The sequence below is a fragment of the Sinohyriopsis cumingii genome, chromosome 3, assembly GCF_028554795.1.
Source record: "Sinohyriopsis cumingii isolate HCF-2022 chromosome 3, ASM2855479v2, whole genome shotgun sequence".
Classification (NCBI taxonomy): Eukaryota; Metazoa; Mollusca; class Bivalvia; order Unionida; family Unionidae; genus Sinohyriopsis; species Sinohyriopsis cumingii.
Window position 1 is genome coordinate 100,383,457 of NC_142963.1, and position 72,089 is coordinate 100,455,545.

General features: G+C 34.9%; 1 protein-coding gene across 2 annotated transcripts; it reads left to right on the forward strand.

Annotated features, from left to right (window-relative positions):
- Positions 1–3,918: 3,918 nt before the first annotated feature.
- LOC149803394 (uncharacterized) lies at positions 3,919–32,594 on the forward strand. Of its 2 annotated transcripts, none has more exons than XM_089953098.1 (2): positions 3,919–4,065; positions 27,331–32,594. In XM_089953098.1, exon 2 carries the CDS (start codon positions 27,388–27,390, stop codon positions 27,811–27,813), a length of 426 nt encoding a protein of 141 aa, XP_089809224.1. In that variant the 5' UTR covers positions 3,919–4,065; positions 27,331–27,387; the 3' UTR covers positions 27,814–32,594. The 2 variants fall into 2 exon arrangements, with proteins under 2 accessions (XP_089809224.1, XP_089809223.1); XM_089953097.1 differs by having other exon boundaries at positions 3,941–4,197.
- The last annotated feature ends 39,495 nt before the right edge of the window (positions 32,595–72,089 follow it).

The following is a 72,089-nucleotide window of genomic DNA, read 5'->3' on the forward strand; positions in this document are numbered from 1 at the left end:
TGACGAATCTAGAAGTGCTGGATAGAGCAGCCTTGACCAGTATCAAAGCGATGGTCACGAAAGCCCAAATCCGGTGGACGGGTCATGTCATCCGTATGTCACGTCAGATTTTATATGGAGCTCTATTTAGTCGACACAGGAAAATGTGTCCCCCTTATAAAAGATTCAAAGACGCCATCAAGGACAGCCTTAGATGCTGCTCGATATCTGCGAGAAACCTCGAGTCCTGCGCCAAGGATAGACCTGGCTGGCGAGCAGCTGTTAGTAGTCCGCAGAACGAAAATTGCCGACGCCAGGGAACGCAGGAAGGCCCCAACGTCCAGAACAAACCCATGCCTCCAGTGTTCCAGGACATGTGTATCTCGTATCGGACTCATCGGCCACATGAGGACCCATCAGCGAAGAGCAGATAAGGATTGATTTCATATAGCCCGATGGTCAACCAATATATATATATATATATATATATATATATATATATATATATATATATATATATATATATATATATATATATATATATATATATATAAAGAGAGAGAGAGAGAAAGAGAGAGAGAGAGAGAGATGGTTCTTTCATTCAATTGGGGTTGTGTTTTGTTTTATCTTTGTCTGTTTGTTTTTTGTTTTGTTTTGTTTTGTTGTTGTTGTTTTTGTAAAGTGGAAAAGCTTTCTTTTGAAGTTCAGGAGTTTTTGAGGGGTTTTATTATCATAGCTCTACCAAGAATATATCTTTGCCCCAAATGACTTCTTGGTCACGGCTTTGTAACAAAGACCAATCAAATTATAATATTTTTATGTGTTTTAGACCTCTATTAATTAAACATTTCGCCCTATCTAATAATTACGGTCTAGCCATCTTAGTAACTAAGATTAATTATGACGTTTATCATTATACTTAAATCTTAATGAAGTAGTCCGCTTAACTCCAAAACAATGTGTTCTGAACAAATTCACCAGAGACCACAGCTTTGACAATACGATCTCGAAAACAGTGGCTGTATTATTTCGGGAAGAACTAAGAAAAGTAGGGAAAATAAGAGCGCCTGTTAAATTTCAGCAGGAAAAGAGAACTAAAACTATAAAAAAAAATTACTAAAGCAAATATAGTGTCCTTTTCACCTTGTATACCAGTATTAATGGAGAGGATGTCGTGAATATGTTCAATTATTTTGACAAAAGCCCAAGATATTCTCGAATGTAGGAACCTACAATTTTTGAGCATACATTTCCATATTATTTCTTTTGAAAGTTCTGGATTTAAAACGCACAATACAAATACACGTCTAAGACATTTCTTAAAATTATAAGACAAGTGACTCTTTGTATTGGAACAAATAACAAATATATTTCCTGCAAGAGTGGTATTTGGAATCTACTGGATATTAGTGAGCTGTTCAGGTTAGTTCTTTATTGGCCAACATTATGTCAGTGCATATCCTCAAAGTACCCCCCCCCCCCATGCACCTCCATTCACTTTCTCAGTCTAATTATCCAGTTGTACATGTATTCAATTTTTTAAAGTTATTTATACACTGGAAAACGGCATCTCCAACAGCATGGCGGCTTTCAACTCGTCTGATCATCAGCGAATTTTTGAAACGGTATTCAGCAAAAAATAACTGTATGGAGGATGTTATGAACTTGTATCTTCCGGAAGTCTGTCACGATGGTGGATTTAGGGGCCAGTGCATCGTTATACCTCAGGTATCGGTGCACGGACGGGAAGTTCGGAAGTGTTCTGTAACTTTTGGCAACACTCTGGAGGCTTAAAACTGTCAAGTGACACTAGCAAAATCTAACACAGGAACATGGACGACCGGGAGTAGGATTCAGGAAATGGAATCCACGTTTCATCACCCGTAAATATGTGATTCAAATGTTTCTGGTCACTCTTTTCATATCTGGCGAGGAGCTGTTTGGCGATTTGAACCCGAATCTGCTTTGTATTTTTTATCAGCCGTGAGTGCAAAACCTATATTGCACAAACAGTTTTAAGGTTCAAAACTATTTTTCGATATGTTAAAAACAACTGACAAATTAATGCCAGTGATAACAGACATGTTTTTCATTGCGTATCGTGCATCTTCATCAATTGCTTCCACACGACAGCAACTTCCCGCTTACCAGTCACAAACAGCCGCCTTCCAAAAGGTGTCATCATCAGTGGCTTAGCGACTATCTTTGAAACATGAGACAACCTTAAAGTTGTCTGTGATGAAAGAAAATTGCATCTGCGAACTTTATCAAAGTTGACCTTCAAAGCAGTCAGAATGGGTACCTTATGAGCGCTCGGATTGTACGGTATACTAATCGCGCATTAGCATATATGTTATGCCTTATGTCACGCGCATATATTTGCAGCGTACTGTCTGTGCAGCTGCAGGACATTTTATATTATGTTATTTTGTCTGTCGATCGGCATTACACTTACTGACAGGTTCAAGGAACAAAACAGTTATAATAAAATGTTCAGAACTTTTAAAATACCCTTCCTATTTAGTTGTAATTTGGTTTTGAAAGATAGATAGCATGTGACCTATGGTGAGTGTTTATAGGAAAAAGGCAGTTACATATATGTGTATATATTAGACAAAATGTAATAACATAGTATATTAAAGGCAGTTACATGTCGGTGTGTATATTACAACATATGCATAAACATATTATATTCAAATAACTCGATGACTTAAAAAGCTTAGATAACGTACAGGGTTATGTCAAACATCAGAGAACATGAAACGGTTGGGCACTTTTGAAAGGTTCTAATCCATAGAAGAATCTGAACATTGATTGATTGAAAATTATTGACATATCTAGTTTATTTATATATATATATATATATTAAAAACTTAAAGATTCTTGTGTATATTTTGTTACCTTTTAAAGTTCTGACTACTTAAGCTATATCTTGTTTGAATTCGAGCAAATTAGTCCAAAGAGTTATATGCATATGTTTGTAAAAGACCATTTCATACGAATAAAATGTTCAAGTATGTATACACAACCATAGACTATGGCTTGCAATAGCTTTTACATTATTTTAAATACATTAAATTGTCAAAGAAAGAACTCTGAAGAAACGCCAGAATGGCTTCTTCCAGCCACGTGCATGCAAAATATACAAACTATATTTCTGTGGAGAATATTAAACAACTGAATGCAGCCATTATTATACAAAGTCACATTTAGTACTTACAACTTGCTGCATTAACAGAGTTAAGATAGAGTCACACAATATGAATACAATGTGTTCATTCTGTAATGAATATTCGTCTTCTACCCAAAAGACTAATATCTTCTAAAATGTTATGCTGATTCTCTCCCAATAACGATATGAGAAGTGAAGTTTTATGATTGGAAATTGAGCCTTATTTGCGTACCAAATCTCTCGGGTTTTATCGATCGTCTGGTTCATTCTTTCCTTGTGATCAAATTCTTTGCGTCTGCCGGAGCCACAGTTTATAGTAAGTCACCTAATAAGACTGCTACATTCCATAGACAATCGAAGCGCTTGTAAAAATCAATGATATAGTCTCAGAATTAGATCCGTGATCATATAGATTTTCTAGGAAGCTCTAGGTTATCAGTACCTCAAATATCATAATGCTTTTGGAAGGCAATGTTTTTTTGAAATGCCCGTTGTGACTTTCAATTTACAGAACTTACCTTGCCTACCAGTCGTGTTCATATTGCTTCCATTAACAATCAGTGGAACTTCACCGTAATTGTATCAAACAGGAAAGCAACAATTGCTGATTTGCCGAAGCTATTTAATTCTGATTGATGCCCAAGAAGTGGCATTTCAATTATTGAAGCCAATTGTGGAGAAGACACGGATTGTGTTGCTCACAACGTTGAAAATTTATTTACAGTTTCATTAAGCACACATTTGTTGCGTGCATCTTGCGCTCCAGAAACTAGATGTCAGGGCCACTGTGATATTGATGTACAATGTTTCTTATTGGTGGAGACGACAACATAAATAGTCGGCAAATGCAAAGACGGAAAAGAGATTGATTCTGGGTTTGATAGTGGAATCAGACTGAGGGTCTATTTCTGAAGGTAAGTATTCCTAGGAAATTTAAATGTATGGATGGAGTGATGGACATTGTGGTTAAGCATGGTGAGCAACTGTTGTGCGTCTCTTGGAAATTTACTGAAGTGGATTGAGGGATTAAGATTGGTGTTAAATAGGTAAGTTTATGACATTTATAAAATAATTTGCTATGGCAGTGTGCGAATATGAATTTCAATGCAAGTGATTGTTGTGGTGCACCGTATAAAGGAAACGTAGTTTTATAGGCACTGGCGACGGACCACTTGTCACTGAGGACAGTTTTTAGATATTTCTATAGAATTTCACACTAGAGCAAGATCTAAAAGAGATGATGACACAAGTGTTAGGTATATCTGCATATTTGGCATGGGTTTAGTTGCAGAGATTACCAATTATAAATAATGCATTGCGCAATGGAAATTGCTGACTTTGAGCATATTAAAGCTAGAAATCTGGCATGTTATGAAAAATTGACATAAGATATAAATCTGGCTTATTATAGAAAACTGACATACAATAGAAATCTGGAATATTATTTTTTAAAAATGACTTATGATAGAAATCCGGGATATTTTAATATAAAATCATGTGCAAATCAAACAAACTGATAATGTCTTCCAATTATATTATTGAGATGCATAAACTGTATTGCATACAAGGGTTACGTACATATAACTGGGACAAGGTTTGGCTCATTCTAAAATTGGTTAAAACTAAAGGGTTTCGATTTTATTCTATATAGTTGAATTAGTTATATGTAAGGTCTGGGGTGCTTATTTTGTTGGGTTATGGATTTATTGGATAAACGAATAAAGACTTAAAGTTTTCTAACACTTTGCTAGTTAGATTTTCCTATTCTCTGATGACTCATTGTTTTCAAGATTTCGTAAACATAATGATATATAAAGACTTTTACTTTCGTTTCACAGTATGTATTTTCATGAAAATCTTTGCAAAATTTGGCCATTTCACCTGAGGATTTTTTGCAAAATAAACATCTGCAAGAAACTGACTTGAAATAGAAAATTACAAATGTCCGTTAGAATTGTATTTAAAGACAATACCAGGCTAGAACTAAATATGATACTGTTTGAAACAGGCCTTAATATGTCTTATTGGCTGAGACCCCAAGACGTGTATTTTTCAAATGGAATGGACAGGATCAAAATGGCAACTTAATAATATAGCATACAGGTGCGTGAGAAAGTCGTTTTCTTTTTATCTTCAAGGATGACCGGCTTCTGTCCTTTAGTCAGTTTGGTAGATAATGTAATACATAAAGTATAGCGTTTTTACAGGTTACAAACCATCACAAATCACTCTTTAACAAGATTAATAAATATGAGCGTGAGGTCTGTCTATTTTGTTTTTCGTATAGAGCTGCCTTTAACAAACACAACGTGACTACAAACAACCCCCATAACTTTTAAGACTTCGAAAGTAACACTATTGAAGTCTTATTGGACGAGAACAACTACTCTTTTAAATGTATTGCCAGGGGCTTGTCTCAGCAAGTACTAGCTACACATTTATATGAACGAAATATTTCAATTTGTGGGAATCCTGGCTAGATCCTATAATTTATCCGTCTTTTCTCCTGTGAGATTTACAGTGGTTTTTCGGCACTACAATCAACATAGTCCTCGTCGTTATTGTTACTGATGAGTATGTTATTTGTGGTATTAGTGTGAATGATACTGGCCACTATATCTTTCTTTCCTCTTTGTCTTCTTCTTTTTTGACTGATGCTACTACTACTACTACTACTACTAGTTTTGCTACTTCTATCACTGTTTGTAATGATCGGATATCTTTTTCTCCCTCCAGCTCGGGTTTGTTTGTTCCATAGTAAGTATGCGTGCGAAAATTAGATGCATTTATAGATCAGTACCCCAGGCATATTGCAAGACTGTGCCCTTTTTGTGGAGATGTAGAAGATGAGTTTAACTTTGCTTTTAAATGCTCCATGTGTGACAATTTGATAAATGTCAGTTTACCTTCATACGTTCATAGTAATTTACATTACATTAAGTTTTATAACTGTGTGCCGAGACTCAGTAATAATATTAATATCCAACACAAATATGCCATTTATCTAGCAAAATCTTTAGAATTTATAGAGTCGGTGTGTTAATCCTAGAATTGCTATGCTTCGTGGTTGCACAGTAAGTCTTCATATTTGTATGTAATCTGGGGCTGTTTACTACGTTAAAGAGGAATAAAGTTGATTATTACGATTGTTATATTATCTTATTATATTATATTATATTATATTATATTATATTATATTATATTATATTACATTATATTATATGCGTTGGAGACATGTATCCAAACATTAATTTCGCAATTTAGAGGACCAAGAACATTGTTTAAAAAAATCATTTCCGCAGGAATTTATACATAAGTGGTGCTTTGTATAATTAGTTAGTGCTAGTTAGCGATGCTTACCCGATTCGTATCCTAGAGATTACACAGCACTTTAATTAGAGAAGTTTCAAAGGTAAACGTATTTTATCGTTGGTTTGAACCATTAGGACTGAATCCATCACGCGTGAATTAAGTATATAATCATATTTCAAGTCGAAAACTCCGGGTATAGTACTGAAAAGAAATAAACACGTCTTACTGTATACCATGTGTTGGTGGTTATTCTAGAATGCTCTGTACACTGGTCGCTGTTCCCTAGTGCCAATTCTTGTTGTTACTGCACAATGAAATAAAATGTTAGGAACATTCATTTGTGTCTAAAAATTTACTTTGTAATGTTGTGTCATCAACATTAAATACATCATGGCTTTTTGCAAGGTATTAGTGATTGTTGTAGCAATAAAACGATTGCAGTTTCTTTATTGCTTCTGGAATCTACAACTGAAAATGTAGCAATGTGTAATGGAAAGAAAGTGACGTAATTAGAAGTGTCAATTATTGACAAAAGGCCGCGTCGATGTAGCAATGGAAATAATAAGAGTAGCAACTAAAATCCGTTTTGATAAAGAAGATCTATTACAGAAAAAATATAAATGATTTTTTTAGACGAGTGAAAATATCGGTATTTAATGTACAATCTATTTTTATGTCGGCTGAAATTGTTGTGGTTTCGGAAAAGATTAATTTTTTTAAACATTCATTGCTTTTATGAAATCTATGAAATTGGTACCTAATGGAAAATAATAATTTACATGTTTAATTTAATTAACATGAGAAAAAAACGTGGATATTTCTGTATACAGATTCATATCAAGGATATTAACTGTCATATGATTGATGCTGCACACATTTCAGTGCGTGCAAAATGGAACATGTAGATTAGGAAACCACAAATTAACATTGCATGATTTTATCGATTATTTGATGTCGACATTGAAAGGAGGTTTTGGCTTTTGTATTATTAAAACTTCCTCTGTGTTGAATAGACAATTCTGTTTCATAATTACTTAAATTTGTACATATGTTGTAGCAGAGAATATGAACATATGTTTCGGTGTGTGTGTGTGTGTGTGTGTGTGTGTGCGCGCGCGCGCGTGTATGATTTGGATTTTTAACGTAGTTTTGACAATGTTTCAGTCATATCGCTACAATGTTTGCAGTGTGGCAGTTTATAGTGATATCATGTAGCATCATACCCCACCCAGTCACATTCTCCTGATACCAGGCCGACCTGGGCCGACCAGTCCTACCACTAACCTCTTAATGCTGTTGGTACCATTTTTAAAAGTCTTTGGTATGACTCAGCCGGGGTTCGAACCCACGACCCCCAGCATTTGAGACGGACACTCCAACCACTAGACCACCGGAGCGGTTTGTCTCGGCCGTCATGTAAGACTTGTTTATTATTAGATATATAAAATGTTCTATCAGTTCTCCGAATAAAACAATGTGAGCTATCGTCTGTGCCTCTCTTATAAGTCGGGTCCAACACCAATGAACAAAGATCCTGATCTGACGAATCATTATACGCCTGCAGATCCTGGTATATGTTGTTTGTTCTACTAATTTGTCCTAACTATTTACATAGAACCAGATCTGCCGGCCAAATTATGTGATGGCATATCTGGGTCTATTCAGTTTACAGTTAGTTCCAACTTGTAGGCGAGTATATGCAATGCTTTTCTTCATAGGAAGATAAAATATGCCGATGACAACAGATCAAAATATTAAATTTCCGAAAGAAAGTAACAACTAGGAAGTACCATAAAAAATAGTTTTGTTTACCGTACAAGGGATTATCAAATCTTTACTCCAAAAAAGTTAAATAAACATAAAGCAAAATTGGATTATTCGGAATATGACTGAAGCTACAAAGCTTTAACAATGGCAGCCATTATAAGTCTACAATGTTTTTACTAGAAATTTATGCATCAACAACATTAGTTTTTATCTGACGATTTTATGTAGGGTGTTAATAACTTTTTTAGTCACTTTCGGCATATTGGTCCTCAAGACCTCTTTTTATAGAATGTCTGGCAATATAAAGCAGTAGGTACCTCTGTCATGGAGGATCCAATGTACAGCTTACTGATTAACATCCATAGGGGAAAAAAGAAACATAAATTGGACTTCTAGTTCACATGAAAAATTAATTTCTGGAAAAGTCAAGCATCCGAACATGAACCTGAGTATTAAAAAAGGCACAAAAAGTAATCGCTATGTCCTATTATTTACTTCCAAAAATAGACAATTCTTGTCAAGAGCTGCCATGTGTCAAATGGTCTATTGGTTCAATGTTCATAACTAATTTTTATAGACAGACTGAGACAGACAATCATACAGGCAGTCAGACAAACATGATGAAAACGAATCTTTTCTGTAGAATCAAAATAAAACATGCTGGTTTCTTCCCTCCTCAATTCTTTTCTTCATGTTGCAGTTACTATAATTACTTATAATGGTTACTTGCTTAATTTCCTATAAGCTTGTTACTATGTTCATTAACTTCTTTACGTACTTGATTGACCTACCAATGTATTTTAACAAGCTTTTAGCAATTATTGATTTGCATAACCAAATAAATTATTATCTGAATTACGAATCAAGCAGCAACTAACCACTTGAATAACCACTCATTTCACTAGCAAATTGACAGACAGATAAACGGACACATGGACCTTCCAATTAACTAAATAAAGTACTATAATAATATATTGTTGTGGCCCATGCTGCAGTGCATGATTTTAATTTTTTACTGCAACTGGTCAGAGGTACACTGTTCCGTTCTTCCAGACATAAATATAAAATAGTTCCTAATTCAATATGACCCAAAACTAGTCGTGACAACTGATAAACAATAAAAAATCAATAAGTATTCAGCACTGTGAAGTGTATGCATAACGTTTCTTGATAGTTTAATATATTTTTCATTTAAATTGAATTACTAAGCCAGGAAAATGACGTACATCTTTTTAATTTCTTCATATCTCATCACTCAGCGTAACAAAAAAAAAAAAAAAATATATATATATATATATATATATATATATATATATATATATATATATATATATATATATATATATATATATATATATATATATACTATTCAAAACAAAAATATAAGCAAACAATTTAATATTTATTTGCAACATTTGTTTTATTTACTTGCCATTCGTGGCAAATTTTAGTCATGTTTCTATCGGAAAATATATGATCATGATATATGTGTCACAAAGGAATTTTTTTTAATTTGATTAAGGTGGCGCTCTACAGTTGCGTATAATTCAAAGAACCTTTAACTCCCTTTTTATGTATGATTGATTGGTGTAATATAGGTTATAGAGTATACAGCTTGGCCTTACTCAAGATGTGCACCTCTCAAAAAAGTGTTAGCTCTACTTGGTCATCTTCACTTCCTGAGCTTCAGAAGTGAATCGTATAAAAAAGAGCCGATAACGTTTTTTACATTTTATATATTTGATAATTCATTCATTGCACTTTCAGAATCTGGTATTGTCTAGTCTGGCAAACTTCATTTTCCCTATTTTAATAGCTGCTATGGATTGTGTACTTTAGACTAATTCAGGCTGATTTTTTAGCACAAGGGAGCAGTCATTTTAGTTAGCAGTGTGCTTAAATCATGTACAATTTCCAAAAGTACAATATCCAAAGAAATATCATCCACATTACATTAATATAGTATAGAGGTATGCCAACATTCTCTCCACTGTGCATGTTTTAAATGCTAACAACTTCACCTTACATACGTCACTCTTTCAAAATTACATAATAACTGGTGAGCGCCCCTAAGACAAGTCATGAAATGTGTGTCGCAAAATGAATTCTATAAACCTCATTAAGGCATATTATGACAAGCGTGTCGCAAAATGAATTCCCTAAACCTGATTAAGGCATAGTATGATAAGCGTGTCGCAAAATGAATTCCATAGACCTGATTAAGGCATATTATGACAAGCGTGTCGCAAAATGAATTCCATAATCCTGATTAAGGCATACTATGATAAGCGTATCGCAAAATGAATTCCGTAAACCTCATTAAGGCATATTATGACAAGCGTGTCGCAAAATGAATTCCATAAACCTGATTAAGGCTTATAATGACAAGCGTGTCGCAAAATTAATTCGATAAACCTGATTAAGGCACATTATGATAAGCGTGTCGCAAAATGAATTCCATAAACCTGATTAAGGCAGTATATGACTAGCGTGTCGCAAAATGAATTACATAAACCTGGTTAAGGCATATTATGACAAGCATGTCGCAAAATGAATTCCGTAAACCTGATTAAGGCATATTATGATAAGCGTGTCAAAAAATGAATTCCATAGACATAATTTAGGCTTATTATGACAAGCGTGTCGCAAAATGAAATCCAGAAACCTGATTAAAGCAAATTATGACAGGCGTGTCACAAATGAATTCCATAAACCTGATTAAGGCACGATATGATAAGTGTGTCGCAAAATGAATTCCATAGACCTGATTAAGGCATATTATGACAAGCGTGTCGCAAAATTAATTCCATAAACCTCATTAAGACAAATTCTCAAGTGCATGCTCCATATTGGCAACCTGTTTAGTTTGTTAAGTATAGTACATACAACATGGAAAACCATGACACACAAGTACAACATATGTTTGATTACGTATTAAATACATCTGTTCAAGCTACGAAAACTATAAATACGTTGTCACAACATACACTATATGCGATGTGAAACACATCTTAAACACGATGTAACTGGCTCGCATGCATGGAAGCAATATAAAAAAGAACTTTCCCCAGGTAATAGATGGCACATATCAACTATGTTTTGCATACGAATATATTTAACATGTGTTTCATACGTTATTAAAACACGTTTAACAACTAAGGCTGCATAAAATGTTTTACAAATTATAAGCATGTGCGAGTACTTTCATGTGTTGTACATAAGCAATAAACACATGTTTAACATATGTGGGTACTTAAACGTTTTCTACCTACGTGATGAACACATTTTAACATCTGTGTATTTAAGTGTGCTCTACAAACGTGAAGAACACATGTTAAACATCTGTGTACTTAAATGTGTTCTACATATATGATGAACACATGTTTAACAGCTGTGTGTACTAAAATGTGTTCTACATATGTGATGAACACATGTTTAGTAGTATGGGAACATCTTTACTTTACATTGAATGTATTCTTTTGCATGTGCGTATAAGTTGTTCAAATATGTAGGTATGATAAAATGCAATGATAAATTAACCAACATAAATGATAATTATCCAAATAATTGTTTTAATCTTAGTTTTAAATGATTCATTTGATTTGCTAACCATAAATAAAAATGACCAACATCCTCTCGTGTGGAACTAAATTGAATAGACTCATCGTTCATCTCATTCATAAACCAGGGTCAGTTTCCCAAAATAAATGCTTATAATGTTACAAAGATCGACCCTGCAAGGAATAACGAGATGGGAAATCGTTCGCTGCCATATTAATAAAAGCATATAAATGAAGATTCTTTTACAGAAGTCTCAATGAAGATTCTTTTACGGAAGTCTCAAACAAGTTATCCCAACCAGACGTTAACTATATATCTTGCAACGGTTTGTGTGTGCATAAAACGATATTTAAGGAAAACAAAAACAACAAATTAACAGAACTATGCATTGAAGGTGTAAAATTTCGATGTAATTTGGGATTTCAATGAAATCATATATAAATCATATATTAATGGGATTAACGAAGATCTTGTAACGTATGGCATAATTGAAAGCGATACTTTATCGTACGTCTTCTCACCATTATCCTCTATCAAAACTTCATTTCTACAACTGTTTTTGCAATCTCATGATGTTTCTAACTTGAAACGCTGAAATATTTGCGGTATTAGTTTCCAGTTTATTTAACTCCAAATTCTAAAGGAAACAATGGAAGTATTGTGTTTCCATATAAACTATTACCAAACGTTTTTCTCTCATCATGATCAACAAATGCATAGAGTTGCTAACAAGCATGATTATGTTTGATCGGGTTGAAAATTATATAATATATTCAAGTCGGAAGACCAGACACTGGATGCCATGTTTAGCTTACCATTTAAATGGATATTGCTCAGATTTGATAAGCAGACGTCTAAAAATTTATGAAATTATTTGACATTTTGTATTTACAACGTTAAAAGTTGGTTAAATGTGCAAGTGTGTAAAGCGTGCCCAAATATTAATTAAATTCTGAGATGCTAACAATTTTATAAATGAAAGCCTCCAGGGAAAGTGAAGTAGTGAAGCAGTGTTATTTCTAATTTAATTCTCTGCAATGCTTGGTGATATCCATTGTATGGAATATGACATTTTCCAACGCACACATAAATCGATACACAGACAGCTATAACTGTTTCCTGCAGTTTGTGCATTTAGAACCAGCAAAGATCAGATGATGTTTTAGAGAAAAAAAAAACTAAAATGTTTTAACCATGCCTAATGGCGTACAATGTTCTTTAGGAGGAAGTATAGGCAATTTTACGCAGAGATAAAACAGAAACGTAAATTGGAAATAGTTTGATGCTATTCTTTTACAATAAAGTATACATAATCAACCTTAACAGAGATGCCATGCTGCTATTATTAGGGAAAACAATTCCTTTTTTGCAGCATGAACTTGCCATTCATGTCAGGAGTCGTCGACTTGTAATGGATTCAACATTTCTAAAGCCACCATCAAAATAAAACTGAATTGTTTGCATCTTAAATCGATAAATATTGTGTTTCCGTTCCTACCATCACTTAAACAGATGAGGAGAAACTTTAAAGTTTATGACAAAAATTAATAAAAGCCCATTCAGCCACACAAAAAAAAAATAGTTTCCGGTCGACCGACCATCCCAGTTTTTCGTTGTCGACCCTGGCACTTTTCCCCCTGGGTAATTTAAAAAAATAAAATTCCCAGAATTGAGTTGTGCAATAAAGCCTGTTTTGACCATTTCTTTTGCGTTTAATACACTTTATAACAGATATATACTAATTATGATAATAAATATAATGTAAAAAAGCCATAAAAATCAATACCTACCCTGATTTTCAAACCAGTGCAAAATGAAACGAATTTTTTCCTCATCAGATTGATCTTATTTCCGGTCTCTTCTGTTTGAATGCCTAATTTCGTCAACTTGTTTACACAGGTTTGTGATTTCTGCTAAACAAGCTTCAATCTGCAGAATGCATTCGTTCAGGATCATGATCGATCACCAAGTGTTGTAACAATTCATTAGAAGATTTATCAGCCATCGCAGAAATAGAGACTGAAGACCTTTTGCAGACATAACGATATGAGAAGAATGATAAGATCTCGTGCTACAGTCTGAACGTATCAGGTCACTTAGTATTTGTATATTTACTATATAACGACTAGTTCATTTGTAAAGCCATATTGTTAACAAAGATCTTACAATTTAGGATGATAAAGTAACGAATATGTAGCTCTTTCGCTGAAATCACATCTCAAGAGGATGACATACAACTATGAATATTATTAACAAGTGGTTCAAGACAGCTCTTATATTTTTCTGACATCTTCCCCACACGAACGTTTTCGGAAAATCTTAAGATCTTTTAACTTCTGCTAAACGTCAGTAAACTCTGTATTTATGGATTATTTCTCCAAAACATTTGCAGGGAAAAGCAAGAGAACACAGCTAATTTGTTGTGGTTGCATTTAGATTTTCACCACAATACCTCATGTCGTGAATTACAACTGTACAGTACCTGTTATCATGCACTTCAAATAAATATTACCTGTTGTCGTAAACTACAAATGTACAGTACCTCTTATCGGGAACTGCAAATTTACAGTACTTGATATTGTGAATCTCAAATGTACATTACCTCTTATCGTGAAGTACAAATGTACATTACCTCTTATCTTGAAGTACCTCTTATCTTGAAGTACAAATGTACATTACCTCTTATCTTGAAGTACAAATGTACATTACCTCTTATCTTGAAGTACAAATGTACATTACCTCTTATCTTGAAGTACAAATGTACATTACCTCTTATCTTGAATGTACATTACCTCTTATCTTGAAGTACAAATGTACATTACCTCTTATCTTGAAGTACCTCTTATCTTGAAGTACAAATGTACATTACCTCTTATCTTGAATGTACATTACCTCTTATCGTGAAGTACAAGTGTGCAGTACCTCTTATCTTGAAGTACAAGTGTGCAGTTCATCGTATCGAGAACTACCAATGTACAGTACCTGTTACCACGATCTACCTATTCATGAAACGTTTGCAAAGCATGAGTGTGATTTCTTCGGATTCAAAATACTATAAGTAATCTGTCTTCGGTCAAAAGAAATGGCGATATTGATGCAGAAAACGAGACACTTCGAGCCATATTTACATTCGCGCTTAAGATCTCACTCTCTCTCTCTCCTTTTTTGATTAAACTTTGCAAGTTTAATGAAAACGTACAGCATGGCTCGTAGTGGTTTCATTGTTGGGATTCTGACATAGGGATTATGTCGATTTTATGTCAATCGAAGGAGCTCTTATGACAAACATTTTTTTTTTTAAATTCACTTTCATTCAAATGCCACGATATCGGTTAAACTTATTGCCATCTCAAAACAAGATTGTAATGGCCATAATCAAGTATAATGGCCATTGTCCAGTGAAATGGTCTTATTACAGTGCAACGGTCATATTCTATTTCTAATTATCTATAATTCTAACAAAGAATATAATTTTACGCAAGTTTCGTTTGGTATTTGTCAACTGACACTTTTTGGTTTCTTTCTTTTTTATTTGTTTGTTGTTTGCGGGATAGGGTGAGTTCTTTTTATTGTAGTTTGAAAGCTAGAAGAATGTAGATTTATTGTAACGTTCTATATACATCAAAACCAAGGTTTAGTAGCCAAATAAAATATCTACTTAAAGGAGAAGCTAATGAAATTGCTATTGATGGCTACAGCTTTTAGCTCAGAAGCCATATCTTAGGACACAAAAGAGCCTTAATTTTTCAAATTGTGAAGAGGAGATCAAGACCACATGGTGTGCTTCGAGGACACGAGAAAAATGTTTGTTACCCAAAAACAATGTTCTGTTTTTTCTTTTCGCCACAGCAAGACATCCGTATGTGCAGAACGAAAATATCTTTCTTTGAAACCTTGGAAGAAAATCATGTATTATTTAGTCACTTTGACAGTATATTTAATAAATGTTTGCAGTTGCAGTTCATAAGGGCAGCCAGGCATAACAATAGTCCGAATTTAACAATCAAGAACACTTTATAGAAACATAATTCTATTCGTCGTCGGTGATCAATCCATTACCGGTGCCACGGTAAAAACGCAAACATCGAGACCGAATTCTTTTCCTGATTAATTGTGAAATCTGTCAGATTATTGACTCTTATATTAGTTGGTGTGCATCTCCATCGATAAGATGGACTTATTGGTATTCAGCATGTTTGTTATCGCCACAAACCTGTCACACAATATGTTATTAACGAAATATTGTATTCAAGAATGTGTTCATGTAGCCTACTTTAGTATCCTTGCACTTTCTAGCGACATAGAAAGAAACCCAGGCCATTATATGTCTAAACATTAATGTCATGAATCAACAAGCACTCAATTTTCATCAACTGTTGCTTCCAACCGTTAATGGCAATAGCTCTGCTCATAAGATGTGGGATGATATAAATTCAGCAATCCAGAGAATAACAGAGCAAAGAGTATCATCAAAGATGAGTTCTACAAGGTATAGTAAATCGTGGATTAACACAGATGTTGAGTCGAGAAGCTTAACTTATATTGCCAAATTCGAGGACTTCAAGAAAACAAAACGCAAGATCAGTATGCAAACTTGCCTATAATAACTGCATGCAAACTAGTAGATTCCTCATCTAGTGACAACCCTATAAAAAGGTGTTCCTTCATAAATAGTAAAATTCGTGACAATACTGGCATTGCTCCATTGAAAACTGCTGATGGGATAACCTATTCTGATAGAAAGACTAAAGCCAACATCATGAACAAACAGTTTAGCTCATTTCAGCCAGAATGAGAACACCTTCATGATGAGGGACAAAGGCCCCAGCCGACGCACCGAAAAGCCGGCTTTAAAAGCTGGACTATTAGAGCATCAGAGACCGCACACAAAAATAGATAAAAGACATCTCGGGATCCAGAACTCAGTAGGTCGTTCTTCGTGGAACAACCCCAGAAACAGCGCACGTAGAGTCATGAGTTCCACAGAGAAGTGTTCTTGGACTTCGACTATTTCTCCTGTTCATTACCGACTTACCAGAATCGATATGCAAACAATTCATTGCACGCCTGTTTGATAATGACTTTATTTTGTACAAAAAGATTAAGTCAGTAGCGGATGTTAAAGCCCTACACGCTGATATGGACAAAGTACAGAACTAAGGATTGAATGATGGAGCTCCATGCCCAGAAATCCCAAGTTCTGCACATTCTTAACGGGAGGAATATCATTGTTATGCCATATAACATCCACGGCCAGATACTAGATAATGTAGACACCACATAATACCTCGGAATCAACATACACAAATCACTAAGCTATAATACTTACATAAAGGCCAACGTCAAGAAGGTCAATTCCACCGTGTCGAGCCAAGACTTACGAGTTATGCTGTAAGACACTAGTCCGTTCCATCAAGGAATATGGAAGAGTAATCTGGCACCCGCTTGCGAAGGAATGCATCAGCAAACTGGGGATGGTCCAGCGCAGAGCGGCACAGTACGTCACTGGAGATCAGTATATAGCTAGCAGTGTTACACATATGATACTGCTTCTCACACTATATGAGTACAAATCACAAGCTAGAAGTGCAATGATGTTCCCGATAGTCTACGAACTTGTTGACGTACCATTGGGATACCTAATGCTACCAATCAACGAGCGGGTGCAGTCAGAAATAATTTGTCCCACTTGCGAAGTCAAGCATATAAGCATTCATTCTGCTCAGATTTTATTTGGTACTGGAACGTTCTGCCACAGAAAACAGTTAATTGTGCATCCCTCGATATCTACAAATCGCAGATGCAGGCCATCCAGCTATGCGACGCATTCAAGTGATGTTTCTAACTGTACTGTACACAGATTATTTTAATTGGTACACGATGTTTTTGTTCTGCTTTACGCGGCACGGAAAATGCACTAGGTCGTGGTATTGTTCCTTATTGGAAGAAGAACCTTGTTCGAGAACCGTTAAGAACCTCGTTCTCGGGTTGAGTATCGTACGCTCAAGAAAAAGTGAGAATGCGATCTTGGTGTTTGAGAGAAATCAACGAATAATTTAAAACAAAACAAGTCTTACAAACTGGTCTCAAAGCGTTTTTTGAATTCTACAGAATTGTTCCTCATGACACAATGAAATAAGGCACGATTGCACACACGAAACAAGAACAAAAAAATAAATAACACTTGTCTTATATAAGCTACACAAACAATACTATCTTGTTGTTTTCTCATAAACCGTCCTTTGTTAGCTTTGTGCCTTGAGAAAGAAATCGTTAGATAACGAAAGTGCTTGAATTGGCTTGACTCCACTTTTGCACTCTTGTTTGTCACCTACTTTTTAATATATATATATAATGTTTCCTGACAAGCACGATCTTTATGTTCTAGCATGACAATTGTACTTAACTTTTAAAGGTACCATTCAAAATGGCACGATTTTGTTATAAATTATTTTCTATCAAAATCTGCAGTAAAATATTTGAAGCAAAAATAATTTCTATTCTAATGAAGAGTTTGAGAAGGACGTCATAATTATATCAATAATAAATTAACAATTTCTTAGAAAATTGGACATTCAAAAGTTGATTTTGAAAAAATGAAGTAGAAGTATTTTAAATTGCTTGATGAAGATATTGTCGGCCATCGTAGAAAACCTATTGTGAAACTATCCGTGACGTTCTTGGCTTAGTTTAAGTGGTTTATGTTTTCGTTTATATCTAACGTGTTGTTGTTGTTGTAGGGTTTAACGCCACTTTTCAGCACAATATAGGCTGTATATGGCGGCCAGTATAAATGGTAGAGTAAAAGCCCGGGAAAACCTTTGGAAAGAATCACCGACCCACGAAAAGCTACAATATCTAACGTGAATATTTATTTATAAATATTTCCCATGATTACATGATCAACAACAACAAACATAATAATAATAATAATAATAATAATACGGTTTGAATATGATGTTACTGTTATAAAAGTGTCCACTCCATGCTTGCATTTGAGGACATCTACAAAGTTCTGAATGTTTTTCTTAAGATTTTCTTTATTTTATTTTTCCTTATAGTTTCAATTCTGAGTAAGTTACCCAAAACCATGAATACCTATCATAAAACATTCTTCTTTTGTGAGAGTTAAAAGATTGCTCTGTTACATATATTTGATTTAATTTAGATTTGATTTAAGCTGCGTTTGATTTGAATGCGTGTGGGTTTTGGAGTCTTTTTATTTTCTTTACATGTCAGTGTAATGTAATTTTGTTTTCTATGATATTTTCCAGAAACTTCAGTTTGACTTGAGTTTTTCCAACGATACCTAATAATAGAAATAATAGAATAATAGAAACACTTGTTTCTATTTTTGACTTAGTTCCTGGCCTTGATTGAGGGTCAAGTAAACAACTTTTTCTTGGAGTAAAATGATTGGTTCTTATCAAGGACATACAGGAGCTATGTGACTTTTACAAGTAAACATGATCACGTCATCCTCTATTTTGCATTTGGCATTTCCGAAATATTTAGTATGAATAGTGATGTTTAGTGAGAAAGAGATCTCAAAGTCAAGTTGTTTTCTTCGTTGTGACCAGCACTGAAGTTTTGATTTTTTTAAGTTGTATGTTAATTTTTCTTCAGAGTATTTGGACTCTAGAAAATTAATTAGTTTCTCTAGAAATATTATTGTATTCATACAGAACTCTTAAACAAGAAAAATTCTTGAAATTTTTATTTGGATTTCCAAGACTAGAGGATTAATTATGTTTCTACAATGTGCAATAGACGTCAACACAGTACAGGCTGCAGCTTACGTTATCGCCTTCCATCTTGGATTCTTCATCAGCACTCGAACTTGGAATCATTAGAACATTTCTATAGTAGGACTTCAAACATTTTATTCGTGGATTATTCTTGTATTATTTTTTTATTTGATTCTGGAAACCGTAAATTCTCATATTGTTTTTCTTCATCTTTATAGTATTTTTCCAGGGAAATAAATTATTTGTTATATTTTTCAAAGCTTGTTGTTTCACTCTTTCTTTTGTTACTGTTTATTCGAGCCTAAACACGTTATTTGTTTATGTTGATGTGGTTTTATAAAATTCAGATTATTTTGTCCTAATGCCTAAAGCACGGGGCGGGACGTGTTTGTATGCGTTTTAATTATTTTAACACGCGGAAAATACACCAAAACAGTAAACGAACTTTACTGTTTAATCAGTATAACGAAAGGTGTTTGTAAAAATAATAAGATATGATATATTAGTTATTAAGACTAACACATACATACGTATATGTATTGCGTCTAGATTAAATGTGAGCAATGATTAATGCATACAGCTGTTACGATATGAAGTAACAAAAGAAGGTCCTTGACTTGTTAGATGATTTAATTGTCTAAAAGCTGTTGTCTGAAACATAATCTGCTTGTGAAATTATATATATATATATATATATATATATATATATATATATATATATATATATATATATATATATATAGTGGAATACAAGATTGGTACTAAATTATGTGCGTGTATTTAAGTGATTTTTTAACGTAGCTTTAACGATTTTTAATTCATATTGCTACGATGTATGCGGTGTGGCAAATGATTGTGATGTCTAGCCCTGGGTCATCATGCCACAAATATGTAGCATGATGTGCCCCCCAGTAACATTATCTTGACACCAGTCCGACCAGTCCTAACAATAGCCTCTTAATGCTGAGCGCCTAGCAAGGCTTCTGTTAGTACCATTTTATAAGTTTTTGGCATAACTCGGTCAGGGTTCGAACCCGCGACTTCTCGCATTCCATGCGGATGCTCTAATCACTAAGCCACCCGAATAGTCTTAAGAAAATTATATTATTAGTTACGGTTGGTTCTTACCCTGAGCAAGCATGCACTGCATTATTAACTAATGACTCCATCATCTGACGTCACGTGTCGGTTTTGAGTGGTTACGAAAAAGATACATGGTGAGCCTGTAAGTCTCAGCTCTATTTTAGGGAACATAAGAACTGTTTTCATTATCGGGCTTTTGATATTTGATTTTATAGCTGTAAATATTTTAGATGTTATAATGATACAAATACAAAAAAAAGATAAGAACCAGTGAAGTAAATTGAATCAAGATCTATATTTTTAAAATAAAGAATGGTAAAGCTACGTGAAGATATCCAAAATTTAATCAAACACAGAGAACCACAAGGTCTGTTGGAAGAAGGGAAACGGTCCAGACAACAGTTTTAATTTCGTGCTCAGGGGTACCAAGTGCAGGTCGAAGCCTTGAAAAGGCTAAATCTATTATGAATGCAATCGATTTTCACCACGAAGCTCATTGTAGTCTGTGATTAAAATATTTGAAATATATCAAGTCAGAGATACTCTTTGAATAAAAGAATTGATTGGGAGAATATAGTTACTTGTAACCATTCACGAAGAAACTCAGAGGTAAAATGAATTGATTGTTTGGGACCGACACGAAAGATCGTATTGAGACAACTTTGGCATAAGAAATGAAAAGACTTATATCACCCTTATTATGTGGTATGCCCGTGGCATACATAAATAAGCTGTGCAAGATTCCAGGAATAGTTTTCGACTAGATGCAAAGCAAAGATAACACAAAGCATGTAGTCCCAATCAGTTCAAACATACAATTAGCCACACGACACACATGGCAACACGATCTGGACTGAACTCTCATCGAGACGATTTATCTCAGATTTTTCTACGTTACGGTATGTTCGCCAGCACCAGAAAGTAAAAGATTTTAGTCAAGATAAATAATTAAAGTCTGTGAAAAATTAATCAAGTTCGAGATAATCGATCTGACATGTCTGCTAGAATAATTCGCAGTTAACTCAAGTCCGAGGAACATCATAGATTACAATAAATGTCAATCAAAAGGCAGAAAACACACATACACACATACACACACACACACACACACACATATATATATATATATATATATATATATATATATATATATATATATATATATATATATATATATATATATATATATATATATATATATATATTCAACGTAAGCCTGGCACATTAGATTTTAGCATTTATGTTTGAAGTTTCCCTGACTTCAGGCACCACCACCCACCCACCCCACCCTCTCTCTCTCTCTCTCTCTCTCTCTCTCTCTCTCGTATGGATTTATGGTAATCATTGAATTGACTCTGTGTACTTCGTATTTATTTATTTCTCTATTTAGAGCACCACTGAATGAATAATCTTCGTGAATATCATATACTAAACATTTGCATATTTACTTACTGATACCTAAGGTGATGCGTGATGTACAAATAAATATTAATTTGAAAACAATATTCATCCCGATTCGACTGCAATGGCGTGTTTCAAATCATGACAATAGATTCTAAAATGTTTAGACTGTTTTATGTACCTTTTTTCCTTCAGCATAATCAGGCACCATAACCCTGACTGATTATGTCTATATGACTGTGTAAAGATTAATGTGAAGTGCATTACTCCCTGCTGTTTTGAATGAACCATTTCCACATACGAACAGATCATGTCAACGACTGTAAACGTTGATCTAAATAACATATTTCAATAACTTCGACCAGTTTTGGGTTACCGGAATAAATTTCACGCCTCCTGTTAATTTGTCTGGGTATCAACTGTCCGAGTTACAAATGCCCCAGAACACACATTTCACCATTGTCATAACTTAAATGTTCTTGTAATGCTAATCATCCAAATAAATTCACTATTTTCAACGTATTGTTTCTAAACGATTGTCACACGGAAATGATATATGACTAAGTAAGTCGTTGTGGTTGTGTCTTTTAAATGTGCACCGATTAGAAAAGTTTCCGAAACAAAAATCCAATGATACAAACAATAAAGATAGGATATTAAATCATTTGAGATACGTCTAAGAAAGTACATTTTATTTAAACAATGCCTTTCCACGATGGTTTTGTAGATATAATCAAAACTTAATTTTACTTATCGTTTGAGAGAATATTAAAAATCCAGTTTGCTTCCTTTTGTATCCGGTTTATGTTTACTGATTGTATGGATGTTTGTAATGAAAGGCTTCGTGTAGTTGTTCATATGTTCATAAAATCCCTGGAACAGGTGTTGTGATCTGTTATTGGTTCTTACAATCCCTCGACCAGGTCCAGTGACCTGTGATTGGTTCTTAAAATTCCGGGATCGGACGCTATGTCCTGTGCTTAGTTTATAAAGTCCCTGGACCCGGTGCTGTGAGCTGTTCAACCGAGTTCATGGGATCTAATTTTGTATTGCCACAGAAAATTAAAAAAATATATATATATATCATTCCAATTAGTTTGCTCTGAATTATATATAACACGTTTTTACTTTAAAAATGACGTTGATAACGAGTAAAATATGAATTTCTTCTAACATACATACAAAAACATACATTAGGTAGTTTGACAAGTTTGGAAATCTCTCTCTCTCTCTCTCTCTCTCTTTCATACTTGCTGACTTATTTTCGACAAAATTTCATCAAAAACTGTCAAAGAGTAGAGTTGTTCGTTAGAAATCATTAAATGGCGATGGTACACTAAAACCTACTCCTCCCCAGTAAACATTTCCAACCATGTAAATATGGTCACTATGAAATCGTGTACTGCATCCAGCATTTATATATCTTATCATTCCCATTCATTACGTAACATTGTATATGTAGAGGGATCTCCCTAAGCATTAATCTTCTTGCCAGTGAGTTGGTTGGTGAGTAAGTTTGTTGATTTTGAAATAAAAATCACATCGTCTTATGCTGATATTTTTAATTTCCCTTCCCTTCCACACCATAAGAGCAAAATCTAGCTAAATGTCTACGTATCTCTAAGTCGATCTATCTCTATTCATGTTTTCCATCACATACATCAAGCATAGAAATAATTGATTTGTGGCTCACATACTATTGGTTGCTGTGTATCGCCTGACTGGGCAGAATTTAACATTTATTACATCCATGACGTTTCTTGGGGATCTTTGTTTGACGTTTTGGGTATTCCGGCTGTACTTTTCCTCGCCTAGACATGACTTTTCTATGCAACAAATTAAGACACCTGCGGTGCAAGCAATGACGCGTCGAGCTGTGGTTCCATTCCTACTCGACGTCCATTATAATGTGTCGATTGTTTTGGTTTTTCTCATTCTGAACATGTCGAATATTCCTCGGTAATAGTGTGAGGTATACACAAATTTAATCCCCGAAATGAGTGTCATCAAACCCATTTCCCCCTCGTACATAGTCAATAGGTAGAACACGTTGTCTATTAAATATCAGTCTTGCTTGACATCCATTTACAGTCAGCTTTAGTGTGCAGAGCAACAAGAAACACACAACAAACAGTGCTGGAGATGGAAATCATTATTCCCTTCCAAGCCCCGAATGCACTCAAAGATCTACCCCTGAACATTGAATCATGGTGGCGTATAAAACTACAGGTGAGAAGAACAACTCGTATCTGATATGGGAGGAAACATAAACGACAACGGAAGAAGGTAACAGGGTAAACAGGAAGATAGACTGACGTATCAAACACTGAAGATTCAGCCTTAGCTGATTACCCCTATCGGTGATCCCAAAAAGACTGCAGCAACACCACTCCCAATCACGATAATGATTGACAAAAGGAGGTAGAGCACAGTAGAAAGGACAGAAAGGAAAAGAGAAAGAGGAATATGCGACAGTGAAAGAAACAAGTAGCGAAAGTGAGGAAGCTACCCCAAACCTGGGCCAAGTCAAATCTAAACCCTCAGGCGATCGCTGTTGCAAACAAAGAGCCTGCAGAAAACTTTCGTCAACAGACCTTGCAGTACACTTGCGATCAGACAATAGACATTGAAATTCTGGACCTTTAATGTAACTTTGAAAGTAAATATTGAAGACCATCGGCTGGTTATATTTGCCACCAGAGGGGGACAAAACAAAGTATCCAAAAGCCATTGGAGGAAGTCAGCAACTACTGGCATGAAAAATACAGTGATCTCACTGGCATTGCTCATATATAAATCGCCGAATAGATAACCGCGTCATGCGGCAGACCTACATCACCCATCCAGAGTCAAAAGCAACTTCACTGTTACGCTGATTTGATTGAAACAAACAGGGCCACATTAGACGCTAATTTCAGTCGCCAGACCACCTCGAATAATTTTTATGACTCCTCCGCCACCGTAAACAAAGAGCTGTTCCAAAGGCGAGGAAAGTCAGATTGTCTGAGGCTTTTCATTGTTACTTCTAAAACCCTTTTCGATAAGAACTTAGTTAAATAGAAATGTCATCCATTCGCATCTTTGTTTTAAAAAAATACTTGAAAATATTGCGTGAATATAATTAGAAACACTTAAAATGAAAAGGGTGACACTACCCAATTTTAGATAACATCTTTAGAAATATTAAGAACACCTTGTATTCTAGGTTCTGAAAGCAATTAATTTTGTAAATTCTAAATAATCACATAAATTGTAATCAGACTGTGCGACTAACACATACTTGATATAATACTGGCTCATCATCAACCTTTCTTCTGTATTTCTCACAAGTGAGAGGATATATATATATATGACAGAAGAAGTAAAAGCCGCCATCCAAGAATAATTTGAATGACTGCCAATAGAAGGCAGGGCGGCAGGGGAAGAAGAATAGGAAAATGAATAGTAACATGAGCAGCAGCAAGAGCAGGACCACGCCCACCACAATCAGCACCATATTATAAAAAGAGGATTAAAAGCTGTTTGGAGGTAGAAGCCATCTAGACTTGCTTTAGGACCTCGGCCTTGTTCAGCAAGTGCTTGAAAATTTGTCAGTGCCGTTGAGCCCTGCCTGAGAAGTGCAGCTGCCCTGGCCATTAAAGCAGCAGTACCTTCTAAAGATGTAAAACATCTGCCCATATCAGTACCATTCCAAGTAGATCACGAAAAGAATAAATTCATTATAAGAATTTGCACTTGTCCGTCTTTACAGGCTTTTGTCTTTAAGATTTTGCTCCGTCTATCCGCGCGTTTCTTTTCATAGCGTGATATGTGTTTTCTTATCCTTTACTGAGGATCACTCCCGCACTCTATTTGATGGTCACTATGGACGTATGGTGCCCATAAATTTCAGAATTCGCACAATTTGGTGACACTATGCGCACAAAAGTGCCGCACCTTCAATCTCTCTCTCCCTCTGTCTTCTTCTTCTTCTTCTTTCTCTTCTTCTTCTTCTTCTTCTTCTTCTCTCTCTCTTTCTCTCTCTCTCTCTCTCTCTCTCTCTCTCTCTCTCTCTCTCTCTTTTAACTATTAGTATCACACTTATATAAATGTAGACGTAAAATGTGGAAATTCCTCTGAATAAATAATGCACAATATGGATTTTATATGTATCTGGCAAGTACTTCATCGTCTTGGCGACGCTTTAATGCGCGTATACATTGGAGTGGAGGGGTCAGAGGAAGTATATACATATATACATATTTGTGTGTCTGTGTGTCTGTGTGTGTGTGCGTCTGTGTGTGTGTGTGTGTATGAACTTGCGTGCAGGTCATTCTACGACTTCATTTTTATAATTCCTAATTTTCAGCTAGACATATGTGACCAAATATCTTGTTCTTTTCGCTTTGTAGTAGCAATTCATTTCTGGTACATTTTTTTTTTTTGAATCAGAAGGTTACATTATTATTTATTCCCATAAATATTACCTCGTGATTTACAAAATAATTGAAATATGCTTTACAATGTTGACCTTGTTTTAAAACTTATTATGTTCTTTTATGAGATGGGAAAAGGTTCCGGTTGTGTGAATCGGAAACCGAAACGATATTTAAGTGATGGATGGAATAACCCTTTGTAACACTAAGCTTTAGAGATCCATTTTTACATTAACCTTTTTGATGACAATAGATGTGAATCACCAATCTTAGCATTTATTAAGATATTAGAAATCGTATTTAGAAATAATCAGCATCTCTAATATATGCCTATTTTAGCATTCCCACTGCAACAGAACCAGTCTCACGGAAACGTCAAACAAGTATGCGTCGACCAAAACGTAAAATCCTGTGTTCATTGGGTTTCATGCTGCTAGCGTATTCATTTATGAATCTATCTGATCATCCATCTGTCAATTCCCTGTACTGAGTCAATTAAAGTTCGCACGGATTGTTAGCAGTGCATGATAACTTCAAAGCAATTTTAAAATTGATGAGAACATGTCATGAATGTAGATGATGTAACGTTTCTGCCATCTGAGGGAAAAGCACATCAGACATGATTAAAAAAGATGTTTACATTAGACATCAACTATCTGTAGCTGAAGAAAAAAATCGATTTGTTTTAATAAATAATTTATATACAAGGGTTGAAAAAATACAATAATTTTGCAAATGAGTTTTGATCTTTATTTTATATGCATTATTTTGTGTCATTATTTTGCAATCATAAAATATAATATTTATATTAATATATTGAAACTTATTTTTGTTTACTTTCCTAACTTCTCTGTATGCAATAAATGGCGACTCTTTTGGGTCTTTTTTTCAGAGTAAAGGGTCCACGAAATATGAGCTAGAAGCATAGGAAATCATCGACGCAAGAAGAATGGTTCAGCTTTTCTACTACGAGACGAGAGGCAAGTGTTGTAGAAAGGTGTTCAACTATGAAGGCTACCCAACAAAAGTACTTCTATTTCCTTACGAAGGCTGGGCTCAACCTGCTCTCATGTCCTACTGGCTTCTCAAAACCTATTGGTGGAGTAGATCACGAGTAAAAATTGTCGAGGTCATAGGATCAAAAAAGGTATCCACCAAAGGAAAAATGATTGACAAAGGCAATGGAACTATGGTGATAACAGGCAAGTTCAAGGACATTTCCATACCAGATTTCCGTATGGTTTTAAATACTAATGTTAGTAATGAGGACTTTCAGCAGGGATACTGTGTAACAGGAACTCTTGAAAGAGGGGACAAGCGAAAAGGAGAGCTTCAACTGACACAGTATGCCATGGTCAAACGAAAGGGTTACTGATTCAAACTAAGTTACACATGTCTCGACCTATTTATTTATTGCATTGTCACGGAAGAACGGTAGAGATGCCTTTCTCCAGCAATTGTTTTGCACCACACGAAAGTGAGCGACATGTAAGACTAGAATAGTTGAATTGCACAATTTCCCATGATGCAATTTATGATGAAATACAGTGCGTTTTGACTCCTGATTGAAGCATTTTTCTTGTCAATAGTTGTCCAAGTGATCCCCTTTTGTAATGCTTCACGGAAGCGTATGTTCTAGCCTTCAGTAGAAATATAAGAAATATGTGTTTTCTCATAATCGCTAATTATGTACACAGTTTTATTATGTCAAAAACGTCATATGATATAGGATATTGACTATATATGTTCTGATATGTACACCTACATTCACACCCATCCATCTATCCATCCATCCATTTATCTATCTATCTATCTTTCTGTCTATCTATCTATCTATCAATCTATCTATCTATCTGCCTGTATATATACATACATACATACATACATACATACATACATACATACATACATTTACTCAATTGTAAATATGACTGTGTTGTCTACATACATACATGCATACATACATACATACATACATACATACATACATTTACTCAGTTGTAAATATGACTGTGTTGTCATGAATATTAGCTTGTTAACTGTGCATTGGTCGTATCTAGTCTACAGCACACAGTTCCTGCAAATGTGCCATGTCTGAGATTTGTTACCAGAACAATATTTTATTATGCTTTATTAACATTAATATATTACAATGTTTATATACGTCTTTGAATGCATTAGATTTTAGGAGTTGCTTAAGGTCAAAATATGTTCTTAGCTGAATAAAATATTGTTTATCAATATAGCAATGACGAGATGGGTTTTTTTCCCTACAAAATGGTACTCATTTTTGGGGTCACAATAAGCATACTGTAAATTTATTTCAAATAGGAATTTTAAAATATGTTATAAGTATTCTGCGGAATATTTAATTCAAGACATGTCAACATTTTGTATAGATCTGTATTAGCAATAACTATATACGCATAATCCGTAGTACAATTTAAAAAATACAAAACAACGATGTTGTTGTGTGTATGTGCTTGAGGGAGCTTTCACCTATTAATGAGTAGATCAACTTCTTATCTATATTTATCACATGACCACTATGTTATTTACTTTAATATGTCCATATCATATTTTGCATTTAACACATATCTGATTAACTTTAAGCATAGTGTGTGCAGTTTAATATTTTTGATATGTCAATATTTTAACATATCACTTATGTGAATCGTATTGGTCCAAATAAGCTCATAAAATTCTTGTTCAGTATTTTCTTTACTGATTGGCTGTAAACATTTTCGCGGCTTTTATTCAAATCGGTTTGCCCAACGGGCATTGAGAAAAAAAAAATGATAGGTCGGTCGGAATATAGCCAATTTACTCCACAGGGGCTCGTTGCAAGGTGCATCTTCTGAGCCAGAATAAACGAAATCTAACCTGACTTGAGCTAACTATTTGACGTCTCACAGGAAGTTATATCGGAGAACCGTTGTTGTTCTCTGAGCTGCTATTTTAATTATAATTTGTTCAAACAAATCTACTTTTAATTGTTTCTGGTTATGGATCTTCACATTATTAATTCAAAAGCTGGATTATATTAAACTCGTTTCATAAATTCAATATTAAATTCTTACCCATTTCAGATATTCTGTTTATCACATAGTTGGACACATTACATATTGGGTCTGCAGGTTAATATTTTTTATATGACCACATGTCAATATATCATTTTATTTGATTCTGATTGGACCAAATAAGCCTATATTATTGTGCAGTATTCTCCTCAGTGCTTGGCTAAGACAGTGTAAATTTTCCTTAGCCGGGCTTCTGAAACATTGTTTTATTATCAACGTTTTGACGGACATTTGTCGAATCGATTGCCCAAAGGGAATTTAGATATAAAGAATACGTCTTTCGAAATATGACAAATTTACCATACAGGGGCTTGCTACAAATGAAACAAACGGGATCAGCAAATTGATAGAGGGCTTGGAGGGGAAACCTGTAATAGGGATCTCACCCGACGACAATGACAAGCGTGGCTCAGATGTTTATAAGTCTCGGATACAATATATCTTAAATTTCTGCATCCAGTAATCATACCTTGACATGAATATCCAGCAAATGCTTAGCAGTGGAATTGACACAATTTAGGTTACAATTCTGTAAACATTCTAAATAGATGTATGTAGGCCGAACTACTATATGGCTCGTCTAACCTAACATGAGTGAACGATATCACACCATAATGTACCGAAGTCTTAACAAAGATGCAATGTTGAGAAAAGACGATCTGTGTCAAAAGTTCTATTTATTTTGAAGGATAATTGCTCTTTGAATTAGAGTTTTGTAACAAAATCTGCTTTGAAATAACTGTACATTATTAATTCAGCTAGCGTCTGTGACTAATTTTACGTGCAGCGAGTGAAAGGTGCAGCAATCTGGTCTGAATGAACGAAATGAGTCCTTCTTCTTTCACTCTAAATGATTTCCATTTAAATAAAAACTATGTGATGAATAGAATCTCAAATGGGTAATGGGTAATGATGTAATATTAAATCTATGGAACTCGTTGAACAATGCCAGCCTTTCCGAGCCTTGGCTACATTATTCATCAAATTTAATAAATTGAATAATATATAATTTTCCATTTGAGATCCTTTATATGTGTAACACGTGTAATAACATTTAATGAAGTTACAAATAAGGTCATGCAAAGGAAAGGCGTAGTGACTGAAGATTCTTAATTTATCACATAATCGGTACACTTTACTTCCGGTATTTGACGTTTCGTATTTTTGACATGACATGTTAAAACATCACTTCATGCTGACTGGTCTAAAATAAGTAGATAAAATTCTTGCGGAGTATTCTTTTTACTTTTTGGCTGTGATCATGGAAATTTTTCCTTACGCGCCTTCTGGAACGTTTTGTTTTTACTATCACTTTAAACATTTTGGTGTCCATTTTTCGATTCAACTGAGAAATGGAAATTGGGGAAAGAGATCTCGTCTGTCCAAATGTGGCCAATTTACCCCACCGGGACTCGTTACGCCATCTATTGCGTATCACGTGCTGAAACATGGCGTTAAACCCCAAACAAGAAGAAGAACAACAAATAAAACTAAGGGAATATATCAATTAGTCAATTTATGGCAGGCGTAGGGAGAGGGTTGAGTGATATAATCTAACATGGAATTCACTCTATATACAATATTGGTTTAAATGTTAACTTATAGGAGTAAATACAAATAAACTCACTCCTGTTCAGAAAAGAATGTGGACATAAACCAGTCTCCGAATGAAAAATTTATCGAACCACACGATTTTACTAAGTAAAATATGTAATGCAATTCCGATTAAGATAACTTGTATATATTTACGTGCTTCAACATCGAAGAGTCAAAGAAATAATGTATTCTTCTTTTCTAAATCAGATATTGCAAATATCTGATCTCAAATACATTGTAGTAAATCTTGAATCTCTGCGTCCAGTCATCGTCATTTCACATGAATGTACCAACAACTTGAAATGTGTTGAAAAATGTTTTTGTCTGTGTCAGACGTTCTATCTTTTCAGAAAGGTAAGTTGCTTTTTGACAAAATCTACTTTTAAATGTTAATTATTGCATGACTGTGTCTGGGACTATTTTTCACGTACAACAAATTTTGTAAATCTGGAAAGAAAACATTTAACGATTGTCCTGTAAAAATGTTTAAATTACTGTTTTTGTTACATTGAGTGATTCAGTAGAAAAAGTAGACAAACGAAATTTGCGAATGTAGTTATCTCCATGTCAGCGTTCCTTTTTCCGCTTATAAAAAATATTAAATGGATTTCAAGCAATCTCAAAGACGGACGATTAGAATTAGAAAATTGATAACTCAGACTGGTTGATAGCTAGAATTAGAAAATAAATAAATCAGACTAGATGATTAGAATTAGAAAATTGATAAATCAGACTGGTTGATGATTAAAATTAGCAAATTGGTAACTCAGACTCGTTGATGATTATAATTAGAAAAATAATAACCCAGATTGGTTGTGACATTCTTTGAGAGTCTTCGCAATCAAGCCTTAAGATAATTAAACAAGTCTCACTGTCATAAAACTAGAGCATACACTTTAAATATTTTATGGCATGGCTAAAAATGCTGGTATAGGTCCCTTTATCCATAAATTTAAGTGAAATGAATACAATGTAAAGCATTCGACTATGTATGACATGGCGGCTCGTATTTGCTTCATTTCAACGTCTTGAGCTTGCTTCCATGTGATAATGTCAGTCCTTTGTACCATTTCTTCGAATAAAGAATTCCGGACCATTTCCTCAAATGTTTTAGTAAAAAAGTTACATTTTACGCTAAGGCCATTTCATAGAAAAGGTTTCAGAAGCTTCAGTCGGAAATGAGTGCTATACAGTTATCAACGTTTACGGTTATTTCCGGGCTGTATTGCACCACCAAATGTGTACATTGTAACAACTATATTATCCTTCCTAATGGAGGAATCACACTGAATGTGTATGGTAGTACAGGGCACATAACTTAGCACCGTATCGAACGGTTGCAAGCAAAATATATTCGTAAAATTTAATTTCAATTCCTGAATTGAAATGCAAATTATATTTATTACTCAAGTTTACAAATTGCCCATTTCTCTTGCAGCAAGCGTAATTTAAAAAGGCACACACAATCACGCGTCGCAATATAGGATGATTAGGATGATGCAAAATCTTGTACATTCAGATGTGAACATATATACATATATGGATGAAAAAATAAAATAATAATAAAATAATAATACGTCATATATATATATATATATATATATATATATATATATATATATATATATATATATATATATATATATATATATATATATATATATATATATATATATATATATATATATATAATTTATTTTGGTACGTTTAAATTCAATTATAATTCTTAGTGCGGTTCGTATTCCGTACGACACGATGAAATATGTCTGGTATTAGCGCAACAGGAAGAACATTTCCGTTTTATTATATACCACACCTGCTTATGAATCGAAGTTTTGAAGATTAAATTCAATTTTCAGCACACCATTCCGACCCCCGAACCCACCTTTGGTAAGTTCACCCCTCAGTTTAGGATGGATTATTGGCTGATCATACACATTTCAATAATTGGAGAGAACTGTTCATGTGGGATGAACTAATCTTGCACACACAAGCAATCGTCGCATGGCATGATGTGAATTTCTGTATTTTCAAATGAGAAAATATTAGAGTCTGCTTTTTTGCTGAAAATGATAGGAATTTTAAAAATATTAAAATTATTTCTGCACTATTTTTTTGTATTTCACACTTACATATATGATAATAACTTGCATTTATTATATTGTCGTCAAAACATTATGTTGCAGTTTTTTATTAATCTCGTTTCCTTTGTAGTTTACATCATGTCAGTACAATGCAGATCTTGAATGACAAACAACGGCTTTTTGTCATTAAGACCGAAACTCCGAAAGACTTGGATAAACACTGATGATAATTGTGACAGACAATACCGATTGGTCCGAACACCAAAAACCTCGTTAGTGATAGTAAATACGGGCAAAAAAAGACTGGACTTTTCTGTACGTAAAATAAGAGCTGCACAAATTCTTGAAACGAATTGAATTTGAGGATATTTCAATTGAAATTTGAATGTAAATGACTTCAAATTCGGGAAGACGGTTTAGATTATCCGGATATTAATTAGCCAAGAAGGCAAAACAGGCTGCCACTCAAGGCTCCTAAATCAAAACAGGTTGCCACTCAAGGCTCCTAAATCAAAACAGGTTGCCACTCAAGGCTCCTAAATAGTGCCCTAATTCCATACATCGTTCCACTTTAAGTGCATACATAATCAGCGTGTGTTAAAAAGGAATAATACAACAGTCTATGCAGATGTTTCAGCCTTCTTTTTTCGGTATCGCTAATCTGACAAGAAAAAAATAATATTGAACATACCATGCGCTAATTGATGTCAAACACCGTATGACATGTAATTTTGCTCGCTCCTATTTCTTTGTAAATATTGAGATAAACTTTACTTAGTGTAAAACTATTTTATTGTCAAAACTTAATTGAATATGAGCTATTTAAGGTAATTTACAAGGCCGTTTATATGCATAAAGCACTTTTAATTCTTTTAAATACGATACTAAATTCATCATATAAACTGGAATAGGCTTTCAGTGTTTGATGGTCAATTGTAAAATAATGTTTGGGATGGTAATAATTGTGTTGTTTATATTAATAGAACGAGGAATATCCAATACATCAACCTTCTTTATGTTCGTTCGTGTCATTACAAATATGCAGATTTTGCTTTAGAAGGAAAAGGATATTCTGGATATACATATACATACGAAAATAATTCAATTATAAAAGTATGTAACTTTGGGATATAAGTAATAATAATTTAAATGGATCCATTTTGTAATTAGTCAAAAGCTAGAAATACAATGACAAAAGACATTAGTAACGTAGGCCAAGATCTTGAAATCATAGTTGATTGATAAGTTTGGTATATAAATACTTTTATTGAAACTTAGGATCAAGACATAAACATATAATACACTACTGATTCATACACCATATCAACTAGTTTATGGCAAATATATTGTCTTCTATGATGAAAAATGGGAACTCATTGCAAGATTATGAATTTTAAGATTTTTTATTATATTCTGGATAATAATCTTATTCTGGTAGTAATGAAGCGAGTGTCGTAAACTTACCAATTCTGTAAGTAAATCCTGAACTATCACATTTTAAGACACGTGTATATGTATGCCGACTGACTTTGGAGCCTTTTAGGGTGATCAATGACTATATTGGCAGGTGACCACTATATACATGACATTAAATAGCAATACGTAATGAACCAGGTTATGTGACCATGATTACCAGGACACGTTTATTTGAAAGTAATATAAAAATGATGGAGTTCACTGCTTGACCTTAAGTTTCTTGCTCAAATATATTCGACGATACAGCTCTATATTTCAATTTTTAATGGATCGTGTGAATTTGTTTGCTGTTTAAAAACTAAAGGGTCCTGGATTTTTTATAATTATGTAATACCAATTTCTTTATTCCTACACATTATAAAATGTAATGTATCAGAGGCTTTTCCATCCTACTAAGCAAGTTACAACCATTTGGCCACTATGTCAAACGTAGCAGCCGTGCATCATGGGCTTTCAGGTCCTTCTAAGCATAAGTTGTAATCATAATCATTTGACCACTGTAACAGACGTAGCAGCTGTGCATTATTGGCTTTCACATCCTACTAAGCATATTACAACTACTTGGCCACTGTGCCAAATATAGCAGCTGTACTTTGCGGGCTTCACGTCCTTCTACGCAGATGTCACAGTCATATGGTCACAAAAAAAAACGTAGCATTTTTGCATCGTGGGCTTTCACATCTTGCCAAGCATATATTACTAACAGCTGGCAACTGTACCAAGTGTTGCAGCTCTTTACTTTAAATACTTGAATTACATAATATCCATGTCTGAAGCAATATTTCACCAAAATTGTCTAAAACGGCAATTTAATGTCCAATTTCTTATCGATGCTTACTTTCGTGCCACCAGTCTCGTTAAATGGTTCAATGTTGATATTTAAATATTTGCTGTTATAATAGCGCTTTAATAAACTAAATTTTTAAAAAAGATGCATTTCCGTCTTGTTTTTTAACAATTGTGCACTTTTTTTATCATGTTCTCCTTTCATTGCATGATCAGGCCAGTTTCAACTGGTATGAAACGTGCGATTTTTTTACGGCAATCCTAGATAAAGATCATACAGCTACTTGACTTAAATTTTCTATTGAAAAAAATTCTCGAAGGTTTTCTTTAATTAAAAAACGGCAATGTCATTAGTAACTGGTAATGTGTTAATACACGCTTTTAAGAATGCAATCATCTTAAGAACATTTAAACTAAAACTCATTAGTCCCTTTGGAAAAGATTTAACTCAGTCAGCTGTGAATTAATTCTATCATCATATTTAATGGTTATTTTTATGTATAACCGCTCCGGTGGCCTGTATGGTTAGAACGTCCGTCTCGGATGCAGTCGGTCGCGGGTTCGAACCTCATGCCAAAGACTTATAAAAATGGTACAAGCAGATGCCGTGATTGGCACTCAGCATTCGGAAATTAGTGTTAGGATTTGTCGGCTTGATGTCAGGATAATGTGACAGGGTGGGACATGAATATACATGTCTGCCGCAGGATACCTCAGCGCTACACATCACTATAAACTGCCACACTGCAGGCTTCGTAGCGATATGACTGAAAAATTAATAAAGCTGTGTTAAAAATCTAAACCACACGGACACACACACACACACATACATTTTAGGTATATATTTTGTTTTCTTTGTTTTGTGTTGTGAGGTGGTATTTTTTTACGTGTAGAGAGATGACGGATGTTCCATTGTTTAAATCTTTAAGTTCAGTGTTTCTTAAATTCATACACAAAGTAACTTATGTTCCTCTTGAGAATATATTTTAAAACTGACTGACAGAGAAAAATTTAAACCTAGAAACGTCCAGGACATACCATGAAGTTTGATTTCAAGGTTGTTGTCATTAAAATGAAAAGAATGATGGACTGGAGCGACCCAAATATAATCTGTACCTTTTGTATTTTGTGAGTTTATATAAAACTCAAAAGATAATTACCTTTTACAAAAATTCGGGAATTAAATTTAAGTTAGTCACAAAATAAGAGCAAATTTTAGCATAAATATCACTTCACTTCACAAAATTGATTTCTCTTGGCAAATGGTTGATACTGATATCAGTCTCAAATTTTTACATTTTTGTTATAAGTTACGTCATTCATTCTCGATAGAGAACAAAATAACGAGACAAATTCATAAGCTGGAACCAAAACAATCAATCCTTAACGATTAATCCGTTAAAATGGATTGTTTGAACACGTTCTGTACACATCGGGTGATAAAATTCAAACAGAAGGCTTAGACTAATAGACAATGGATATGACCTTGAAGTACGTTTCTTACATAAGCGCCGTACACCACTCAGCCACCCGGAGCACCTGTATTGAAGCAATATTTGCAAACTGATACAATCTTGAAAATATCTTTTTATCGGACTTCGATGACATAAATGATTGTAAGGTATTATTCTCGTATAATTACAATGGTATTAATTGGCTAACTTATATACGATTCCCATTGGTCATAACGTATCCATGTGATCTGCGTTTGTTTCTGTATAAATTGTATAAAGCTGCTTTGTACCAACATTTATAGAGTCAAGTACAAAATAACCAAATGTAAAAACTGTAAGAGTAGCATACACACCAATGCCTTCACATCAAAATATAAATGGAATTTTTCTTCTGAATATTAAATAATTTATTTTAATTGAATCAAATAACAAGTCTTTGTGATTACTTTGTAATAAAAAAAATCACCGTTCTTGACTACATTTTGATATACATCTGGATACTAGTAACCTAGGTCAGGATATGTTGTGTAGCCTTATTCTACGTGCAAATGTTGTATCCGAAAAGGAAGAATTAAAAAAGAAACTTTCGCTAAATTTGTCATATTAGATAAATTTCATACATGGAGACATTGAACACACTGACCAAAGATATCTGACGTGCCTGCTCAAGTGGCCTTTGACAAGCTGAATTATGAAGCATTCCAAATGAGCCAACTGACTTTGAATCATTTGTCGACGAACAGCATGATGACCACAAACCGAAATATCTTAAATGTTGCGAAGAGGAAGGATGCCCTAAACCCAAGATGTTTTATATATCAAAGATCTCGTATGTAAACCCTACAAACGAGCTAAGAAGCTCAAAGTCGACCACGAGAAACATTAGGGCTACAGCATTTTCACTTGGGCTAGTTACAAACGAAATTAAAACAGTAGGTAAATGAATATGGCGATGGGCTGAGGGGGTCCAAAGACAAAGATTAAAACTTTTGGACCCCAAGCCTGCAAAGTTACGTAACAAGTCAGGGTCAATGTTTTTACTTTATAAAATATTGAACCGCTATCACAATAACCATTTACTGGTAGTCTTAATTTCATTTTTAATGACCTGCCGTATATAGCAGAGCCTGTTAGTAAACACAATTTTTTTTTTTAAAGAAATGAAAGTTGGTTACTCAAGAGTCTGGATAATACCGAATCTGCCAAATCACGTTGAACCCGCCCATAACAACATCAAATCCTAAAATCATTTTTATGTAGCACAGCATTTGCTTTTACTCAGGCTAGATGTGCCAATTTAGATAAAATAAGAAGACCATACTTTGGAATATCCCAAACTTTAGATCGCCTACCACTGGTGAAATGACTTGTCTCATTTTGGAGCAGCTATTACGTTGTTGATGGGGAATCCAGTGTTTTATAAATAACTAAGTAAAAGAAGCCTTATGAAAGCATTTATACGTTACAGTAATGTCCTAAAACTGTAATCTGTGTGATTTGGCAACTGATAGTTTATACCATGATAAACGCAGGAAAACAAATAAACGCTCTTGAATAAAATCTGTAATGTTCACCTTACTCACGTGCACATCTGCACAAATATGTGTTGCATGAACGTGATAAATAGTTAGACTGTAATAAGCCTTTAAACTGTAATAATCATTCAAAACTGTAATAACTATTTTAAACTTCAATAATGAAACCTGGGGCTAGCGTACTATATGTACGTATTTGTAAATGATGACAAATAATTTCAAAAATGATAAACTTTGATATTTAGTAACTATGGAATAATGTTAATGTATACTGATGGTTTGCTTTCATGAGTTACAGGAAAACATAAAAAATTACCAGAAGTGTAGAATTTATAACAGAACAATTTTGATGGTGATACAAATACAATGTTTAATGATCAATGACTTGAATGAGAAAATAATTATCATTAATATGTGCGTGTATAAGATCCAAATATTGGACAAATTAACATAATCCCCACGAAACTGATAATGCAACAAATGAAAATACAAATAAATGACCTTACACAGTACAACGACAAAGGGGAATGATTCACAGTAATTTTACACGACGAAAAGAATGATGTGTTTTACTCAAATAGTAAAAATAATTCAGTCAAACAGTGAAAAATGAGTTATTTTACTAAAATAGTAAAATGATAAAAACAAGGGACAGATATCAAACAAAATATCTATACACTCGCAAAGCCACTGGGTATTACAAACTCAAAATTTAGCCCACGGCTAAAAGATTACATGTATGGAGTTATACACTATATCCCCAGCACACTTGGCTACCAGTCACACTGGTCAATAAAGCAGTCGATATTCCAGGTAGTCACCGATCACCATTCAATTCCTTGATCAATCAAGCAATCAGCGCCTACCAAAACGGTCAGCAATGCCCGATCACCTGTTACTCATTTTCTTTCTGCCTATACCGCCTTCATCCTAGTAGAAAAAAAGCTGACTGACTCTCTCTTTTTGGAGCAGTTTCCGAATCTCCTGGACTCTGGAAATTCGATAGGTGGCAACCTGATTATTCTTGGAGATTTTAACTTTCACTTTGACTGTCCCGAAAATCCAAATACATCAAAATTCATAGTTTCCATTAATGTTGTCAACCTCAAACAGTCAGTTAACCAACCCACCCATAAACATGGTTACATTTTAGACTGGATTCTTCATAGACCTGATGATAGCATTCTATGGTCCTACCTGGAATCCCATGGCATTGCATCAGATCACCTCTGCATTATATGCCATCTGGACGTATCAGTCCCTAACCCTCCACCTTTATCTGCTACTAAGAGAAACCTCCGTATGATAAATAGAACCAAACTAATGCACGACATCCAAGCTAACCTAACAACTTGCTTACCTCCTACCGCAGATCAGCTTGATAACTGCCTGTGTTCATTGCTTGACAAACATGCCCCAGCTACCAAGTGCAGAGTATCAACTCAAAAGTTTTCTCCATTGTCTAGCAGTGTTAGGGACCAGCTTCGCACTGCTAAAAGAGACCGCCGTAAAGCTGAGAGGCTCTGGCTTTCCACCAGACTCAGTATTCATAAGCAAATCTATGAAGCCGCTAAGAAGAATGTCACAAATATAGTCCATGCAGCGAAATCAGCCCACTACACTACTAAGATCATGGAAAGTTCCAGCTGCAAAGAGCTCTTCGAGATTACTAACAAGCTAATGTTAAGGAACGAATCTACACCACTTCCAACTACCTTCTCTCCAGTCGACCTTCCGGACATGTTTGCAAATTTCTTCCGTGACAAAGTATAAATCATTAGAGATAAGCTTGGCACCACAATTTCAATTGACTCGTCGTCACCATACAGTTGGGATACAGAATTTGAGCGGCAACCATTAGCAGCATTTGAACCTGTCTCTATGGATTTCGTACGTACAATCCTGATGAAGACTTCACCAAAGTCATGTGAACTTGATCAAATTCCAACATCACTGATGCTTGAGTGCTTAGATCCAGTATTGCCTTCACTAACTGATGTTATTAATACATCTCTCTCATCCGGGGAATTCTCATAACGATTTAAAGAACTACCGCCCAGTTTCTAATCTCCCATTCATATCAAAAATCTTAGAAAGGTTGTTCTATCCCAGCTTGTATCAGCATGTATTTGGCATTCATGATACAGCCTTACTGTGGTTCAAGTCCTACTTGGCCAACAGGACACAAATTGTATCTGCAAATGGAATACACTCCAGCCCCGTTGATCTATGTTGTGGTGTTCCGCAGAGGTCTGTTCTTGGACCTGTTCTCTTCATTCTTTACACTCAGTCGCTCTCAAGTGTCATATATTATCATCCAGTGTCTCACCAATTGTACGCTGATGACACCCAAATATACAAATCTAGCCACCCAACTGAAGTTGATGCTACCATCCAAGGTGTAGAGAGGTACATTTCTGATGTGAAATCATGGATGACATGTAACAAGCTGCAGATGAATGATGCTAAAACTGAGGCCATTCTGATGACAGCACAAAGACTTTCTCATTCACATCCTTTACCTCAAACAATAAATATCAGCAACACCAACATTAAATTCACACAATCAGTACGAAACCTAGGTGTTACTCTGGACAGTACTCTCACATTGCACCAACATGTCGTGAACATATGCAAGGCTGCATATCTTGAGCTGAGACGCATCAGCTCAATTAGCAAATATCTTTCAGTACTTTCAAGACTGGACTATTGTAACTCAGTTCTGTCTGGTTCATCTCAATATCTGTTCCAGAAACTTCAAAAAGTTCAAAACACAGCTGCTCGGATCATACTCAGAGTACCACGATCAGAGCAACCCTCCCCGCTGCTACGTTTCACATACCTATCCGACCTCACCCATGTGTACACACCAGCAAGATACTTACTCTCCTCTTCTGACAATCGTATACTCATTATTCCCACTATGAAAACAAAGTCATATGGACAGCGTTCTTTTGCATACCAGGGCCCAGCAACGTGGAATGAATTGTCCACTGAACTTAGACATAAAGACACAGTGATCGCATTCAAGAGGGCTCTCAAAACTCACTTATTTCGACTGCAAGAACAAACTTAAATACCTAATAATGTTTCCTATATTAAATATTCTCAGCATGTGTTTTTATTAATGTTTTCTAATTTCATGTCGTTTGCTTTTGTAATCATATCATTATTTTTTCTATCTTATAGGTGTTGTCTAATGTTGTAAAGCGCTTAGAGCTTCTAAAGATTATGCGCTATACAAAGTCCTCATTATTATTATTAGTAGTATTATCACTCGACAAGCAACACTGTTCTCTCACCTCTATGGCTGCTATGGTTCAGTTTTACAGCTGCTTTGGTCAACTTCTAGTACAACTGGTACCATCTCAACTCCGATCAGCTGAAATTAAACCTAACACTGTGTACTGTGAATGACACGGGCATATACGATAACACGTAATGACTTTATAAACGGTAAGCTATACAAATAACATTATCGGCACGACATTAAAAGCAATAAACAGGTTCAGAAGTGAATCTGTCTGTGTCCGATAAGAATTCTATGGTACTAAACGTTTCTTAATAAAATGCAGTTTTATTGCTAACATAAATCTCTTGCTAAGTAACAAACAAGAATAGAAAATATTTGCATTATACTACGTAAGCCCAAGCTACATTGAAAATTATATAAAAAAAAATAAACAGCGTAGTACAATAATTATAACTTATACACAAGAAATTAATAAATGACTCACACATACTTCTACAGCTGAAGATGTGCAAGTCCGTAAGTAGACCGCTCACTGAGAAGACGTTCCGTAATGTGAATATTTAGTCTTAAGGTGAGGCATTTATACACAGACGATGCAGCCATACATCGTCTTTACGCTGGCAGTATTGAGTTTTTCCAGTCGAAAGCACTTCGCACGTGTGGCATTGGATGAACCAAACTCACTGTTTTGAGATATTGTACAATATAAATAAATCACCCGTAGGTATCGTCGTACACAAAAAGACGAAACCCAGCTACATATATTTAATAAAGAAAGGGATTATACTATTCCGTGACACATACATCTGAAAGAATCATACATTCCGTCTTACGACATCTCAGCACATCATGAAAAAATATTGACTAATTACCGGCAAATAGCATCGATCTCAAAATCAAACATGTGTGTGTGTGTGTGTGTGTGTGTGTGTGTGTGTGTGATACACTATTTTAACAACAGCAACTGCTTTTACTGGTTTTACTATTCTTGTACCAGTTAATTGGTCAAATATTTGCTTGCTAGCTGCTCATCTGTAGGTTATTAGAGAAACTTGCTTAGAATTTTTGTCACATAGTGTTACATATGATATCAAGACAATTAAACCTTTATTGTCATTTTATTTTCTAAGTAATGCAAGAAATTTGGTATATTTCTTCATCCAAACCAGTTTGTTAACATACTCATCCTTTTCGTGCCTTTTGTTTCTAATTGAAACATTATACAACCTTTCGAGAAAATAAAAATTCCTGGGCTACTTTAATTATTGCGCAACAATGGAAGTTTATTTTTGTTTATATCCACTGTGATCTAACAAAAGTGTAAACTTGTACTTCATCATCTGCAGATCAGACTCTCTGGAGAGTGAAAATATTGCACAGAATGCATTTAAAAGCAACCTATATACGATAAATACCATGTTTTTAGTGTTCTCCAGCCACTAGCACCACCAGCAATACATAATATGTCTGTCTCTGTAATGCGGTTCCCTTTATTCCCTTCATGAAATTATGAAACTGAAATTACATTTGTGACGACGGATGAAAATATAAACGAACTATCATTGCTCAAACGAACTTTCCCATATTAAACTCGTAACTCGTCACAATACGTTTAGACGATTGGCATTAAACCACGGACATACAATCCAAACTGGATGATTCTTTTAATCTTATTTCCCCAATCATTGTGGCTTGTTGGCTTTGGTTTACGTTAAATAAAATAGATCACAAGTAATATTGGAGTAAATTGATCTAGGACTAGACCTACCGCCGTATAATTATATTAACTCACAAAATGAAACTCGGAATTTTCAGTCATCGATTGAACGGTCGTTAAAATTATATCTCTAGATCATCAGACATATCGAGGATCTATGCCTGCCATTACTGCATTGGATGTTAATACAATTTGCTAATGGTGTAGTGTAATTTCAGTATTGAAATTCATGGCATGTTTCAGGATAGAAATTAAATTCATTATGGGAGATGCCAGTACCACAAAACAATAAAGCATTATTTATATTTCAAAATTTAAAAATGTAAGTGCATGTTCTGGACACACAAGTTATATTGAATTAAGACAAACAACCACTGGAGGTAATAAAGCAAAAACATTTGAAGGTTGATTTGGAGTTTCTTTTCCCATTTCAAACGCTTTTGATCAAGATTCTAGACATGTAGATTCTTTCTGACCAAGACAACATAAGTATGCTTTAGGAATCTCTTAACCACATGTCTGTGAAAAAGCTTCAGATTCGGTAATTAGTATATTTCTTGTAACTTTCTTTTAACCTCAGTTTCAGTACGCATGAAAAAAATAGTATTATCTAAATATCACATTCCTTTAATTAAAGAATCAAGATATATATATATATATATATATATATATATATATATATATATATATATATATATATATATATATATATATATATATATATAACATTTTCACACTTTTGATGCACTTAGATAGACGGAATTCCTTTGACGACATTGATTTTAAGATATATTTTGGGGTATTATTTATTTTTAAAAAAGAGAATAGAAGAACATCCGTACCTTAGTCATGTACGTCCCATTATTACCACATTCCTCAGAAATTTCTATAAATGTAGAGCTGTGAACAAATATCAAGAATGCATTTTAAATTAAATATTGGTCTACTCTGCAATACAGCAGCTAGAGATAAACTGAATTACATTAACCTAAACTTGACAACGAGAAATTCTTAATTACATATATTTGTATGAAGTAGTGGCGACACATGTTTTGACGTAATAGAACAAAATACTAAACGACTTAAGCTAAATTATCCCCCAACACACACACACACACACCTTTTATTCTTTAATTTATCAAATAATGACAGACACTCCTTGTGCAGGTTTTAAACAACAAACTCAACAGTGTCGAAATTAATTCCGATTTCCGGTTCTTTATGTGACGGATGTGTCTCACTCGACAGCAATCAAATACAGTTACATGACACGAAAAAGAACAGAGTCGGCTTGAATTGGTAATGCGTGCACTGATTAGCGTTTTATTGAAGTTATATTGCTGATGAAGACAAATAAATGTAATGTTTTATGGTGTAATCGAACATTACTGCTTGTAATAACTTTTCAAGTGTCATTTGTTGTCAGTACTTGCATTTTGCAACAATATACAAATCCAATTTCAAACTACTAAAAACATAGGCCTTAGATTTTTGTTTTATATTCACTACATCCGATGCTATGGACTTGAAGCCCTAGATTTATATTTCACTCACTGCATCCATCGCTATAGACTTGAAGCCCTAGATTTATATTCCACTCACTGCATCCGATGCTATAGACTTGAAACATCATATCCCACCCAATTACATTATCCTAACACCAGGCCGACCAGTCCTAACACTACCGTCTTAACGCTGAGCGCCTAACCAGGCAGTTGTTAGTACCATTTTTAATGAGTCTTTGGTATGACTCAGCTGGGACACGGCTGATAAAGAATTCGGGTTTTATTAAGCTTGTCGATTAGTTGAGCCGTGTTTAATAATATGAATACAGTAATTAATTTCAATATATATTAATGCAAATTTTGAATCAGGACCAAGCTTTCAAAATTGTATGTAGTATCTCAAAATGTATCGGCAGGATTCTCGAAAATTCATTTTTAGACATACTAGAATCATAGCACTTAAGACTATTAAGGACGGATGAATAATAAAACCGGAGTAAATAGAATAGTTTCGCCTACCGGAAGCATAGGTGAATCCCGTATTTGTAAATCACGGATAAAAAATCATGTTTGGAAATGTAAGGTTAGAGATTAACATTATTTTGATAGCTGGATGTTTCTGCGCCAAAATAAAAAAGTCGGGCTGATGAACGATTTTTGTCGGAGGTAAAATGAACAACCTAATGTAAAAAGAATTTGTTTCCGTGGCAATAATTATTCCGAAAATTACAAAATGAAGACCGTGGACATTTACCAACAGGTCAAAACTGCTTTTTAAAGTATGAAATAAGAATCTCGGCGGCGTGAAAGAGGGTAGGACAGATGCAGTGTTTCTGCACTAATTTCCAAAACCTGGATGGCCGAGATGGTATTTCTTGAGCATAAACAGTCTAAATAAGGTTAGAGTAAAATTAGGCTAATACATGATTTTTGAGGAATATGTTACGCTTTATTCCTTATAAGTGGTTGTGTGTGTGTATATATATATATATATATATATATATATATATATATATATATATATATATATAGTATGTACGCTGTATCAGTGATATACCACGAGACTGCAACTATGTATCATTGATAGTATGAAGACTGTAGATAGATCCCAAGTAAAGCGTAAACATACCGTTACGACAAACCAGATTAATGTAGGTTACTTGGTACAAATTCGGTTTTAATGTTTTTCTCTCTCACTCCAGATTTTTGCTTTTTTGTCCCTTACGCACGAGAGGGGAGAGGAAAATGGGGGAAAAAAGAATGGATTCCAATGAAAGTATGTACCATTTTAATTTCTTTTAGAAAACAGGCACTTTTCATACATTTTATCGTTATTTTCATATGTCATTTATGATTAATGAATGAGTAGAAATTCTTCTTTGATCTATAGGCTTGCTGTTGAAAGAATGTTTATATATTCGTATTATTGCGCCATAGACGGATCACAATTTGATATACCACTAATATTGGTATATCAATTTGCTTTATACAAACACTTTAAATGCCATATTTTCCTAATGTATATATACTTTCAAATTCCTGTTAAAAAGTTGTTCTCAACCTGTTGTAATGCTTATGGAGTAGAGAGAATTGAGTGCTGATAAACATGCAGGTACCGACATATAAATTAACGTTGAATCAAAATGATTATCCCAAACCTTTCTTTACAAAATTACATAGATTGTTTTTTAAATATGACTAACTGACGTGAACAATCATAACACAAAGTCCATTATTCAAGATGTAATTCATATTTCTCAAATACTTAAGTTATTTCCCTCAAAAGTATATCATTTTCGATCGTGTTTTTTGAAGAAAAATATTTTCGCTTTCTGCTTTAATTCTGATAGTATTCTAAGAAATTTCATTTTTCAAAATCCATTCAACTCAGATAGGTGCGTGCCTGTCACCAACTATCAGTTACTACGACATTTTCCAATTACTGCATAAATCATGCCAGGGATATTTGTAACTCGTATAGTCATCCTTCTATGGTAACAAGATTTCTCATCAGAGCCCTATACCATCTACGCAAGATTGATGGAATGGATCAGAATATGATCGCATGTCGCATCTCAATCTTGGCTTATTCCGTGTCCTAAATTTGTATCGACATTTATCTGTAAAATTGCGCGATATACAATCACTTTGTCGATCACATCAGAAGTCGATTCTAGACATGCTTGGACCAAACGAACTGCTTTACTTTTGATGATGTTTAGTCAATGAAAAAGTCAGTGGTTATTAAAGTAAAAATTGAATGGATGCCATTAAACACATAATTTTTTCAGTTTCCTTAGCGAAACGATTTCATGGGACAGGATGTGGTTTGGCTTTTGAATCTTAGATGTCTATAGTGTCCTGTAATTAGTTAACTATAAATATGTCTTGTTCACAGGAGAAAACGGCTACATCGTAAAAAATATGCTGAGCTTTGTTCGATAAATTGCTTAAAACAAAATGCTGTACGAATCATTATGGTCATCCCCAGTACACATCTTGCTTTTGTCGATCCGTATTTGTACCTTAATTGGAATAATGATATCAGTCGATTTCAATCAAGGTCGACAAAACGGACAGCCAAACACCAAAGTGAAACTTGTTGTGGGTACGAGCGTCGCCAAAACACGTATGTTACTGAATCTGTATCGTCAAAACAACAAATCTGTGTTCTGTTATCTTTTAAAAGGAATGCCGCTTTTCTTCTTGCCTGAATCCTATCTACCTCAGTCTGGTCGAGCTGTCTGTTATATATCTCCTGTCCAATACAGATTTCAAATAACGGTCCATACCAAATCATTACGGAAAATTATTCCCGTATGAAGACGATCGTTATAATAATATTCGCTCCGTATTTCTTTTGACTGATGATCTTTGTAAGAAACATTCTTACCGGTCAAAAATTGATACTCGTCCAATGAATCGTCGCATAACGGAACCTGTAGAGATGTATAAAAAAACACGAGAAGTATGTCATCAAAGCATGGCCTTCTGAATCATTAATAGAGACTTTGGCACTAAACGTTTAGATGAAGGTTTGAACAAATTTGGTCAGTTATGAGTAAATAAAATGTCATTGTAATTTTGCTATCTTAGCCAGAAATGTGTGAACTCCTCCATCTACGTTTGGTATAGATTGGAGACGTATCGGCAAAATTAAAATCATACAGACATGTTGAAACTTTCAAACAAGTTACAGCCTTAGTGACTAACTCAATGTGACCATTGATGTGTACATGTTCTGCCTTAAAAGTTATTATTAACGGCGAACATGTAGAGGTGACAATGTACATTGTGAAATTCTTCAAGTATTATTTTTAAACTCATGTAAATTTCTGTAACTTATTCAACTGGGTTTTTGTTGAATGAAAAACAAATTGCAATTGGTTATGATAAGATGATTCACCGTGAGCAATTCTGAATGTTATAATAGAGCTAAAATCCGCCTCTTGTAAGGTTTACAATACACCTGTTAAAGTCTAGACAGTTCGAACATATCTATTGAAGTTTCACTGTATTATCAAGCTTTCCATTTCACTAATAATAAAGACTGTAGCCATGAGGTATACGTCACTGACGGCATCACTCTGAGCGAACGGATGGAATTCGATGCTGACACGACATCAATATATGAAATTATGATGATAATGTTTTAGAAGAGACAGTAGTATTAATGGCAACGGTGGTGGTAGTAATAACGTCGTCGTCGTCATCAGCATTATCATCAGTAGTAGTTGTGGTGGGTTTAGTAATAGTAGCAATGGAGGAAGAGGTGACGAAGCAAGAACAGCAGCAGTACTGATGTTATATTCTTTCTAAAATGTTTCTTACGAAAATTTTAAGAGTAATGGATAGAAAGAATACTCAACGAGCCGATTGCATCAATCGAAAAAAAAACTGTATCCTTCCCAGTACTGCTCATTAACGCATCTCAACTAGCTCACATGTTCGAAAGACATGTAATTTTAATTGATCGTAAATGAAAGCAGTTGCTAGTTAAGGCACAAGCTTATGGAAATCAGTGTCTAATTGTATACCATCCGGAGTGTTCTAATGACACGCGTAACATTAACTAGACATATAGGTGTAAGAAACAGATATGCTTGGGAATAAGATGTCAGCGAAAATATAGTAATTTGCTGAAATGATTGGGTAATGTGAGCAATTGAGACTAGTGTATCAAAGAGACTTAAACAATTGATATTTGTGATCATATTCTCGTACATTATTTAGTGGAGCTGCCAATTTCAGAAATAGTATTGTATAAACAGTTGATAAATGTAATGACACCATTCTCGCGTTCACTTGAAGAGCACAATACAAAATGGGATAAAGGAATGGTTTTAGACCTATAAAGGCTAAGAAATACTGCATCCAGACGCTTCCCCTCCCCATTTATTCATCACATAATTCTCTGATTCCTCTGGATCATTTCCAGAATAAACACGTGCCTACCCATTCCTGGAAAGGATGCACTGGTTCATACATTTCTTGTCATAAATTGAAAGCGTTCCAGATGCCCTTAACCCCTTCATTAAGCCTCTTTCACTCAATCATTCTTTTACACCTGAATGGACATCAGGCACATCTCAAACTGCGCATATGTACTATTGGACCTTTGGTTTCCTTTGTCAGTAATTTCCCCCGAGAGTAAAGCTTTTGGAATCAAAGACTAGACATCTTATAGGATATTCATGCCATCATGTGACATATAAGAGTGATGGGTAACGTCCATGCTGGAAGGAATTACATGTTTAACATAAGTATTCGGCAAGTATAGAGTAGTTTTTATTAGAATGAAGGCATGAGATGCAGCTAATTTTGGCTGTTTTATTTCCTGAAGCACAAGAGTCTCTCTTTCTTAGGTTGTCAGAACAATGGTGTAACAGCATGCAAAATGTAGAGCAACGTGCCCAACAATAGTGGACTGTCTACGTTAGACGATTGAAGAGAAATGTTGTCTTAATAGAAATATGTGTACCCTTCACGCACTGCGTAAAGAGATTGAAACATCTCTCTGCCATTTTTATTTGTGAGTTTACATCACTAAAATTACGACAGCAAATGCCAACAATGTTCCGATTGCGACTTTTGTCTCCTTCGCCATCATATATTTCAATTTCAACAAAAGTAGCTCAGAATATCATTTTCAATAGCGACGAAATACATTGGTGGTTTCTTTCTCGACTTCATGGAAAAGACCGAGGATGTTTCGATTCAATTAAAGAGGACAACGCACCCTGCAATGATATACATTTTTATTAATTGTATCATATTCCCTGTCCTCTTTCATGTATGTGTAGTAAAGGGCGTAGAGATGATAAAACCGAATCATGCAAAACAACCGTTTCAATGCATGATTCGTGATCTAAAAACGAAAGAATAATAATATATTTCTTTGTCTTAGCAAGTCTGACATACTGTTTATAATACATGTACATATTTCTCCAACGCAATATAGGCTTGACTTAGTGTAATCATTTTAATTTTGCGTGTTAGCAGCTCAATTTAGGGCGATATGTTTGAAACCAGTTTTTAACGATAAATTAGTCACATTTATCCCGTGATGCATAATTGCTTTGGAAAACTACAACCGGAACTGTCAGGTGCGTAGATATATGAGACTACATTGCATCCAATATAACGCAGACTGTTGTGACTGTTATGTATGACAATATACATATTCTTTTTTTTAATATCAAGCACGTATCGTTCCATACACTCTGACTTAATCTTCCTAAAGTCTGTTTAAATTGACTACACTATGCCGCTACCTCTTATTCTATGTTTTCGAAAGGGAATGTGTTCTGACTTCCCACACGAACATAACAGTATAAATATGTTAAACATATAAACTCGGACGAAATAAATAAGCAACTGTTTGACAGGTAATGATGACCAATTACACCAGAGTCCACATTCCAAAACTTTCAATATTAACTTTCAACATTTGCTAATATTATCATTTTTACTTTCAGACAGAATCCAAAGACCTTTCCTTGTTCATGATATATTGTTATAACTATTGTTGTCTCTCTTTTTCTTGTTAATACAGCTCGTTTGCCCGTTTTTTTAATTTCATTATTTTGTTGTTAATATTTTCATATTACAAGAATTATATTCACATTTCTGGACATAGTTTTTTTTTCTCTCGGTTAAACAGATTTTGCTATTCCGCTTAAGAAGCCTACCAACAGGTCACGTGACTAATATCGATGACATAGATACCTACATATTTGGAGACTAAGCCTCGTGGGTCAATGCTTTTGTAACAAGTAAGAGCAAGTTCGTATTAGGTTGTTATTGATACTTCTCGGTTTAAATGCATTGACCTTTCTCATATCCCGGATATGACGTCACACATGATGTAAATAGTAAAAGTAAATATTCGACTGCAGAATGTCAAATTCTTGATATCAGTGTGTGGAGTCCTTTACAATGAGATGTACATATGGTATAGGTGTGCGGAACTGACTCATTAATAGATGTACATCTTTTTATAATTCGATTAAACGTATCTATAATGTTTACAAGATTAGTACATAACATCCTAAGTCACTACGCTTGATAAAATCAGTGTTAAAACATGTGGACATTTTCAGACGAGGCCAATCAAGTTGTGCAATCAAGTGTAAACCGGATTCAACGTCGCGTTATTGTGTCACAGTAAAAGTACCGAGTATTCGATATACGGATCTCTACATTCCTGCACTGGAAATATCAGAAATGACTTCCACTTTTCCTTGATCCAATTTAATGCCCGACAACCACTGCAGAAACGCAAAGCTGTCGATATTTTTCGTTACGAGTTTTGTGATATTGTCTAATGCGTAGATCCTCAACAATCTGGAATGAACAGACAGTGGTACAAGTAGATCTGTGTTCGATTGTAAAACAACAATTTATATTTCATTCCATGACAATTAAGATACCTACATGACCATATTCACGTACACATTGTAATACCGTTAATGTGCCATTCATTTTTTTAAATTTATTTTCGTTTATATATAACACAGTTTCCTGGACAATGTTGCTTGAGTGGTCATGAAACTTGATTATTCGGACTACTTCGAAAATTCTCTTCAATTTATTCAATCCACCTTTATCTATAATAGAGAGTAGGGGTTTAGAACTACCTGACTAATGTCATTTTTAAAACATGTTTGCATGGATCTGAGTTAAGGACATTGGTTCGCCTCTTGAAAATTCTACATACTGTTTGTCATCTTCGTTACTAAAATTTTAGTAAAGGACCTGACCATGTTTACAGCTTAAAATGTTCTGAAAATAAATGTTTAACCTTCATCATGGTCCTCTTATTGTGGATTAGGTTTATATATGGAGTTTATTTACATCAGAATTAATTATTCCTATCTTACCATATGTAGTGTAATCCATCTTTTAGAGTCTTCCATTAAAATTTGATGTATGTATTTAATTCATTCATTGGAATTACAAAGTGCTAATTGATACTTTCGGACTTAAGCACTATTTAGGAATAATCACTCTTTTGGGATTATTGTGGATTCATTCAATGACTTTCTTGATTATATCAGTTTGATACAGGAAGAATGTTAGTACATCAGCTAAGTCAAGGCTATTGGTACATCGGTACATTCAAGATTGGAATTCATTTGGAACACCACTGAAGTTTTTGTCTGAATATATTTTGGACTTGTAATATAACTTTTAGGACTATTTGGGATTTGACTCACAATACTGTAATTTCCTTTTTAATTTTCACTTTGTATTCATTGTGAGTCATTAGATTCGTTATGGTGGAAATTATAGATCAGGTTTCATAATTTGGAAATTCCAAACACATCTAGAAGGAGGTAACATTTCTCTTAACGCTGTAGTCTTGTCATCGTTGCACGCCATGGGCAAAACTCAACTACTCTTTCTTTTCACGTGTGACTGCCAGCTATAACACTTCTTCCTTTCTCATGAAAAAGCATTAACCTGCTTCATCATAGTCCATATAAAGTTTTCTCGGAGGGTTAACCCATAATGATCTTTAACACTAAATGAGTGAGCGAATCAGATTTTTCTTCAAACACAATCTCTTATCAGTCAATAAGCGGTCACTTCCGTTGATGTTTCGTTGGCTGGACGATGACGTATACATTTGTTTATATTTACTTATGAGGAACGATAAAATCTTATTGCGTGTTTGCCACGACTGTGTCCAGTATATAGAAGCTGCAGATAAAACTTTGTGATTTTGAAATTTGACAGCCGGAAATTGAAACTGGATGTCACGAAACATGGAATTTCACTACAAAAACTCTGTGACCTCCGGTTAAAAGAAAATGATAATTTTAATTAAAAAATATATAATTTTAACTATTGTCCTGTCATCGTATATTCCGATGTTAATGCATGTATGTATGTATGTATGTATGTATGTATGTATGTATGTATGTATGTATGTATGTATGTATGTATGTATGTATGTAAGTGTGTATGTACGTATTGTTATGTATATTTGATTTAATAATATCTGATATAATATACTTTTATTTCAATTTAATTCCTTGTCAGTTTTATTTCTTTTTTAAATTTTTCATTACATGTTATTATAATATAAATGCTTTCACTAGAGATGATACGTTTTTAGAAAATAGTTTGACCTTGACCGTTAGTTTATAAACACCAGGTGTTGATCTAAATCCTGACCTTGTTTCAGAATTTGTAGCAACCATCGTAAACAAGTTCTATTTTATTTTAAAATGATTCGTTGTTTCCAAGGTTATGATTGAACTTTGTGATTAAGATATAAACAATTTTTATTTTTTTTTTATTTCTTAGAGTAAAAATGATTGGATTTCGTCAGGGTCACACTGGGTAAACGTGATCTGTAACAAGTACTTGCTTCTATAACCTTCCAGAAGTTGATCACGTGACCCCTTGTTTACGTTTAAGAAAGACCATATAACCCATGTTTTGGAGAATTAATTTCAGTAAAACCTGGGCTGTTAAACTGTTAGTTGTATGTTGTGCTGTTTGGAGCTATTTCAAATTACTTGGTTTGAAGTTATTTCAAATTACTTGGATTCAAAAGGATAGATTCTGTTATTTTTCTTGAAAATACGTGTGTTCATGTAATATTGTGGAACAAGAACAGGTTTTTCATAAAACTTTATTCAGCTATCAGAAACCGGAGTGATAATTCCTTGTTTCTACAAGGAACTGTAGACTTCAACACTACAGATTGCAGCATACGTCACCGTCTTCCATCTTGGATTCTTCGTCGGGATTCGAACGTGAAATCAGTAGAACATTTTATTATTAGAACTACTAAAATTGTATTCTTGGAGTATTCTTGGATTATTTTTTGATTCGATTCTATGAAACACTAAGTTCATATTCTTTTTCATTTTTTACAGAATTCTTCCGGGGAAATAAATTATTATATTTTTTTCAAAGCTTCTTGTTATTTTCTCTGTTTCTTGTGTTACTGTTTATTTGAGCCTAAACAAGTGACATAAGAATATGTATGTATGTACGTACGTAAGTATGCATGAATGTATGTATGTATGTATGTATGTATGTATGTATGTATGTATGTATGTATGTATGTATGTATGCATGCATGCATGCATGTATATATGTATGTATTCATGAATGCATGCATGCATGCATGTATGTATGCATGTATGCATGTGTGCATGTGTGTGTGTGTGTGTGTGTGTGTGTGTGTGTGTGCCTTGAAATATCTGCCTTTTGCTATTAACTTCATTGCCAATCTTCATATCTGGAGGTTACTTTGTGTTTGGATCAGGACACTGTTACCAGAAAGCAGCTTGTCGTGACCTAAGGTCATATCTTTATGAATTTGCTTTCAGACTGTTTATTGTTTCTTAAAATTCTTATGATGACGGTGAAAGCAACTTTCAAACACTATACTACTGCATTACCTAAACCATGTAATACACGTAAGGTCAATAACTGTATTACCTAAACCATGTAAAAATAAACCTTAGATAAATACCTGTATTACCTAAACCGTGTAAAACACGTAAGATAAATAACTGTATTACATAAACCATGTAATATTAACATGATGTGAAATCATGGATGACTTGTAACAAGCTGCAGATGAATGATAATAAAACTGAGGCCATTCTGATGACAGCACAAAGACTTTCTCATTCACATCCTTTACCTCAAACAATAAATATCAGCAACACCAACATTAAATTCACACAATCAGTACGAAACCTAGGTGTTACTCTGGAACGTACTCTCACATTGCACCAACATGTCGTGAACATATGCAAGGCTGCATATCTTGAGCTGAGACGCATCAGCTCAATTCGCAAATATCTTTCAGTTGATGCCACTAAAACACTTGTGTGTTCATTCGTACTTTCAAGACTGGACTATTGTAACTCAGTTATGTCTGGTTCATCTCAGTATCTACTCCAGAAACTTCAAAAAGTTCAAAACACATCTGCTCGGATCATACTTAGAGTACCACGATCAGAGCACACCTCCCCGCTGCTCTGTACCCTACACTGGCTATCCATTCGATCCAGAATCAAACACAAAATTTGTTCTCTGTGCTACATTTCACTCTCGGACTCTAGTCCAACATACCTATCTGACCTCACCCATATGTACACACCAGCAAGATACTTACTCTCCTCTTCTGACAATCGTATACTCATTATTCCCACTATGAAAACAAAGTCATATGGACAGCGTTCTTTTGCATACCAGGGCCCAGCAACGTGGAATGAATTGCCCACTGAACTTAGACACAAAGACACAGTGATCACATTCAAGAGGGCTCTCAAAACTCACTTATTTCGACTGCAAGAACAAACTTAAAGACTAATAATGTTTCCTACCTGAAATATTCTCAGCATGTTTTTTATTTTTTAATGTTTTTCTAATTTCATGTTGTTTGTTTTTGTAATATTATTATTATGTTTCTTATCTTATAGGTGTTGTATAATGTTGTAAAGCGCTTAGAGCTTCTAAAGATTAGGCGCTATACAAAGTCCTCATTATTATTATTATTTTTATTATTATTATTATTATTAATACACGTTAGATAAATAACTGTATTACCTAGACCATGTAATACACGTACGATAATAACTGTATTACTTAAACAATGTAATACACGTACGATAATAACTGTATTACCTAAACCATGTAATACACGTAAGATAATAACTGTATTACCTAAACCATGTAATACACGTAAGATAATAACTGTATTACCTAAACCATGTAATACAGGTACGATAATAACTTATTACCTAAACCGTATAATACTAAAGATCAATAGCTGAACGATTTAGAACTGGAGATTTTGATTTTCCAGCTGACATCAAACGTTATAAGGCTCTCGGTTTATTGCAAAAGTCAAGTTTTCTTTATAGAATCGGTGATACATTGTAGATGAAGACATGAATATTAACGTAAAAGAAAAAACATACCATGTTACTTTTAAAAATGCATAAAACTGCATCCGAATAATATTTATTTTACCTTTCTAAAAAAACACATCGTTTCAAATGTAAAAGCATTGATGATTTAATTGACTGCTGTCATCAACATCAAATTTTGCGATTTTTAAAGCGATTTCCCAAAAGGCGATAATGAATTATGTCGATGATATATCGCCCAATGTGGGATTGCATGACAAATCTCTCAACATACCAGATCTCAAGGTCGACATAATATTGCATTGAATTAGTAGTGCATTGCTAAAATGAAAACATGATTGCTTTTAGACGCGTAACAAGCGAACATCGCTATCAGCCGTTAAAAATCTAACCTGTTATTGCTTTATACTCTCTCCATCAATCATTCTTGTTTCGACGATCGATCACATATTGTGAGCAGCTATTTCACTAAGATGCTGCCATCAGTACATTAGCGAGCCTCAGTGCCAATTACATGCTCTTTTTTGTAATCTGAACATATCGTGGTTTTGCCTGATCAGTGACAAACTACAACTGCTTGATTTGCCATTCGTAATGATTTTTGTCGTATGATCGTTCCAATAAAGGTTTGCAAAACTAGGTAGTGAGTATCAGATACATATCGTTAGAGTCGTTCTTAGTCGTGGTGTTTAAACTAAATAACGAAACTTTTGTAAAGAGTTTAAAGTCTAGTGGCAATTAAAGAATCGAAAACGAATCTAAGAAAGAAAAGTCGGTGTAAAGATCAATAGGAATGGATAGAGCCATTGAAGCCATTGCTACACAACATGCCAAGCAGATTCATCTCTCTTAATTTTTACCTCATCTACAGTCAAACACTATTTGGATCTAAGTCAAAACTTTAGTTGATGGGCTGTTGTAATTTTAAGATAGTTTTGCTGAGGTTATCAATAATACGTATGTTTGGAGTTAAATTAAACGCTATTTCTGTCAAACGAACAGGAAGTAAACAAATCTAAAATGTCAGCAAAATTGGAGACATTAAGATTCATATATCCAACGAATGTTTCAGTGTACCTTTGGTTTTATGCTTTGAATCACGATTTGATGTGTAAGTTATGTTAATTTTGTTTCGCTGCATATAAACAAAAATCCATGGCAGTTTTGCATCTGCACAACTTAATTAGTTTCAAGAAGTACAATAATAAGTTCTTGTCTAGAGCGTTGTCATTCAAATGAGAGTCTACATGAAAGAAAACGAATATTTATAAGCCTGTTGTTCCATTTCAGTGGCCGATAAGCTAAGAGACAAAAAACTTTCAGTGGTAGATCAATGAACGGTATTGCATTTCAGTGGCCGATAAGCTAAGAGACAAAATGCTTTGAATGGTAATCAAAGAATGATATTGCATTTCAGTGACCGATAACCTAAAAGACAAAAAACTTTCAGTGGTAAATCAACGAACGCTGTTGCATTTCAGTGGCCGATAAGCTAAGAGACAAAAAGCTTTAAATGGTAAATCAACGAATCTATCACATTTCAGTGTCAAATAAGCTAAGAGACAAATGCTTTCATTGGCAAATCAACGAATGCCTGATATTGTATTTCAATGGCCGATAAGCTAACATAAACCAGCTTTAAATGGTAAATAAATCAACGAATATCGGGAAGTTGCCAATATGAGGTTGGCTAACCTTAATCCATCTGACTAACGATATTCATGGCCGGTGGCCCACCTTTGGGCATTGTACCAAAATCGTATCCGACTTTACAATCCTTGTTCGTCATCCATATCTTGACGATTATCCAAATCGCATCCTGTTCTCCTCTACGAGAATGTACACGAAATCCCTAACAAATGCATCCTTATCCTAGGTGAACCCAAACCCAGACCCTGCTATCCCTACACCTTTCATTATATCTCAGCAAGAAATGGTTCATTCATATAGTCTTTCTTCTGTAAACACGATAAAACATTAGGATCTACTCCATATTAAATTTTATTAAGCAGCTTCCTGTCCACATTCAGGACATAGCTAAACCGACTGGATTACTGTATACAGCCATACCATCCACCCCAACCCCGCATAAAAGGGAAGGTAACAGTAAAAAGCAAAGAAGTCATTAGGTGAGAATTCGTCCGAAATCCGGTAATATGTTTTGAAAGATTATGGCAACTTTACATAAAATTTCAGATGCCGATTGCATTGATTTCAATTTGTTTTTAATCTCCAACATAATCCATTTATTAATCTCAACGATTCCGTTTTTTATCCTCCACTAGTTATCAATCGTTCCAATGAAATGTCAGTCTGGTTGCTGATGAGGTCCAATCGTCAAAGCATAAGCGATCGGAAATGAAGATCCAGATAAATGTAGCACGAAGACAAAAGCACATATTTCACTTCATGTTGTTAATGGAAAGCTTATAATTTACCTTGATAATTTGAAAGTAGGAAATAAAAAAGAGAATAAGGTCAGTATTAATATCGACAGAAATTTTCTCAATTTTAAATGGCTAGTTCGTCACAGTTTTTGCCATGCCTTTGACTCACCAATAGCATTTTATGTGATTTCACCGCTGTCACAAGTTGTGGCTAAAAATTAAAGAGAAAAACATTTTTTAAATAAAAAAACATGTCTAAACATAACATATACAATTATAGTTTATTCTAATTAACAGGTTGGATTGTATTAGTTATTTTCTGTGGCGTTATAATGATCGCATTCAGCAGTATTGTTATACATATATATTTTTTATTGTGTGATTGACTTTTATCCAAAACTGAGGGACGTATATATCTAATGCCATGTATGGTAAACATGTTTACTACGTTAGTTGTTGATACAGCCTTGATTCTGTCCTTATCATAGTCTAGAAAACTAAGTTTCATTACAGTTTGATGGAAAACTAAATTGTAAATTACCTTGGCCCAGGACAATGTATTGTGTTAAAGGTCAGGTGACAGTATGTACATAAATTTAAAGTAAACAAAATTAATAATTCCATAACTTAACATCAGTCTTAGTAGAATCAATTTATATTGTGTCTCAGTTAACATTTAAGAGAATTTATTTATTTAAATTATTCACTGAATTACAAAGTACTTATTAATACGATTCTGACTAAATCACTTTTGTGGGAGGATTTTTGTGAATTCATATAAGTATATAACTGTGATACATTAAAACTGTTAGCATATCAACACTGTTCCAGGCTATTGATAAATCAGCACTTTCAAGATTGAAATTCATTTGGAACATCACTGTAATTCATTCGTAATACCTCCATTTGTGGACTTGTGATATACCCTTGAGGATTATTTGGGACTTAATTCACAATACTGTAAGTTCTTTTTAAAATTTTATTTTCAATTCCAGGAAAATAATATTACTGTTGAAGTTTATAAACTTGTTTGTTTCGCTTACATTACTTGGTTTAAGGCCATAGTGTCGAAAATACCTATTTGCACTAGAGCATTGTTACCCTCATTTTGTTTTCTAGACTATGATAAGGACAGAATCAAGGCTGTATCAACAACTAACCTAGTAAACATGTTTACCATACATGGCATTAGATATATACGTTCCTCAGTTTTGGATAAAGGTCACAGAGACGCTATATCGTTCTTGTAACAAAACATGAAACTGAATTGCTTATAGGAAACTGCTTTTACTCAACGTTTCATGCAAACTGTAAATAATAATTCTATAAAGTTTCCAAAGAGAATATCGGGCATACGCAGACAGAAAGATTTGGAAATATACATAATGTGTCTCATCAAAGGTATACAAAATTATGATATGCAGGTTCATGGGGTTCAAGAGGATGTTTGTATTAGGTGCCATTTCACCTTAACCGTGTGATTATCAAATGAATATATGCATAAAATTATAAGACTTGTAAATGTATTCTCTTTCAACGGAAATTTGAGTCATCCGTGATATTATTAAGTCGACTGCAGTTTGTTTCAGTGAAACAAAGCTAAACGTCCGTCAAAAAATAACAGTTTACACCCTAAATGAGGAACACAAATTTTATTAATTAAGGTAATCATTTATTAATTTGAAACCTTCTGTATTGTAACAAACGCTTTTACTGTGGAAAAAAAAACTGGAATTGGAGCCTAGAGTCTCGAAGAGCAGAAATTAAAAATTTGGACAACAGCAATTGTATATGTTCCTCCTATTCTTCAATTCCCACCCCCACCCCCTTTTTTAAATAGGCGCCTCCACTTTTCCATACATTTATTGCTAAATAATGTATATTTTACCACAAATATGGATATCTTTATCTACATTCATCACCTTTTTTGAAAAGTGTGAAATCTTAACATCGCTAGCGTAGCGACTGGTTAATCAAAACTCCTTATTTCCAAAATTTCCAAACTTTTGTGAGGCTTTGAATGCCAGAAATAGTCGTCTTTATTCGTGAATATAAACCCAACATGTTCATTGCCTTTAGTTTTAACACTTAGAATGATTATATTTAAATTTTAAAGTCAATAACTGACTGCATAAAGAAATGATTATATTGATATTTGCACTAGAGCATTGTTACCCTCGGCCTTTTTTTCCATTCTCAATATAATTTTTCCCTTTACTCTTATACAAAATTAAAAATTTCTGACAGATCCTTGCCTAGCTATCGACACAGAAGTATATGTGCCTTTAAACGGAAGCCATTGACTTCCACGGGCAATTACAAATCACAGAATATTCTGCGTACTTATTCAATTACTTTTCAATTAATTAATTGCTGGCTCTCTGGAAAAAGTCATAAATATATTTATTATATGCTCATTTTTTCCCGTTACTTTACATTGTCAGAATCGTTCAGTATTTTAAGATATTGCACACCTTTATATTCCATTCACGTGCATAAATGAACTACTGTCTATGGACGCAGACGCCAGCACTTTTGATTTGTAAACAAATATGTACACTCGCGTAGTAGGCTTTTTACGTTGTGGTTGTTTAAATTTGTTTCTGAATGAAGTAAAGCAATTGTTACGTGGACTGTCACATAAGAGATGATTTGGCACATTCCGCGTTAACTTTTGATAAAATGTTTCTGATTTAGGCTAGCTATACAATAGGCGCAAGAAAGGATCCTTACAAATAACATACAAGTATCATGACATAAACTGTCTTCTTTAGCCGGTGATAAGAATGGCAAAAAATACACTTACAGTTTTACATCTTGAATTTCCTCAAAATGTGCTTTCTTAGTTCTGCAAATCCGAATTACATTAGCAATGTCATAGGTTCAAAAATGTACTGTAATTTCAAATATAAGTGCAAGTACATCCTCCATACTGCAATCAAAATGAAATGAGCATTAAATTCCATAGCATCGTTTTGATAATTGCAAACAAAGACTTCATATTTTTCCCACATTATGATTTCAAACATTCAATGACAGAAACAGAAATACATTTGCAGATGTCAACAAGCTTCTTCCTCTCCTTCTTCAATCCGATGTATTTCATGTGGAATTTCACATAAAAATCCAGTCCATAATCACGAAATTTCGTAGAATCGAAAAAAACAAAACAAAATCTATTCATTCCAGATCAAATTGAAAAGTTGTCGCAATGCGCATTCATTCACAATATGACTCCAAATTTCAATTTTAACTAGACGCGCCATTTTATTTCGAAAGTTATGTCGAGCGCGGACTAAGTTCAAATGTATCTGGGCGGAGTTATGTGCGCAGTACTAATAGTGTTATTGTGTAATGATGAATTTGCGATTGTGTAGTTTGTTTGGAATACGTAATACATTCAGTTATTTTGTTCCTTGTTGTGTATTTTGTTAACATCATTATGCATTAGGTAGAATTAAAAACAAATTAACATATAATTATAAGGTTACAACATTTGTATGGAAAAATATGATCTCGTTTTGTCGGATGAATATACTGCACTCCCAAGGTCGTGCAGTATTTACATCCGAAAAAACGTTTGATAAATTTGATCAATTTTCGATACATTGATGATTGAATTGATTGCTGTTACGAATTTTTAACTTTATCGACTTGCGCAATGATTTAATTATAGGGTGATAATGGATTATATCTAAGAAATGAAATGTCGTCAAGAAAAGGCTTCGTATGATGAGTCTAAGCGCAAGTTTCCCTATCAAGACTAGGTTTTCGGAACGTTTTCTCATAAAATAAATCGAAACAATTATTGAAATAGATGATAGTAAACATTATGTCATTGACGTCTCTTGCCTTGATCCGTTGGGGAAGGGAGGTTTGCAAAATCGTAACGATTTATTTAAAATGGCAGCGATTTATGGCTAACACCAACAAACCCGTCAAATTTATCAATAAAGAGTGCATGTTATTCTGAACCCAGTCTCGAACTCTTTGCTGAAGATAAGCATTTCCTTTGTCAAACCATCCTCCCTACACGTGACTTTGCAGCAATTTGCAAATGATGATGCTTTAAAAATAAATTAATCCTGAATTTCAAAAATTAAAATCTTTCCACGATCTTTACTGTATTGATTTCATTATTTTAATCCGATTATGTTCATATATATATATATATATATATATATATATATATATATATATATATATATATATATATATATATATATATATATATATATATATATATATATATATATATATATATATATGACTTATTTTAATTATCGAGCTATTTCGTTCTTATATAGGCATTTGAATTTCAAAACTAGGTAGCACCAATTATGGGTATTTAGTGTTTGCTTAAGACTGCAAGTGTGAATGTCCAAGCCAAAATTAAAAAGGTCCAACCGTCATGGAAATAGGACCTCTGCATCAAAGTCAGATAAAAAAAATTCAAAAGCAATCGATGTGGTCCTAACAATAATAGCGATTCTCAAGAAAGACCCATCAAATATATAGGATTCGATTTTCTCGCAGTAATTTTAGCAAATTAGTATATCTTCCAATGATATGAGTTGTATGGGTTCTTTTAAAAAAAATATATCATACTTGCTCCATCTAAATGGCAAACCTTGCATAAACATATCTGACTGGGACAACTTAATTTTAAATTATTAAATCAGCAACCGAAGTCAAATATCAAATACACGGCTTAAACACACGGAAAACCAATCAATACCTACTTGATGATTTTATTGAACGAGTACAGACATATCTGCAGATCAGATAGCAAAAAACAGAAGCAATAGTGAATACATTCATTGATTCTAATTTCCAATTTAGTGTGCGACAATACACGTTTATTAATGTATCAAACTATGCATTTATGTAACCTTATATCCCTCCAAACTGTACACCATCCAGCACGGCCACAAGACAACCAACATAATTATAGTATTTGTGTAACCTTGTATCCCTCCAAACTGTACACCATCCAGCATGGCCACAAGACAACCAACAGAATTATAATATTAGTGTAACCTTGTATCCCTCCAAACTGAACACCATCCAGCATGGCCACAAGACAACCAACATAATTATAGTATTTGTGTAACCTTGTATCCTCCAAACTGTACACCATCCAGCATGGCCACAAGACAACCAACATAATTATAGTATTTGTGTAACCTTGTATCCTCCAAACTGTACACCATCCATCATGGCCACAAGACAACCAACATAATTATAGTATTTGTGTAACCTTATATCCCTCCAAACTGTACACCATCCAGCATGGCCACAAGACAACCAACATAATTATAGTATTTGTGTAACCTTGTATCCTCCAAACTGTACACCATCCAGCATGGCTACAAGACAACCAACAGAATTATAGTATTTGTGTAACCTTGTATTCCTCCGAACTGTACACCATCCATCATGGCCACAAGACAACCAACATAATTATAATATTAGTGTAACCTTGTATCCCTCCAAACTGTACACCATCCAGCATGGCCACAAGACAACCAACATAATTATAGTATTTGTGTAACCTTGTATCCCTCCAAATTGTACACCATTCAGCACGGCCACAAGAAAACCAACCCAATCAGAGAGAGAGAGACAGACAGAGAGAGAGAGAGAGATGGATGGATCGATGGAAAAAACTTCACCATGTGTATGCTTTATAACCACTCATATCAATACCAATAAATATTTTGTTAATATTATGCTTAGTCTGCACGAAAGCTGATATTTTAACAAAATTTCAGCTGTCGTCGTTTCTCTTCTCCTCTGGTAACACTCATTATAAAGTGTAGTTCATTGCAAACGCTTGATCGGCAGAGCTATTCCAACGGCGGAATGGTACAAATTGGAAATCATTCGATTTGCACAGTTAAAACGAATATTACCCGATATGTTATCTAGAAAGCCAAATACTTTATGCGGAATGAGCCGACAGTTAGAATAGATTGTACTATGCGGACCGATCTATTCTGGAAACTCTCCATCAATCATTCCTAGGAAGTATGTCGATGGAAAGAGACGTTGAGAAGCCTGATCGGTATTATTCCTATATTGGTATGATATCCAATGCCACAGTATCAATTGCATGCCCTTTAGAATATTGGAAAAACTAATAAACGCTCACAGCATTGGCGCCTGCACATTGGTGTAAGGGGAGGGGTTTACACCTCTAAACATGTTTTGGTCTACATCTGTAAAACTCAATAGCTGACCCTCACATGGTCCCTGTCACCACGGGAAAATTTCTGCGGGCCCCCTTGGTTGACAGATATAATAGAAATAGCTTAAATTATCCGAAATTCTTATTCTATTCACAGATTCCATCTGGTTGTCCATTTATATACATGGATCTTAAGTCCAGTAACTCATCAAGTGCCTTTCAGTTCTCGGTCTATGAGAGGAAAGTTTTAATCCCACTGCACTTATTTGCAGGAGTAGTGAGTAGTGTGAAGAAAAGGTCTGCAATAATTACCGTAACTTATCTAGGTTAATGCAACCTATACCCTATGACTTTCACCGTTTCCACTCGCGCGAATATATTTAGTACGCGATCATGTCACCAGGTCTCGCGGAGGGCCAAGTACGAGAAAAGCCTGATGTTGCTGTTATCGATCAATGGTCTGCATACAGCTGGCATAGGTTTGGTGTTGTTGTACAGAACATAGTAATCTGAGAAACTTCAAACCTGAGTGCCCATAACTCTCAAAGATGAATCGCAAAAGAAATCATTTGGGGTTTGCGTCAACTTAATTTATCCACCACTGATGCCAAAATACTCAAATTATTGTCGACGAGAGTACGGGTTTCATAACTTTGAGATATACAACTGTCATACCAGTCGTAACTTTGAATGTACCTGTGCGCACGTATCTGATTTTCATGATTATTTTGGAGAGAGTCATTGCCTACAAAGAACCATTACATGAGGAAACAAATTGACATTATATAGATGCATTATATGTTTTTCGCCAACGCTGTATGTATAAGTTCCTTTCAATTTTTTGCTAAGTACCTACTTGGCCTAATTAGGTACCCTGTGCCACTCTTGATCGAACCATTCCAGAATATAATCACGCTCGCGGTAAATTACATTTTTCTTTATTAATTGGGGTAACTTTGTTTACATATTGAGTCACCCCTGGAAACGAAATTCAAATCACACGCTGTACACTCACTGTCGAATAGCTAATCAATCGGCATGCATAATTCTTAGAGAGGCACTCAGTCTTAGACAACTTTTCAATTTTCTAGCATGTCGCTTGGAAACTTATGGGTTCATCTGGTACAGTTGAAATACATAATATCTACAGGACCAGCAGCAGTATCGACAGTTTTCTTTTGTGAGATTATTATAATAAATAAACAGAGCAAATAATATATAAGGACATCGAACCAACTATTTAACACACGCAGTATCGTGAAACAATTCGTGTCAGTAACTGATGTGAGAATTAAATTACAAGTGCAGTGGTGCATTTGTGCCATCACAGAAAAGACGAAATCACTATTGAGCTTTAACCCTGCGTATTTATTTGTCAAAGAGGCCCCCAAAATGCATTTACAATTAATTAAAAAGGTGAACGTGGAAAACGACAACAACAGGGTCTTGCCCACGTTGTATCCCGCGCGTGACAATACAGCCAAGCCTCAACAATGCAGACTGTATCTGGATGAACTCACGTTTGGTAACCGAGATCCAGCTAAGACTTTTCTGAGATTATAATCAAAAGTTTGAAGACTTAAACACTGATATCTCCTTTAATCAATAGCGACACATCAAAGATAAAAGGAGAAAGTCTCCATGTCGACGATGCATATATATCAAGGAAACCGCATGGCTCAATCAAATAGAAGCAGGATGGTGAGCAAGTTGCGGTGGATTTCGAGGTCACAGCAAGATGGATCGACTAACAACTTCTCTCGTCTAGAGATATCATTGTCACTGATTTGCTAGATGTGATGATGCTTTCAACTCAATTGATGAAACTGTTCATAATCACTGTCACAACCTGGGACGTATAGAGGAGCTGCACACAGTGCATGCAATTCACAACTGCTATTGTACACTAACAAAAGAAGAATTTCAGTTGTGCTTCGTAATCAGAGCGTGTACACTGGTCACTTGATCTTGCAATGAGTCGCTACGATATCAAATGCACCAATAAGTATCATTCCAACAATAATGAAAAACTACACGACGTTTCCGACGCTTTATGCGATACCACCATGCGTGTGTACAAACTCAACCCAGCGCATAACATTTCATCGACGGGAATGGCCTGGGATGTGTTAATGTCGAAAACCCGTGCCGAGTTTGAACTGCTAATAGACATCCATCAGATTTATTTGTCGAACGTGATATCTATGGTGAAATTTCTAAAGTTAGTCACCATTCCGCTCGCACGAACATCCTGTGCGTCAATGACTACCGTAGTGTTTTCCGAACAGTTGAAACATCTTTCTGGACGCTAACAACCTGTATTGTGCGCGATGATAAAACAGATGTTAATAGGTGAGTTTACATGGATGGATCGTGACGCTATGCGTCTTGCGCACGAGAATATACAAAAGCTAACCTGCAAGAACGACGGCAGCACCGATGTCTGTTGCTACTGAAGTTGACATAGAATACCCGGATGAGCTTTCCCACGTGCGCAAAGATTATCCCTTAGTGTCGTGAGTAGCTGTTCCTGTACCATTGTACTCTCATGAATGATTTCAGTATCTCATCTACTTCGTCCGCGTACAAAACCCGCAATTGTATCTGCAAATGGGGATGCATATGCAACGAGGCCTGGTGGCGTTTCGTTTCTCACTCGGCCCAAACGAGCGAAACTGACAAATGTTCGCGGAAACAATGGAAAATTTTCAAAACCGAATACGCATCAAACGGGACAGAAAACAAGACAAAGGTCGTAGGCTCATTATGAACCCCGCATTCGAGTCACGTAAGAGATTCTACAGCGGACTCGTTGCGGTACACATCAAGAAATCCCGAATAAAGTTGAAGAAACCGATATTTGTTTGTGCGTCCTTGTTATATTTATCAAAGCTGTACATGAACGAGTTATAGTATGACAAGATCAAACTACGGTACGGTGACAACATTCGGATTCTGAATTGCAATTTCGCGTATAGATACATTCACCCGTGTAATGCCTAATTGGAAATCGATGGAAAATTTGTACATAACAATATTCAGCAACAATTCTGACGCCAACGTCAAAGTTCCATTTGTTGAAAATATTATAATGGCGTTATTTACTACCTAATCGACGGAAAGGAATCGAAAAATGGTTGTATAACTTCGACGTTGTTACAACGATTTTCGGACTCATTAGAGACGATTACGCAAGGTCAGCTGGACCGTCTATGCTATTTCAAAAAGACACTAGCGAGCATGCAGATCATATCCTTTGTATCCATCATCAACTCCCGCATGCTGCTTTTGTGTACCCACAACCTGCTGGTATGCTTGATATAACTTGTGTGGCGGTGCCGCCTTACAAATTTCAAACCCAACTTTCAACTTTGGATTTGCGACGCGTTCTAGGGCATCTCCATGGACCCTTATTGTTGTTTTACGTGTGCGATTCCTCTCAGGCATCTATCCAGATTTGCAGATATGTTTGCAAGGGTTTGTCTTAGTCAAACACGCAGTTATGTTATTCCGAAATGGTAATGCCAACGATGCAATTTGGCATGGTGCTGGCGTCGATGATAACAAAGTTGTGTTTTCGAAATCCATAATGAAAATGACTATAATAATCCTAGCTATGACTGACGAAATGCGTTTGTTGTTTACGGGGTCCGAAGAAGCGTACAAAGCGTTTAGCGGCTTTCATAGCAAATTACAACGAAACAAGATTGTGCCGCTTTGGTTGAATAGAGGACAAGCCCGTAGTAAGATGATATTTGAAAAACTAAAAGTTTACCGGTCACCAGAAACTATCTGAAGAAATTATCCTCGACCGTGAAGATCATTAAGTACATATCACAAGATGTGGTCTTACATAGGCCGGTATCAATCAATTTTCCCCAAAACCTCCACTGTTGTACCCGGTTTATTACTTTTCGTTGGAACACCTGGTTCTGTTTAACGCATGTGTAACCAAGAACCCCTCCCCATTTACAGATGATTTGATACTTCGGACTAGACCCTTTTGTTGTTGGGCTTGGCTAGCCGGATAGAGGTTATTGTCGCACATTTGAAAAACTCGTAGTTGTATATTCAAAATGTTGTAATTGAATAGCTTAATTAAAAGAATGTCTTACTAAAAATACAGAGCACAAAAAGAGATTGGTTTGTGGTCAGATTGCAAATTTCGCCGACAAAGTTAACTGGAAATATCTCCGTATAGCTAACTCAATGGCAACTTCATTAGCTGAAGACAGCCGAACAAAAGAACAAATTTAATTGTCGAAGTCGAAGGTGACGCAAACGCAAGAGAGGGGCGGAATATTTTCCATGTCTTGAGAAGATTACAGAACTGATAACGGTGTGGATCCCGCTGTTGCACAAACGGCAGCATTAACAGCCTTCTGAACCGAATCCACTATGAAAAAGACGCTTGGGGGACCTTTCTGGATAAAAAAAAGAAAGGTTTTCGATTACCCGAGGAGACTTGCAAAAGTACTGTCAGGCCAGGGTCTTCATTAACGGGCCATTGACGGGCATAAAAGCAAAGTCAATTAAGCGCTTCATTAAGGATTAACTTATGTCAATGATTCTCCGCGTGTCGAAAACCAGCATCGTTAACCTGGAGCTTGTTCAGTCGCATATGTGGCGGCACATCAACATCTTTTGTATTTTGACCCGTGAATGCGTTGCATCTACACAGACGCAAAATATCGTGAGACTAAGCTTCTTGAAGCAGTGCTTTTCGAACGATTTTATTTAACGCTGCCGTTGCAAACTCAGATCCATGTCCTAATATGTGGACATCCCACAATTGAAGTATTGTATGCCTCGAACGTTCACCAACACCACAAAGGCCCTTGATAATATACAATATCTGTTTTACATTTACAGATGGACGAGCACAATGTCCTGACGAAGCACCTATGTGGCTCTGATCAGGTTTGCTACCATAGCTAGTCTGGCTGAGGCATTCGACCGGATTATTCTTGGCATCCACATGGGACAGCTTGTGATTTTTCAAGATGAAAATGGAAAACTTAAAACATCCAGTATTGACATCAACGAAGGTATTTTCAAGCCTGGAGGTGCCGTGACAAACGTATTGGCCGAGATCAAGGAAAAAAAGGAATCAGCAACTTTTGTGTGTTGGTAAAATTTATGAAAAATTAGGTGCTTAAAACAATTGCCTAGGTGCAATCATCTCTATCCTCGCCAATGTTCGTAGTCAACTAACGGATTTTTTAAAATCAATATTAACCAACCAGGGAGGGGACAAAAATGCTGAAATAGAAAGTGGCTGACTTCTTTTCGTTGTTATAAGGAAAGGCTTTTATAAACCCGAATCTACATCATAAAGGTACTAGAGTCTGGATCATACTTATTCATCTTAAAAGGATTTAGAATCTGGTGAGGTGTAACTCATAATCCCAGATACGATGTTGTTAATTGTTTCACATTACGCAGCACAATTATTATTAATTGCTAGAAATGAGACTCAGTTTGAAGGAGTCATAATGTATCTTCGGTGTCTGTATTTAACATGGAGTATCACTTATACTTCATGGATCATGACGAAGTGTTGGAAAAGCTCGGAGCGCATGAAAACATCGTTAACAATATGTCTACTAGTTGACGAATACCTGTGCGGGAACGGGGTTAACAAACCTTGGTATAAAATCAAATATAATTACGCCGCAGGTTAAATAGAAACCATAGTTTCGATCACTCTGATGTAGCAATACCCACTCAAGGCTAGCTTGGAACCATCTCATTAGTCATGAAACTCCCCGTTGCTGACTACACCGCCATAAAATTCCCCGTCAAATATACCGAACCATCAACGTTGACTAGAGCGGATAACGAAAACACCGCACTGATATTCATGAAAAGAGCGTAATCCATGTGCATCTGGGTAATCTTTACGAGTACAAACAATCTCCTAAGATATAAATATTCCCCAAGAAAAAAATATTTTCTATTATTACGTGCCAGTTGTACCAGTAAAGAATAATAATGGCTACAAGTGCGTCTGGACAAGGTCTTCCGGTAGAGGAATTGTATGTCAGGGTGACGTTATTATTAGAAGAAATGTGACTGGCCCTTAATTCGGCTTTGATCCTTAAGGATATCGATGCACAAAAACAATCGAAGAGGAACAACAGCTGCGAGTTGAAATCACAACGTAAATGGTTGTACTTGTAAAATATAAATGCGCGCATGTTGTCTTGGATGATATTTATGTACTCGCCGCAGCAACAACCGTTGATAAGCTTGGTGTTGCTGCAATTGCAACCACCGCAACAATGATGTGTAGACCAGCCGGAGCTCTTGTTGAAACGCCATTAACTAAGGTCACCGGTGGCGCTGGCAAAATAATTTCGTTATAATTAAATCAACAAGTATAACTTGTTTATCCGTAAATTCTTTGGGCGGGATATAGCAGTCGCAATGAAACTGGAAACCTTTGCTCGGTGGCCATCAAAGATAAAACCTCAGCAACGGCATAATTTGAGATGGTATTGACCTTAATAGGGAACGTCCGACAACTCCGTAGGATACACCCAAAATAGGCAAATGATTTGCACTCGGTAAACAATTGCGGATGAGTCCATGAATGTTTTCTGGCAATATTGATTATCGTTAAGATAGAATGGTGACAAAAATTTCACACCCTCACTTTTACACTACTGCATGAATAGGTATTCCGTACCGCAAAAATGTGACAATTAAGGGGAAAATACACTTCTGTCCAATCTGAACACTACTTTCAAGTTAACAAATCCGTCAGTGCTTTTACTCCAAGTCTTCCATGATTATCATATATTTCACCTTCTATGCCAATTGATCCCGTTGCACGCATTTCTTTGAATTAAGGCAAAATTACTGTATTTTTGCCAACTACATATTTCCCAACAGGTTTGTTCTTGACGCCACGTTTCTAATGTCTGGTTAATGGCCACCATACCCTTGATATCTTTTTCAGATGTCATACAATGTTTAACGATTAATGCTTGTCGCTGTTCATCAGTCAGAATTAGAGGTCATTGGAAAGGTCTTGAGTTATTTGAAAATACGGACTAAAACTTCGAGGTGCGTTAATGATTGATATTAAAGATGCAAAGTACTGGAAATCTATGACATCGGCTTTTGAAATTTATCTAAATCAATTTCGACTTCTGTAAATCATGGAAGGATTCCATTC

Excerpts from the sequence above, each read along its gene's own strand:
- LOC149803394 (XM_089953098.1), top strand. The coding sequence starts at position 27,388 with ATGGTTCAGCTTTTCTACTACGAGACGAGAGGCAAGTGTTGTAGAAAG.